The sequence below is a fragment of the Artibeus jamaicensis genome, unplaced genomic scaffold, assembly GCF_021234435.1.
Source record: "Artibeus jamaicensis isolate MK-2021 breed Jamaican fruit bat unplaced genomic scaffold, CSHL_Jam_final contig_490, whole genome shotgun sequence".
Lineage (NCBI taxonomy): Eukaryota > Metazoa > Chordata > Mammalia > Chiroptera > Phyllostomidae > Artibeus > Artibeus jamaicensis.
In genome coordinates this window covers 13,895,041-13,967,129 of record NW_026521861.1, presented here as the reverse complement: position 1 = coordinate 13,967,129, position 72,089 = coordinate 13,895,041, and the positions used below count along the sequence as shown (strand labels likewise).

At 41.7% G+C, this 72,089-nt stretch overlaps 1 protein-coding gene across 1 annotated transcript; it reads left to right on the top strand.

Moving 5' to 3' along the window:
• Window positions 1-12,170: 12,170 nt before the first annotated feature.
• On the top strand, window positions 12,171-52,179 carry RAB11FIP2 (RAB11 family interacting protein 2). The gene is made up of 5 exons (XM_037132876.2): window positions 12,171-13,310; window positions 18,686-19,128; window positions 19,804-20,272; window positions 42,025-42,070; window positions 47,948-52,179. The coding sequence occupies exons 1-5, from the start codon at window positions 12,958-12,960 to the stop codon at window positions 48,173-48,175; spliced, it is 1,539 nt and encodes a 512-aa protein (XP_036988771.2). The 5' UTR covers window positions 12,171-12,957; the 3' UTR covers window positions 48,176-52,179.
• Window positions 52,180-72,089: the final 19,910 nt, after the last annotated feature.

Genomic DNA, 72,089 nt, shown 5'->3' with positions numbered 1-72,089 from the left:
AAAATGGTAGGACATACTTTACATTAGATCACAGGCATGAATATCAAAAATACAGGCAATATTTTTGAAAAAAATAACCAGCAGTGAAAAATTTATTTATAATATAAACCAGACACTCCAAAATAATTTGTGGTTTACTTAATTCTTACCGTTCATCCTATATTCTTTTGAATAAGCTGAAGGAAGGCACCGAGGAACTACCTCAGCTGTTTCTGATTTCGATTCTGAATTTTATTGCAATGAAAACTCCAGTCTGTAGAAACCAAGAGATAGCATGTCATTTTTAGAAATTTAGACTTTTTTCCCTCTGAACGTAGACACATAATAAAAAGAAATGCATTATACAATAAATAAGTATATTTCCAAATTGTCTCATTATTTCTGGGCAAACAATAATTGCATTAATTCTGAATAAAGGAATATCACATTGCATCTTATGTGTTCTACAATACGCACTCACAGAAAATCATTACGGTAACAAAACCAGCTGCATGTAATAGAAAGCAAATGATTTACAATGTTACTATGAGAAACTACTTTATTTCATATTATCATAAAAAGAGCAGAACTGACTATTTGCATGACAAACAGAAGAATCCAGGAAATTCCAAATGCAACTCAGTTTCTTTTAATAGGTATTAATGCTGGAAGGTGATTTAAAAGCCTTCTCCTCTAGAGAATATTAGCAATTATAATTTGCAGTCATTATTAATCTAACAACTGAAAGTAAAACATGGACAAACATAAATGGAATACAGAGAGAAATACTTGGAGTAATATGTGTTCCTATCACACAGCAGAGCCAACATTTAGTGATTTTGAACACTTTATTTCGTTTAAGCTGAGAAGCGGAATGCATTTTTGTTCCCAAAGGAAGCTCGACCCTGAAATTTGAACCATGCCATGCTTGGTCCCTGGTCCTTGATCCACGTACAGTAAATCTTCCCAGTCCTCACCTGATGGATCCCTTCAGTCTACTGGTGGTTTCTTAGTCATTTGCACACCTTTCAGGGGAAGAGGACGTTCTGAGAGGTTTTTCTGCTGCCTCTCTGATGACAGGGGCCTGAGGGCGTTGCCTGAGACCTTGTTTGCCCAGAGTCCCCCTGGCTGACTATTTCATGGCTACTGCTGCTACTCCGAACCAGCAGGGTGCAGGGCACTTGCTCACCTTGAAGGTCCCTCCTGAGAAACAGGAGACAAGTGACAACTGCTTTTGGATGCCCGAATGGAGCTGCAGGCTCTGTGAACAATTTGCCCAACTGCCATGCTCAACGAGGAGGGAAGGGAGAAGAAAGGTCTTGAAGACAATCAAAAATATTTGACAGTCTCGATCTTCACCAGTCCCCCATTTTTCCGCTTCTCCCTGAGCAGGGAAATCTTCGTCAAGTCCAGATCTTTCATCAGTTGTATTCTTTCAAAATTCTTTTTTTAAAGAGTTTATTTATTTATTTATTTATTTGCAGAAAGGGGAAGGGAGGGAGAAAGAGAGAGAGAGAAACATCAATGTGTGGTTACCTCTCGTGCACCCCCACACCAGGGAGCTGGCTTGCAAACTCAGGGATATGCTCTGACTGGGAATTGAACTGGTGACTTTGGTTCACAGGCTGTTGCTCAATTCACTGAGCCATACCAGCCAGGGCTCAAAATTCTTTATTCATTGCATAAACTTTGGCCTTTGTTATCCTTTGCCCTTCTGTCTACCTTGAAATGGCAAAACTGCTGCCTGAAACCAGGAGGAAGGTCGTAGAGCGATGGACGTACTAGCAATGAGAAACACGGAAATTGTTATCAACAGATTGTCAACCTTACAATCACATGAGCTTGTTAAGGTGTACTTTTCCAAGAAAGAAGGCACTGTGTTTTTCATTCCACAATCAACTTAAAAATTATCTCTGTTTTTTGCCTGTTTAAATTAAATTTGGGGGGGTGACATTAGTTAATACCATTACATGAGTTTTAAGTTTACAACTGTGTAAGACATCATCTGTACATCATATTGTGCGCTCATCCCCATACACCTGACCCCTGTGCTCCTTTCAAACTCCTTCTGCCTCCCCTCCCCTCTGAAAAATCACCTTTTCATACAGTATATCCTGTCCTGAGATAGTCAGTCAGCTTTGACCCATTGATTGTATTTCTCTACTTAGCTATCAAGTTCTTATTTATTCTTTATGTGTTCTATGGTGCAAAGTTTAATTGGCTTTGACATAGTTTGAATGACAGTCAACTAGAACTTTCTTGCTTTTAAATCTGTTCAGCTCACCATTTTAAGCAATCATTGATGCTGGAGGAAAAAGTATGAATGCTAAGAGAAACACATTTGATACCATATAATGTGCTTCTATATTTTTGGCCCAAACTTTTGGGAAAATTATCTTTCATTTTAATTTTTTAATTCAATTATTTATATTTAGAAACAAAACCAATTATTGTATTCCAGGTTATTATTTTTGTATATGGATATCATTATTGCTTTCTAGAGTTACATCTTTAATGCATAAGCATAAATAAAATAATCAAAAACATATATACAGATGTGGAATTAACGTTACCTATGTATATATAACGTGCATCCTTATTTTCCCTCAAAAATCTGAGCAAAAAAGTGCGCATTTTACAAGCCTAAAAACCATGATAAAATTTTGTATTTGTAAAATACTTTACATTTTACACAATGCTTTTCCATGTATTATGTTATACTCTCCAGCAAATGTCTAATAAACATGATTGGCAGGTTGAGGTGGTGGGGGAGCCTTGGTCTTCTGAACATCTTCCATGAGAGACAGGCGGCAGAGAATCCAGGGATGTCAAAGGTGCAGAGATACACCCCAATCCTGTGGCTTGCGGACACCAAACACTACAGGTGAGAGAGCCCACTGTTTCTGTGAGTACGCAGTGAGCCGCAAAACAGATGGACCGCCTTCTGCTTGTCTCTGCACTTTCACTAAAGCGGTATAAGGCTCTGGGATTGTGTCAAGGATGCTATGAACACGCTGAAAGGCAATTGAAGTACAAGGGTTGTTCAAAGGAGAGGAAGGATTTGGTTTCCAGGTTTCCTGCTTCATCCCTGTGTGAGCAGTGCCTGAGGGCGAGAGTCCACTGCACAACCGTCCTTCATTCTGTGTGATTGGACCCGAAAAATACAGTGGGGGTGTTCGTGTTGGCTATAGCTTCATCTCTTCCAAATTACGTGAAATTATGATGTTAAAAAATTAGCATGAGGTGAGCAATCAGCAAATGTTAGCTATTATTTAATAATATTTAAAACAGATAACCTGTTTAAAGTCAGAGTGGTACATGGGAGTTAGAAAACACTGATTAGTCACCGAATGTTTATGTGACCAGGTATACCAAAGGATGTCATACCTTAAAAAAAACTCATCACAATGCTCTTCCTAAAGGAAGTCCTGTACATTAAGATATTATTTGATGTATGATCTATGCCTTAAGTTTCTCTCTTTAAAATTATATTTTGTATTTATTGCTTAAGTTTCTAACTTGGCTGTTTGCAGAGATAGAAGGTTTATAATTTAGGGAATCCCTCATATTATTCTGCAACTTAAGAAGCTGATTCATTCTTATAAAGTTGTTAACTTGATACTTTGAAAAGTCATTATTCTACTGTCAATTAAGGTTTGGAATATTGTCGAGTTATTTTAATTTTAATTTTTGTTTAGAAAAAGCATCTAATCATATTGGCTTTGGCATGAAACAAAAATAACTTGGGGTCACAATTTGCTGGCTCTCACCGGCTGGCCTAGTGAGGCATCTACTGCATCCCCCAATCCTTAACTTCTTGGAAAAGAACATCCCAGAAGAACCAACCCTCAGATCTGAGGAACGCAGCTGCAAAGAGAAGTGGAATTGCACCATCAACCCAACAGCTACAATTTCCTACATGCTGGTCCCCCTGTGCTTTACCTGACCCCACATTGAATGCTCCCAGCAACCCATTTAGCAGACGAGCAACCCTAAATTTAGAGAGTTGACATAATTTGCTCAAGGTCACTCGGGTAGTTAGTACCTAAAGGTAAAAACCCATCCGGGCACGGGCACTCAGTGAGAGTCCAGAGAGGGTCTCTTTCGGGGGTACTGCAGAGGAAATCCTGTGTTAGAAAACACAAACCCTTCTTTCCTGGGGTTCCTATGCACCAGGCTTCACTTGCACAAAGCCAGTCTGTTCCATGCCTTTCCAGTGTCCAAGTACCAAAAAGGAAAAGAAAATCCTCTGAAATTACACAGGTGATTTAGTCAAAGCTTTACCTTGGAAATTCATACAACATACTTCATACCCAGGACAGAAGTTTTCAAAAAACTTTGTTAATTTTTCTTAAGATCTCAGGTTCCAAGAGCCCAGTTATAGGCACAAATCACACAGTTTATACCTTGTCCTCCTGCAGAATAAACCTGATAAACAACTACAGTAAAACACAGTTGTTCATTGATGGGAGTCTCTTGGAAAGACATCCTGGATAATCTGAGAGTCCAAGTTTAGAGAAGAAATTTAAATGTCATTGTTTTACTGAGGAAGAATTTAAGTTGCTCAGGGTCGTAGATACTCCGTGCTCCTCCCACTATACTACTTAACCTCCTGGAAGTGGGTATTTCTTCTAGGTCTACATTGCCAAGACACGTCATATGCTTAATCTTGGCTGTGTAGATGATCAGTGATTATTCCAATAACTAGAAGACAATTATAATACAGACTCATGACAGCCATTCCCTATATCATGACCTATATGCGCTCTGAAGGTGATCCAGTCCAGACCGTGTAAAAGATAAGCACCCAGTTCTAAGCCAAAAATATTTTTCTTATCAAATATTCAGATGGACTAAAACGTTGTTCAGGCGAGTTGAAACCACTTAGAAGAAACAGTTTCAAATCTGACCTTGGAACAAAGAGAGTTGGAACTACCCCCTCAAAATGCCACCCTGCCCGCTACAGCCACGCTTTATATCAAACACCAGTATAACAAAAAACAGTTTAAAATCCTTTACTTTGTTTAGCATAGATTAAATAAGTAGAAAGATAGAATACTAGATCTCATGTAGGGGGAAAAACACCACCACCAAATGTTTTTGCCAGCTGTGCACCAGTTTAATGCTCTCCAAATGATCATGTACATTAGTTCCAGAGATATTACAATTCTAATCCTTTATTATTTGTTTTAAGGATTCTCCATCTTGGATGTTAACTGAATATGAAAAATATTAGCAGATGTTTACAAAGTACAAGGATGCATCTATGGACTCTGATAAACATTTCTTTCAGCAATAGTAAAAAATCCCCCAGCCTTTGTTACAGATCCATACCAGGAGCAATGTTCTAGAATATTCTGGAAAGACTCAGGATGATGAGGCAATTGAAATTTGAAGATAAACATGTAAGTATTCACAAAGCCTTTCTCCAATAACAATCATCACTGCTTTTCAGTAATTCTACACACATATATAAATTTACTTTATTATACTGAGTGGGCCAAAAATCCATTTCATTTTTTCCATATGATGGTTCTAGTAGTGCTTAGTTGTCTTTAACTCCATTTGAAGTGATTTTGTTAGATTGTATTGTGCTGTCATATTAGCATGCATTAAAAATTTGTTAAAATTGGTGAATTTTTAGTAACCATTTTAATATTGAAGATGGAAGAAAATATGCAATATTTTTGGTGATAAAGCTTTCTTATTCCAAGAAAGGTAACAATTCAACTGAAATACAAAAAAAAGATTCATGCAGTGTATAAAGAAGAAGTTGTGACTGATAAAATGTGTCAGAAGTGATTTGTGAAGTTTTCTTGGTACTACTGAATTTTGGCCAAATAATTCTTTGCTGTTTTATGCATTAGAAGATGTTTAGCAACACTCTTGGCCTCTACCCACTAAAAGCCAAGTGGGAGATAGCCAACATACTTAAAATATCCAGATCAATAAAGTCATTGGTGAAAATGAAAAATGTGTCTTTTATTTTATGGAAGAAACTAAATGGACTTTTTGGCCAACTCAATATATAGAAACAAATCATATGTATATACATGAATGTATTATATATTATTCTATATTACATAAATGTAATATATTATATACTGTGCACATGTAAAATTTAGAATATATTATATCATTTACATTATATATTATATCCATATTTTTTATATATGTATATATGTATGAAGAACTTTGAGAATTCTGGAGCTGGAAGGGGCCTCAGGGGCACAAGAAGATTATGACTTGTCTACATAACTTGTGTAACTACAGCTACTTGGTTACACAGCCAGAACTAGCAACAGGCCTTCTGATGCTCAGGCCCAATGGTTTCCACACTGTCATTCACAAACTTCCAGTAATTTCATGGTCAGTTGTCAAAAGAAGCATGATTACAAAAAAAAATTATCTGCACATGTGCATAGAAGATGTATGTAGATATTTCCACAGCATTGTTTATGATAGTGAAATTAGCAACACGTTAAACACCCTTTTGAAGCAGATAAGATCAAATGAGGCTCGTTCATCTGACCCAATACCACACAAAGATTGTCCAGAAGGCATCCAGCCATGTAATAGAGACATTTATTGAAGGCCCAAGACACAAGAAATGCTGTATATAGGACATTGACGTCTCAGTTCCCTTCAGAGTAGGCACCTTGAGACCTCACACAGTTCTCCCAATCGACATCAGCTGCCCTGTCGTATTTTTCTGAATCTCATCAATGGTCTGAAATCTCTTCCCTTTCAAAGGTGATTTTAGTTTGGGGAAAAGCCAGAAGTTGCAGGGCACCAAATCTGGGCTGCAGGGGGTCTGAGTCACTTAGGTGATCTGTTGTTTTGCCAAAAAAATCTGCATGAGATGTGATGCGTGAGTGGGTGCTCTGTTGCAAGAAAGCTGCCCATCACCAGCTGTCCATAGCTGTGGCCTTCTGAATCATCTGCATAGTTTCCATGGAGGAATGTTCAAGCTTACTGCAAAAATTATGCAGATTTGTTGCTCTACTCACTCATCATTTTGAATGCGATGGCCACATAGTACACATTCTTACTCAACGGCATCTACTGACCCCACTGACTAGTACAGTGAAGTCATCATTGTTCACTCATGTGCATTCCAGTCCACTCGCCTTGGCTGGCAGGTTAATATCAATGTTGCACAAACCATTCCCGTTATGTTAACAATGGCTGGACTTTTTCTGGACAGACCTTGTATAACAATGAAAGTAAATCAGTTCGTATTCTGTGCACTAACACACATGGATTTTGTTGAGAAAACAAAAATTGTGCATCAGAGTATGATACCATAAAGAGGAAATTAAAGACATCTACACAAAACATTCTTAGGTGCAAAAATGTGTTCTGCTCCATAAATTCTTACTCTCCTCAGCATCTTTTCATCATCTGAAAAAGCTACAAATAATATGAGTAGAAGTTATAGTTATTACCACAAGCGGAAGGTTGAAGGCTTTTCAAAACCAGTTGCACTTACATGTAATTTCTTCCTAATCGAGCTGTTAGTGTTGATTTCCTCATGCAGGGTCTATTAATAAGAGAGATGTTTACTTCCTTACTGTGATGATCTTCGGGAGGAAGAGCTCTCAGGATGTCTTAAGGATTTTTTTCTTCCCAATTAGAGGACCCTTCATTAATAAATCACATAAAAAAGGAATCTGCTTTAGTATATTGACCACATTCAATTAGGCAATTATGATGTAATTTGCTTCTCTGTGTTGTGGATATACTACTTAGGGTTGTTAAATGTTAGAGAATGCTTTAGCGGTTCCTATTAGAGACTCTCATTTTACAGATGAAGAAACAGAGCTCCAAAGCAGGAAAGTTACTTCCCTGAACACAGGTAGCTAGTAATAGGCAGAATTGAGATTGAGTCCCAGGCTGCTGCCCAGAGCTCTGTATAGGACTGTACAGCACACTGCTCATGCACGATGATGGACTGTGCCCATACGCTACCCACGAGACAGATTAATCAGGCCAGTGATGAAAACAAGATGATCACCTACCCCCCACCCCAAAGACTAGCTTATTGCAATTATAATTTCAAATCAATTTGCCAAATACTTCAACTTTTTAATGGTTATGTGGACATTAACCTATGTTAATAGAGTATAACTCTAGAGTTTTTCCATATGTATATTTGTATAAATTATATATATTGAGTTGTATATATATTTGAATGTGTGCGTTGTGTATCTGAAGTTTGAAGATTGTAATGATACTTTGGGAAAGCTTCATGTTGCCTTCATGTCTTTTAACCTTCAACTGGAAGATATCGTACATGGTAGTGTTAACGCTCTTGACCTCATGGGTTATTTAAACACTAAGAGCTTCATCATTGTCCTACAATAGGTTTCCAGGTGATGAGTTTAGAGATACTGATGCCCATGGGAAAAAAATTCTCACACAGTGCTTGGAATAAATAAGTCTCCCTATGAGACTTTACTGGAAGGTGCGAGCACTATACAAATATTTTCATCTGGGAAATGCTCCACTATTGGAGAATAGTGGTTATTTTGACCTTCCGCTCACATTGTTCTTGTTTATTGCATCAGACATTGTAACTATTTAAAATTAGAAACTCCACCATTTTTCTTCCTTTAAGATGTATTTTTTCCCCAGGCCCTTGAATTTAGAATTATACCAAACATTTCTGGACGTATCATTAGTCATAGCATAATAATAAGAAGTGACTGTCTTCGATTCTGGTCATGTTGTCCTTATGTATGCAGACCTTCTTCCTTGTTAAAATGATTGCCCATGTGTATCTTAAAATTAGTAAGAAGTTTTAAAACTATATGGCAATAAACATTTAAAAAATATTTTTAAAGATTTTATTTATTTATTTTTAGAGAGGGGAAGGGAGGGAGAAAGATATATATATATATATATATATATATATATATATATACACACACACATACCAATGTATGGTTATCTCTTACATGGCCCCAACTGGGGAGCTGACCTGCAACCCAGGCATGTGCCGTGACTGGGAATTCAACCAGCAACGCTTTGGTTTGCAGTCCATACTCAATCCACTGAGCTACACCAGCCAGGGCACAATAAACATTTTTGCAGAACCACTTACATCCCAGATCTAATGTAATTGGCATTCGTTTTCACTATGCGCCCGTGATCTATGTGACTCGGCTGGCCTGTCTTTAACTCTCTTAATACAAATAATCAAAAAATAAAAAACTCTTTCTTATAGGAAATCACATCACTGTTATAATACCATCCTGGATTCTGCTTTGTCCATTTTTTCTTTGTATGTTTGTTTGCTTTTCCAGGGCAAATGTATACTGTTTTCTTTTTCTGGTTTACAAACATTAAGTCATAACTCCTCAATTTGCCAGACAGTAAAACTAAATAATTTTGGCTCTACCAGGTCTTAGGAAACCTCAAAAGAAATTTAGGTGTTACAGGAATAGATGTTAGTAATTCTAGTTCTTCAGCTCTTGCCTTTAGAGTACTCCCTAAATTGTGTTGGAGTGCGTGATTGCATTGCTGTGAGCTCCCTCTGCCAACTTCCACCCTGGAGATGGCTATATTTCACAGATGAGTGAAATGATACTTGTAAGCAAGTTTATAATTATTAATAAAACTTCCCAAACAATTTGAGCTCTTTAGAAACACATGTCCACTATTATAATTGTCTGCTTTTTTAAATTACAACCAATTTAGACCAAAGACTTGTAAAATGCAATTTATAAAAATTCTCAACTGAATTTTGGTTTTGTAACTTTCAGGTATCAAATAATTTCTCTCTGGGGATTTTGGTTGAAATTCCACCGTTGACTATTCCAATACACTCTCTAAAAATTAAAAATTCCTAAAGACTATTTTTCTTTGGGAAACTTAAAGTTGACAACTGCCCACTCTGGGATCCAGATGCTATATTCACAGTATGATGATTTTTTTTCCTGTTTTCTGTACATGGTCTTTATATACATTGTCTCTTAGGGATGAAAATTCTGCCTCCTTTTATACATTTTATAGTAAACTTTCATTAGAATGGCTTAAAATCAGGTCTTTTCATTCTAGACAGTGTCTAGCTGTTATTCCAGATATCATCTCTAGTTTGGTTTCCTGAAGACCTTGGTGGTAAATTGATCCATTGTCTATTTGTGGAGTGCCCATTTCATGGAGAATTCACACCAGCTACTGTGTGTAAGCAGCGCTGAAAAAATTATAGCTTTTGACAAATGAAAGAAAATCTATAGATACTAGCAAGTGTCAGCGGGTCCCTGAAAGAATGTTCTGGGATCTGGGTGGTCTTTGAGGTCTGCAGTGTCATCCTTTAAAGTCAAGGAAGTATCTTCCTTCCATAAGATTTAAATAATGTGTAATGTTATCTCCCGCCTCCAAGGTTTTCAACTCTATGATTGCTTTTCTGTCACAAATACAGGGTGGGACAAAAATAGGTTACAGTTGTGGGTACATGAAACACAGTTTATTCTTATATTATTATTTATGAATTATTATATTATTTTCCATAGGAACAACTGTAAACCCACTTTTGCCCCCACCCTGTATGCTGGCCCTCACATACCTCCATGTAATATACAAGTACATTTCACGAAAAGACCCTTGGGTGTTAGAGGTTTAAGTGCTGTGGCTAGTAACCTGTAAACACGAGGACACTAAAAAACTATGGAAAACTTAATGTCTCCCTCAAATAGAAAAGTTTTAAATCATGCCTGAAAATAATAATACCTTACACTTCTACGGCTATTTTAAGTTGGAAAAGTATGTGTACATCTATCATATTTAGTCTCAAAATTAGTATTAAAAAGGGAGAAAAAGCATTAAGTCATTCAATGCATTGAGTGCCCACTGCACGATAGGCACTATGAAGTGATGATCCATGATACATAAGGCAGTCCAAAGAACTGAGACCTCCCTTGGGAAAATAAGACATGGATGGAAATAAAAACAATAAAGGTAGTATTCAAAAGTCTCTTGTAAATGAGAAATAGATGGGGCAAAGTGAGCTTTAGAATTATGTGCCATACTATGCTAGGATATGTACATTGTCTAAAAATACTTCTCCAAACTCTGCAATAGCTATTTTATCAACAATTTATGGACAAGAGAATGGAATCTCCCAGATTCTAAATTCCTTGCCTCAGGATACTAAGTGCCTATCAGGAGCTCTGTACTGAATTTCTGGCAGAGCCTGGACATCAAGCGAGGCTCCTGACTTATCAGCTATTACCATATTTCTCCCACTAGATCAGGCAAGTGCGGGGAAAGGGCAGTGGTAACATATTCCCATTTTATTCTCTTAACAAAGCCCCTTTCGTCCAGACTGCACCGGGGTGATTCAGGTGTTGCCCTCAGGACCAGCTAAGGCAATTGTCTGTGCCTTTGGTGAAGGGGGCTGTTTGCTTTTCTCAGCTGATGGTGTATGACCAGGAAGGTCTCTGGGCTCGGCTTCCGAAGTTGGATAGTCTACTGGACTGCAAGCGTCCCAAGGGGTTCTTTTGACGTTGAGTCCATAGCGTCGCGATGGAGTCTTAGACATGAGTTTTCCTACCCTTGAAGCCACAGAGGCTCAGGGGTCGGAAACAGGGCCTGTGACTCCAGCCCAGTGCCTTCAGCGACTTTTATTCATACCTGTGTTTTGGAATCTTACCTTCTTCCCTCTCTCCCTTTTCTTGGGGGAGGGGGAGTAGTGGGGACCATTTCGGTCAATTAACAGCCTTCTCTTTTTTTCAAAAGAAGAAGGAATAAGGGGTTGAGAAAACTCTGTTTCGGGGCAGTGAAGGGGAGGAATGCAATCCATTACTATTTATCAAACTCCCGCTCTGTGCCAGGCACAGGCCATCTGGGACATAGCAAAGACAGCTTCCAAAGACTGAAATCGGGCCTCTCTCTACATGGGTCAGGCCCCGGTGCTTGACTGGCCCCTCTCAGGAGCGGTGCCCCGCCAGCCGCTCTAGGTACCCACATCCCCAGAGCCCAGCACTGGTGCTGGTGCTAGGCCAGAACAGCATGTGCTAGGCCAGCACAGCATGCGCAAGCCCAACTCGGGAGCACCTATCCTCGGAGGGGAGCTCGCGTCGCGCGCCCTTCGTCGCCGCGGCAACCGGGCGATGCTGACCTCTGACCCGGAGGCCCCGCCCCGCCCCGCCCAGGGCCGTTCTCGAAATCAACGTGGAGTTGGACAACCCGGAAGTGCCGCTGCGAGTGCCGCTGCTTCCACCGCCGCCGTCGCCACCCGCGCAGTACTAGGAGCCCTGGTCCCCGACAGGCAGAGCCTGGTGCCCGCCGCCCTGAAGCCCGTGGCTTGCGGCGCCGAGGCGGCCGCATCCCCTACCCCGGGTCCCACTCCATCCTCGTGACCCGCCCCCGCCCGGAGGAGGAGCCGTGGCAAGTGGGAGGTGGAGGGAGAGGTTTACTAGAGGGAGCGAGGCCGCGCGAGGCGCCGGCGGTTCGTATTACCGGGGTCGGGAGGAGGGGCCGGGCCGGCGGGCCAGCGCAGGAAGGGCGGTAGGCGCGGAGGAGGCGAGGGCGGCCTCGATTTGAGGAGGCGGGCGAGAGGCCGGGGCTACGTCTTAGGTGGACCAGCTCTAGTCTGCAGGGCGGGGGGCACCCTCCCACTCCGCAAGCCTACGCCAGGGCCGTGGCGGCCAGGCCTCACCTTTCCGCAGGCCGGGAGCAGTCCGCCGCCGAGGGCTTGTCCCTGGGCCCGGGGGAGCGTGAGGGTGCGGGGGCCGGAGCGGCGCGGCCAGGTGATGGTGGGTCCCTGTGCTTTTGAAGAAAGGGGACTCCCAGAGCAGCCGTGTCCTGGGTCTGCCCCTGTGAGGCCCTTGAACATCAGCTCTAGGCAAGTTGGGCGGTTGTGAGATTGCCCGTCTCCGTTAAGTGCCCTTAGGATGCAGTGATTGGGGACCAAGCTCTCCCTCTGGGAGGGGCTCTGCCTCAGCTGGGGACCTGGGTGCAGACAGGGACAGAATGATGCTGTCCGAGCAAGCCCAGAAGTGGTTTCCAACCCACGTGCAGGTCACAGTGCTCCAAGCCAAAGGTCTTAAGCCAAAAGGCAAAAGTGGCACCAATGACACATACACTATAATTCAGCTGGGCAAGGAAAAGTACTCCACCTCCGTAGCTGAGAAAACCCTTGAGCCAGTCTGGAAGGAAGAGGCCTCCTTTGAGCTACCCGGCTTGCTAATGCAGGGCAATCCAGAGAAGTACATTCTTTTCCTCATAGTTATGCACAGGTCCCTGGTGGGGCTGGATAAGTTTTTAGGGCAGGTGGCAATCAATCTCAATGACATCTTTGAGGACAAACAAAGAAGGAAAACAGAGTAAGTTATGTAATTTATTTTTAATTTGGGGAAGCTTAACTATAACTTATTTATGGATTTTCTGTTCTTGGAAATTATGTGTATACCTGGGGCATTGGTGTTCGGACTGAAATATGACCCAGTTTTAAGCACCATATTTGCATGACTTTGAAGTAAAAATAGCCCTTGTGAAGAAACATTTTTAAAATGGAGTCTTGAATGATCCCCTTACTCTCATTTGTTTGAGGTGTTCATCTTAAAGAATTGTATGTTTTGCACTGGGTTTTAAGTAAAGTAACATTGTTTCGCTACTTCTTATAAGACTGGAGCATAAGGTTGACCAGCTAAAACAACGAGTGTAAGTTGTCTTTAAACAACAGTTTTCCAGGAAATGGAATAGCAGAAAACTAAATCTGCCAATATAATGCCCTATGTAGGTTGAACTCTGAAGCCGTTAAAAGATGAATTACCAGATTTAGAACTTATGTCATTTCAACATTGCAAACACAGTGGCCTTTAGAATGCAGCCATTTTTCAGCGTAAGGATGTCCTGATGGAGTCTAAAGATGTTTAAAGAAAAAAAAGTTCTATAGTGTGTACAAACATCCTAGGCCTTGAACACACTAACGTTTTCCTTTGAATTTACCAGACATGGGAGCTGGTGTATTACTTCGGAATTAGCTCTGCAAAGTCAGTGTGTTTAAACCACATTAAAAGCTGTTAGATTTAGACAGCGATTATATTGTTGTGATGAAATGATGTAATGACATCTTCAGCGAAAGCATGGCTTTTAAAGTATGACTTTTTAGCTTAAGGTAGATATATTCTAATTTTGAAAACTGTCATATAGGTCGACACTGGGGTGTTATATTGAAAAACAATGTTTTCAGAGATGGGTGTACTTACCTCTTCCTTAAATGTAATTTTTTTGGTCTGAGAGAACATTATTAATGGGAGAAAAATATAGGTTGAATTTATAAGAGGAATTGAATTTTCCAAAATAGCTTTGCTGTTTGTTTCATTCATAACTGAAATTTATTTACCCTTTTAGAAACTTTTTTATAATGATAACTTTCTTGACATTTATATGTCAAGAAATGTTACATTTTCAAACAACCACCTCTTGTTTTTTTGTGTGTGTGTCTTTTTGCAAGCTTCTCTTGACTGGAGTTTTAATTTCCATTTAAAAAAAAAGTTTTTCATCAGATCTTTACCGAAGATTTAATGTGTAAGGTAAAAGGGTAGAGCGATAAGAAATACTAGGAATGCAAGACAAACAATGGTAAATATTTAGACTAGTTAAGGAGATGAAACTACTGTGAGAAAAAGGCACAAAAAGGCTTTTAAAACGTGTAGGTTGAATATATATCAGTGATTTTAATGAAATTGCTTGAGATCTACAAAGTGGTTTTCAGTTTCCTCTGAGGAGTTCATCAGATTTAAATGGAAAATGGATAATTATGAAATAATTTGTTTCACATTGCCAGTTTCAGGTGTCACTTAATATAACATGTTCAGAGTGTTCCGAATGTAAAATTTGAAGCACATTGTAACTCCAGGGTTCCCACTGCACTAACAGTGGGAAGCAGTGAGCGGTTACAGGCCCTCTCGGAGATGTGAGTTTCCATGTGCAAGTGCAGATTCTGAGGACGAAGCAAGGTTTTCAGGTTTCTTCTTGTTTTACTCCTTGTTGTTGTCAATGTTACAGTTATAATACATTTGGCTGTAAACAGTAATACTGTGGACTCCCTGTAGAAATTCTCTCTTGGCTACTATAGAAAATTGGTTAGAACTTTTTTTGGGCAAATGCTTTAAAATGTTATCAACGGCCCTTGCCGTGTTATTGCTTTCAAAGTGATTTTCATGTTATTAAATGCCTCACATTTTCTTTCTTTGTGGATAAATGGGGACCACAGATTTGATGAGGTATCTTTATTGGTAATATTTCTAGTTTTTTAATATATTTAATAGTTTCCTTTTGCAGCACAGCTGCGCATGTGGCACTTTGAGAGACAGGCTCGAGCCACTGGAGTATTGCAAGAGAGATATTTAATATTCTGCACATTGCTGAACCTTGTCAGCATATTCCCAAGTGCTTTAGAGGGAAGCCGTATGAATGGTGAAGGTTACCAGCTGAGCTGGAAGTCCCATGAAACCGCTGGGTGTGACACTTTTTATTCTTGACACTGAAGACAGGTATTTACAGCTTGTCTTCCAGTTAGGTCATGATAGGCAAAGAAATGTGACAGCTAAAACTGTTATTTAACTTATTTTTATACCTTTAAATTAAATACCTTTTTTTTCCCCTTCTTTTAAGACGTGGAGAAAGGGGGGCCTGAACCGACACACGTTGAGTGGAGCATAGAAAGGGAACTTCTGTGTCTCCCACTTCAGTGGGTGTCTGGGTTGCTTCTGGCATGAGATTTAAGGAAATAATACAGTGTTTAATAACAGAGTGGTACAATTGTTCATGCTGTTATGTAATGTCTATTGATTTTTTTTTTTTTTTACAACAGAAGTGGGTGATGTTGATTTTTTTTTTAATGCTCATGAAAAGTAATAACAATCAGAGTCCCTAGAGTTAGGTATGACTCCAGCACATGCTGATTTTAGGACTTTTGTGTGCGCCTCTGCGGTGCGCCTGCGTCCTGGCCTCTGGCACCCTTACCGCCAATATGTCCCGTTTCTGACCACACAGCACCAATTGGTTGGGAATAGTTCCCACATGTGGTGGTTTTTGAACATGGACCTGTGCCCACTAGCAATTGAACAGAGGCCATATATCATTTAAATCCAGCATTCAAGAGGTGAAAAAAAAAATCAGCATTAATCCACTAAGCCCCAAATGCTACCTCTTCATTTTATCTTTTGGAAGCCTGGGAAAAGGAGTCTTATCTCTGGGATGATTTCTGAAGGTCTCATTAAGACTTCCCCGTTATATCACTTTTAAAACAAGACAGCTAAGCTATTTGTCATGCTTGTATTTGAAATTAGTATATTTAACGTTCTTTGCAGTTTTTTTGGGGGGGTGGGGATGGGAGGAGGATGGTAAAATACTGTATTTACTGTTGTATTCAAGCACTGACTTGCTTTATTCTTAAAGTTCCTCTAAGTCTTTAGTGTTCCCTGCCCAAAGCAAAACAATGCAAAACACATCCACATGTACCCACATTGTTTTATGGCTTGGTTGTGTTAAGGATACAGTTGTATTATGGCTTGGTTGTGTTAAGGATACAGTTGTACAAATAATTCAGTTAACATTTATGTAGTGCAAGGCAGACTATCTTCATGGACCTTCACTCTGGCAGTAGAAACCTGCATTGCCTTCTTCTTTGGCTGCCTTGTCTCCTGATTAAATAAACAGTGTCCTGTAACAGATGAGCAGCTACGCATTTAATATTATTAACATGTTTGGTTCATCACATACGAAAAGACTTCTGTTTTCGTGCAGAAGTTATCCATCAACTTTGGATAATTTTCTTGTCGACTTTAACCTGACACTGGATGTTACTTCTATTATCTGTGCCTCATTTTCCTCCTCTCTGAAATAAGAATGCTAAAGTAGATGATGTATTTGGTCTTATTTGTAAAATTGTATGAATTTTGATTACCTTCATCCCCTTCCATTTATTGGGTTATTGTTTTTTTTTTTTCTTGATTTGCTTTGTTTTGTTATACACATGGAAATCCTACAGGCTTGGGTTTTGTTTGTTTGCTTGTTTTGTTTTGTTTTGGGTACAAACTATATTCATCTGTTTTCTGTAAAGCCTGAGGTGTCACGGAATATTTCTGTAGTACTACTCTTCAGAAGTGTTCCTTGCCCATTGAGAATGGCTCTATTTTCCAAAACTGGGTATGTAACCTTGTTGCATTCCCAGACTTTTCGAGTGCTTGAGTTTGCGTTTTTATTCCAGAGTTTATCGCTGTCATGTCAGGTGTCTGCCTCTGCAGATTTCACTGTTTGCCGCAGATAAAAGATTTTCTCAGTTTAGAGTAAATCAAGTTAATGCTTTCTATTCTAAAATATTCTCTTTTTTAAAAAAAAGATTCTTGTTTTGATGCAGCTAGATCTTACTCGATTGACTTGGTCCAAATTAACCAAGAAAATACTTCTTTGGAGTGTTACTTGCTGAGATGCAGCTGATGTGTGTATTGTTACGCGCCTGTTTTTTCTCCTGCCCGGAAAGACTGGTCTTCCACGTGGTATAGACTAAATGTACCTTCTTCTGGCATATTCTCTTGGTAACATTGACGGAAAGAACTAATATAAAATTAGGTCTGAGTTCCTTTGTAGCTAAGGAAATTCGTTACACTTGATTAGCGCTATATTTAAATAATAGCTCATCTGCAGAAATGGATATTATGCTTCATTGTTAAGTAATGTGAAAACATTGTAGAAACTGGCTTCTAGGCCTGATTTTGCAGGGCGGTTTTTGTTTTTTGGTTTTCTTGTTCTTTTTTCTTTTTTTGGCTGTTTGCCCTATAGAATGACCACTTGTAACACTGACAACTGGAGACTTTCTCATGGATAAAAACCGCTATGAACAAAAGCAAAACAAACTTTTGTTTCTTATACAACATTTAACAGTGGGCAGTGTCGTAGAGCTAAATGGCTAAGATCATGAGATTTGGCTCCCATTAAAATAATTTTTATTCAGAATTGTCACAGTAGCAATAGTAAATGAAACAAAGGTGGTAACAGGAAGCATTCACACTTTTTTCTTTGAAAACTCTAAGATTTATTACAATTTGTCACTTCCTGCATTTTATTTTGCACTTTTTATTCAGGAAAAGGCTTTTACCCATTTTATATTCATCTAAATTATATCATACGCAGTTTTTAATTAGTAAACTATATGTAGTGGTCTCCAATATTAACAAAACTCTTTTAATAGTGTTTACACAAGAAACTTTTGGATGGAGCTAAATGTTTATTACTTTATTAAAAATACAGACATTTATCATTTTATAGTGCCCCATAATAGTTTGTACTGATGAATTCTTTTGGAATCTGTACTTCAGTATCATTTAACTTTAAAAAATGTTTTTAGGCAATTAGCAACATTTATCCCAGATGGAAACATAATAAATAGCCCTCATTGGTAAGGATTTTTGATACAGTGATTTGCAAATCATGAAAGAAAACATTATCTGAAAACCTTTTCAAACTTACAGCAGGCCCGTTTCCTTAGTAAATGTCACATCCCAGAGGCAGCGGTAAATTTTTAAAGATTAAGCAGTTAGTGACAGCAGAAGTGCTCTGGCTGGCACAGTCTCCCCCGGTGCATAGATCGCCCTCGCGTAAGAGAGCTTTACTAAGAAGCTATTTGTATATCGCAAAGCTTGATATCCTCTCTTCATCACATGTTACAGCCCAGTTTTTCCTTTTCTTTAAGGTGGTTTAGATTAGAATCCAAACAAGGAAAAAGAGCCAAAAACAGGGGTGAGATAAAGGTCAATATTCAATTCATGAGGAACAACATGACAGCAAGTATGTTTGACTTGTCAATGAAGGACAAGACCAGGTCTCCCTTTGCAAAACTGAAAGATAAGGTGAAAGGGAGAAAAAACGATGGGACGTTTTCGGATACGTCTTCTGCAATCATTCCAAGTTCTCACTTGACTGATGCCAGTTCTGAATTTTCAAGTGGTGAGATACAGATGAAATCCAAACCAAAAAAGCCTTTCCTGTTGGGTCCTCAGCGACTCTCTTCGGCGCACTCAATGTCCGATTTAACCGGGACCCACGTGTCTTCTGAGAAGCTGAAGTCTGGCCCCACTGGTCAAACGCATCTTCTCGGCCGCCGGGTGGATTCCTTTGGAATGGTTCCAGAAAGCGGTAAGTAATGCTTTTTCCTCTACTCATATGTATCCTCAGGGGCCGGAAATACCCTTATAATTTTTAAAGTTCAACTTCTAAAATTAGAAAATAAAAATTACAGTTTCTTAATAGTATTTCCTAAATTGAGTGATCCAATAAAACTGTTAGGAGCATTAAAGGCAGAGCCTGTCTGCATTCAGTATTGTATTATATTATTAGATGATAATAAAAATGAGTCTCGGTCACTTCTCAGGGCCTGGCTTCATTTTTTTTCCCCCCGCTGTTAAGCTTCTGTCTGGAAAGCTGAAGCATAAGTGAATATTTTGTTTAATCAGAAAGTCCCCGGGAAAAGACCCGTTCAGAAGCATTGTAAGAAAGTCAGTGTAATGCTAATGATGGAAAAAAGTCTGAGAATTTAAAGCACTGGCATGCTGAGCAGCAGAACCTCTAGTTTTGACATTAGGGTTTGTGTATATGCTTGTTTCTACCAGTATCACTAATTATTACTAGCCCAGTACTTCAGAGTGCTGTCCCTTCGCATTTTAGGATTGTTTTCTTTGATTCTTTTAGAGCTTAAATCTTTAAGTAGCTAATTGCTCTCGTTCTAAAAAGCAGCGGTGTGCACACAGAATGTGCCAACTCGTGTGACGCGATGTGTCGCTGATTATGTACTGACTACAGAATTGTTTGCAGGAAGTCTCAAATCCCCCCACAGAAGAACATTAAGCTTTGATACTTCTAAAATGAACCAGCCCGACGGTAGCGTGGATGGAGGCGAGTCGTCTTTCGGAAGACAAAGTGACCCATTTACCAATGTGACTGCCTCATTACCCCAAAAGTTTGCAACACTGCCAAGGAAGAAAAACCCATTCGAAGAAAGTAGCGAATCCTGGGACAGCGGCGTGACTTTATTTTCAAAATCCATTGAAGTAAGAAAAGAAAATAAAAGAGAGAAAAGGGAGAAAGTCAGCCTGTTCGAGAGGGTGACCGGAAAAAAGGACAGCAGAAGGTCTGAGAAACCCCACAACGGGGCGGCCGGCAGCCCTTGTGACTTGAAATCACCTAATGCATTTAGCGAAAATCGGCAGGACTATTTTGATTACGAGTCAACTAATCCGTTTACAACAAAATTCAGGGCCTCTCATATAATGCCATCTTCAAGGTAAGCTTAACTTGGGGGAAGCTAGGCTATTTTGAAAAATATTGTACTTGAAAGCATGAAATACTCCTTTTAAAAATACTTGAATATTCTAATTTTTTTGTTTTACTGGAAAACAATTCTGATTTTTATAGTTAATTATGGAGTCAGACAGTGTTGCATACATCTTTGGATTTGAACTTTTTATCTTAGAAGGACAACAGAGTCTTAATCCCTGCTTATATACAGGCTTGGGCAGAAGTAATGCCTATTTGAGTGTGGTTGGTAGGGTAATAATGTGGGTGTAATAATTTAAGGTTTTAATTTGAACATTTCACCTAAAATGTGATATGGTGTAGGATACTGTTATGTTGCAGAACTTGTGATTTTGTAATAAAAGATTTTTGTGTAATAAAAAAGGGACCCTGTGCCAGACCCTGTATTTGTACTCAGGTGAGCCAGAAACTCACCGAAACTGATGAGGAGAGGGGCTTGTGAGGAGACGTGGTGAGAGAACCCCCAGTGGCTGTTCAGTGAAACCAGAAACTGGGGCGATGTGTCGTGTTCCCATTTATTATTTCCCAGGGGCGAGTTTGCCGGCTGTTTGGGGAGGATTAATGGACCAATAGCAGCCCGTGGGCTCGTCTTCAAGAAACACTGGCTTAGGTATTGATGGTTTTCATAATAGATGTTAACTCTCCTTATCAAATGGCGGTGTAGAACTAATGTTATTTGTGAATGTTTATTAGAACTCAGGGACCCTTGTAGGTACTATAAATACATCAAAGAATATGTAGTGATCTATAGTCATAGACATAATCACCATTATGATAAAGGTTTTCAAAATCTTAGTTCTCAGTTATGTGTGTAACAGTGCTTTTCTTATTCTTTAGTACAGGTTGGAACTATATGCCTTTAAGATTATGGATTTTGCAGAAGTGAACAGTGGAATAGCCAATTGAGGAAACCTCAAAGAAAAAGATGAATTTACGGCAGTTATAAAAGAAGTGCATGGTAGCATGTTTGTTGTGTGACACAGAAGTTTTTTCTCGAGGCAGTAATATGTACAGTCATAAGAACGTAGTCATACCCTAAATATGTCCCGTTTGTGGTGGGAATCCTGGCTTAGTAGCTCTGTGACCTCTGTCAATCTCAGCATCTCCACCTTTGAATCAAGAAAAAGAATTCCTATGTGGTGGGGTTGGGTGACGATAAATGATAAGTTAAGTACAGAGTACAAAGCCAGGCCCCAACAGGGAACCCGAAAAATGGCGGCTGCCATCCTGTGCCATGAGCTGTCGCGCCGCATTGTGGTTAAAAACAGCACTTTGTCCTGTCCCGCTGTAAACTCTCCCACCTCTCGGGTGAACTGATGGCACATTAAAATTTGCACTTAAACCTTTCAGAGGGAAAATGTTTCTTTGCTTTTCCCTTAAGCAGTAAATGGTATTTGCTGCGGCTTTAGAAGGTATCAGTCAGTTTTCTTTGCAGATTATACTCCAAAGAAGTACCGTACGTTTTTATCTTATGGCATTAATATTTTATTAAGGAGTCCAAAGTTCTAATATGTTATTCTGAAATATTTTATTTTGGGATTTTACATAGCGTACTTTACATGTGGCATTGATTCCTGAATGACAAGTGTAATAAGTAGGAATCCATTTGCTCTTTTCCTTCATTGACCTTGTTTTGAAGGAGGCTGTTGAAAACAACTGTCTGAGAGAACTTAGAGGTTGGGTACTTTGTATTATTTTAGGGTCAAAGAAAATGGGAAATGGTAGGGAAATAATGTTTTTAAATTAGGACAGCGTGTGGAAAAGCAGATATCTTCAGACCTTTAATTGCTCTACACTTAGGCTGTTTACATGGGCTGCCATGGATTTTAAACGTGAGCATGACATTTTGTGAGATTTAAGTTTTGCTTTGGGTTATTTCATATTGATGCATTTTCTATCAAAATTAGAGCTGCTTCATATTACATGTGTAAAATGATAGCGAGCATGTAAAATGACAATGGATTTTTAAATCTCAAGGCTCTCTTTTTTAATATTCTTTCATCTTCATATTCTGTGAGATGCCTAAAATGACATGGACAGAAACATGTGTAGATTCTTGGAGGCTACTCTTTCTTATTGTGTCATAAACTACCTTTGTGGTGAATTTAAAGCATTTGCAATAAAGTAGCTCTAACTAATAAGCTTGAGTGTGGATGGATGCAGGAGGAGAGAGTGCAGTCCCATTTTGGGAAAGCAGCTCCGTCCCGAGTGGGACCCGGGACTGTGCACGCAGGCAGCTTCGTCTTAGGTGGCGGCAGCCCCTGTTTACACCCCCCGAACCGCTTTCCGTTGGACGGGATGTTTTAAAGTTCTCTCACTCACACCCAGCCCGAATGCACTTTGGAAGCTACAGATTCGCATCACGAGGACATGTGCTGGGGATTATTATTTTTTCCAGTAGTGCTTAGTAGACCTCTCCACAGTTTTCTGGACTCTTGTGACTGGAGTTGGCGAGGCTGCTGAACAGGGTTGAGGGTGAGACGTGAAGAAACTGTGGAGCTGGGTTCTGCTCTCTGAGTCAGCGGGCTCACCTGGGACTGCCGGAGCCCGGGAACTGTTACTGCCCTCCACATGAGTGGTGCGTACCATTGCAGCAGAAGTTCCTTTATGCCAGAGCACTCTACAATGCCGAGGAACCCTTTCTTAGATGTTCGAGTGTTTATTCCTTAGTGTCAGTGAAGTCCACCTGAAGAAATCACCTGTAAATCACAGGACACTGCCTTTTGCTTCTGTTCCTGGAATGGACCCCACAGTCTTGCATAGAACTGATGAAGGAAGCGAGTTAGGGTGTTGGTGGGGTGAGGTCAACAGAGAGTGGGGCTCTTTGAAATGCTTTCCCCGAGGTTGCTGCCTCTCAGTCACTGTCCTCTTCCAGGCCCCTCTTTGAACCCTCCCCTTCTTCTCTGAGGGCGGTGGCTGATCCTGTGCTGCAGCTCTTTCTTACCCGGCTTACTTTCCATGGCGCCTCATCACTCACTGGGAGCCCCGTCACTCCCTCCCCTCCCACCACCATGGTCAGCTGGAGGGTAGTGCCTGCACTTCATTCATCTTTCTGTCTCCAGCATGATGCTCGGTAGGTGGTGGGTGTTGGAGAAACGTGTTTTAATCAGTGACCACAGAAGAGCTGACTGATTTCCTAAAGGGCTACTTCCGCTCAGCTCAGTGTGGGCTGTGGGTATCTTTCTGATGGGCCGAGAACAGATGCATAAAGGCAAATGTGTGCGTTTTTATGTGCAGCGAAACATTATTGAAAATCTGAGTGAGTTTTAAAGGACTATTAAAATTTAATATTCATACCCTAAATAGCACGTTTCTGGAGTTTATTAAGAACTCCGTGTTGGTTAGAATAGGTTATCAACTGTAATAAACAACCCCAGATGTCGATGGCTTATTGCAGTAGAGGTTTATTGTTGTCACAACCTAATTCACTGAGTGGGGGGATGAGAGAAGTAGGTACTTTGCTGCACACAGTAATGGGAGCGTCTCCTTCCCGTGATGCTCCCATTTAATAGATGGCCTCCAGGGGCGTGCAGCAGGGTTAGAGAGTGGAGGATCACACGCGGAACATCTCTGAGTAAGCCCGGCCTGGCAGTGGTGTGTAGCGCTCCCCATATGTCCCATTGGCCAGAGCTCAGCCATAGCGCAACTTCGGTTGCAGCCAGCTGAGAAATACAGTGTAGCTCTGACTCCGTGGAAGCGGAGTTGGGCGTGGTGAGTACAGGGTTCTGTGTTTGCTGCAGATGCTGGTTGTAAGACGTCTGGGTGCTAGCACTTGGCAGGCTGCAAAACTCCTACCAACACAAAGGTACATGGAAATGTAGTTGAAACGATCATTGTTTTACTGGTTTGGGTTGTTTGCGTTTTAAAATTGCTTCTATTTCTGGTTTTTGATTACAAATCACAGGTAGTTAGTTTAGCATCACCAGAATCAACTAATTTGCTTCGTGGTTAACCCCACAATGTATAAAGTCATGCTTTTTCACATGAGCAGTATATAGTTTTCCAAAAACAAATGCACCTAGATGTTTGTTATGCCATTTTCAATGCCATGGTCTCTTCCTCCATACCCTAAACTGGGGGGCTGTCAAGCAAGACTTGGGGGGAGCCAGTCTGGCTTGCTGCCTGTTTCTGTAAATAAACTTTTTTTGGAGCACAGCCCGCCTATTTGTTTATGGCTAGTTTTGTGCTCACTGGGTAGTACAGACTGTGACCTGCAAAGCCAAAATACAACAGAACTAGTTTGCTGAACCCTATACCAGCTGAGTGGAGACCTTTGAGAAGATCCATAGAATAGGAACAGCCTGGATCCCTGAGGGCACCTAACCACAGATGCCAGCTGAACCTTGAAGTTTGTCTGAATGATGAGTTCTCTGAGTATTAAATTACTGAAATTTTTATTCATTTACTATAGCACTTTGCATGATTATTGTTTAGCTCTAAGGGCTTTTATTTATTTTTAGAGAGAGGGGAAGGGAGGGAGAAAGAGAGGTAGAGAAACATTGATATGAGAGAGAAACATTGACTGATTGCCTCTTGCACGCGCCATGACCAGGGACCAAGCCTGCAACCCAGGTATGTGCTCTGACTTTGGGGAATCAAACCAGAGACCTTTTGCTTTGCAGGCTGACGCCCAACCCGTTGAACTACACAGGTCAGGGCCCTTCAGTTCTGTTTAAGAAAGCCTAGTTCAAAAAAAGCCAAGAGCTTCTCATTTGCAATACCAAATCCAAACCCTTCCTTCAGCTTTTTAAGACTTATTATAGTTTAGGCTTTTCTTAACTGTACAACTTTTCTTTTACTATTCCTTATCTCTCTCTCTCTCTGTTTTTGGTGAGTTAATTTCCTTAGCGCTCTACCCGGAGGCCTTTGGGGAACTCCCCGCGCCCATTCTTTGGCTCAGTGGTAGCATGTACCCTCCTCCCACCTGACCTAAGCCTGTCTACCCTTGATGCTGAAAACTCTGTACTTCTCTCATGATTAATAATGTGATGTGTCCCCTTTTTGGATTTCTGCTGACACCAAAGAACGTATTTGCCACGCCGTGTTGATTATGTCTGGGTCTTAGTCCCTCTCACTAGGGACTAAGCTTCCCAGGGACGCCGGATCTTCTTTAGTGCCCCACGGAACCTGTATCCGCGCCTGTCCTCCTCTCGAGGCACAGGGACTCCTGGGACTTTTAAGAAGTGTGATTTGTTGGGTCCTACCTCAGGCTGAATTAGAATTTTTAGGGAATGGGCCTGAAATAAAAATCAGTATTCTTAAAACTTCCCACTGATTCTCAGAGCTTAAACATTGCCAATCTAAATTAAATCATTTATTTCATAGGGCTTCAGTAGGTACTTACTGATGAGTAGGAATCAGGAGTTGTGTTTGTATACTTGTGGTTGACTAGACAACTGAGTCACATTAACTTTGCTTCCAGGGCCCTAACTAAGGTAGAGGGCGTGGTGAGAAGACAAGGATGATGAAAACAGAGGTGGAGAGAAATATGAGATTTGGCCGAGTAGCTAAGAAACATCTACATTATTATAGTAGGCATTGAAGACGAGGCAGAAATGTCTGACTATTAAGTATTGATGGCATCTGCAGATGAATTATTTCTCAGGATTCAGGTAGGTCAGAAGAACTCTGCCTGGTTAAGGGAATTCATTACTAGAAGGAGAAAGTTGGTTGTGCATTTTTTATTCTGAACTTTAAATAATGTAACCAATAATACAAGCATCCTCTGTGTCATGAGCTAATGTGTGATGTTAGAGGAGTTTATGAGAGAGCTAGAACTTACCAGAGATATTTTTCCAGAGCATCTGGGGCGGGGCATCCTTCTGTTCATGACTTGCACAAAGAACATGCTTTCCCTTCATTCGTTTTTGCCACATTGCAGTTGTGAGTACTATGTAGTGAACTGTCAGTCACTCTGGAATAACTTAATTGAGAGCTTTATAGTATTATACTTAGTATCATTGATTTTGTTCACAAGAGCATATATGCATGTATTTCCATTTGCAATGTTTGCTCTGAAAGAACATGTCTTCTACTTAGCCGATGAACTTAGGCCAATCATTTACCTTATAAGGCAGTACAGAAATAGTGTCCACGATCAGATATTATTTATCACTAATATTTTGTAATTTTGCATGACAGACACGCCTTTGATTGTTGGGATCAGGTTGCCCCACTTTTCCGCCTCCCTCCCTCCTTTCCCTCGCTAGTCAGTTCCTGACGATGGTTGTATCATACCTCTCTTTGAAGTGACAAAAATCGGGTACCTGGACTGTATATTTAAATGTGTTTCTAATTTTCCCAAATCAAAAAAATCACCGTAGGCTTAAAAGCATGCAATCATTATGAAGTTATACAACACGTGCATAAAAAATGATAGACTGTTTACTGTAGGTTTACGTTTTAATTTTAAAAGTTACAGTAAATGATCTTAAAGAAAAGATCCTATTCTAAGTTTTAAAACTTCCATTTATATCATGCTCCTTATGGAGATTTTTTTTCTTGTGTAAGTTTAAAGGCCTCTCTTTGGCACAGTAACCTTTAACATGCATAAGGCTTATTTTAATAGCAATGCTTTTGTTCATATTTGTCTAATGTGGGAGATAATTTGCCTGGTAGTCATTGACAGGCCGTAAATCTTTTACACAGCTGGAAATGTATACCCTCGTTTATGAGGCAGAAAACAAAAACTTGGGAGATGATTTTTAGCCCCATCGATCCGTTAGTGCCCGGGGATTAACAGAACGCATCCAGTGAAATGGGGACGTGAAATATGCAGTGTGATTAGTTCCCACTAACTAGAACTTTATGCTCAATTCCACAGAGACTACTCGAAACTTTTTTACCCTTTGTCATCCTAATACTCATTATAATAGCTCTCATTAATTAGTACATTTCCCAATGGGTTAATTTGCAGATACCAACCATGCCATCCTTTTGCTAACTCACTAATGCAAATTGATATTTATAGACTTCAAAATTGAAAACAAAAAAAGTTCTGTAACAAAAAGACAAACTTAGCTAAGTTCTTATTATTTTGAGCTGGGAGATTGAAATACAGAAAGATTCTGTGAGAGAAGAAAACAAGCCAAAAAAAATCCACAAAAACTACTGTAGGCTAATAAACTGATGTGAAAATTTCTCAATTTACAGCACTTGACAGGTGCTAAAAGAAAAGCATCTTTAATTTTAATGTGTTGTTAGGACCTCTTTAGAGAGACTGTACAAGTTATTAACAAGGTCCTCTGAGACAGGAGACGGGTAATTAACAAGACCTATGGAGATATAGTTTAGGTAATTAACGAGCTCTTAGGCACTGGACACAGGATAACACAAAGTGAGTCCGATAGTTAAAGAGAACAGGTTGCTATGATGTGATCAGATACAAGATTTGGTACCCAAGTCCTCCCGAGGTTTCTGATGGGGACGTATGAAAATCATATTCCAGTGACCCCGGTGCACTAATTTTTGTAAATCAATGTGTAATTTTTTTGGTTTAGCTTTTTATATAGAATTTGAGAGAATTGTTTCCTTGTAAAATCCAACAAACAGGAAAGTGTGTTACATACAGATTTATCATTTTTGTTAGTTGTCACTGGTGAGCCATGTGCATTTTGAGAACAATACATTGGAAAGGTGTAAATGATATGATTCTAAATTGTTTGGACACTTACTGTTCTGTTGATTTTTCCATCTCTGGCCTGTTGGCTCAAGTTGCCTCTTCCAAGTTGACCTTACTTTTCTCATCCACTTGAAAACTGTCAGGGTCCTGACCAGAGAGGAGACGGCCCCTCACAGCTTTGGTTTCTACCCGCGTGCACAGGCTCCCCCAGCCATACGTCTGGGTACCTCTAGGGCACCTTGGAGGCTGAGACTTGATATCCCCAATGTCAAGTATTGGGTCTAGCTATCGCCTGCGTAAATTTGAAATTGTTGGGGTGTGAATTGAGTTTTGGTTCAGAAAACTCCTACAGTCAGCAAACCATTATTATAAACATGTTATACTCTCTAAGGATTAAGGGTTAAGAATGGAAAGAAGGCCCTCGCAGGTCTCCCACTTCATTCCCTTGCTTCCACAGTGTGGCCACTTCAGTCCAGCAATATGACTTTTTTCCGAACTTCAGATCTGGTGATCGACTGATATTTTCATTTTCATTACTTTTGAAAATGTACTGTATGCATGGAAATCAGAGGTTATGAAGATATAAATCCTGCTCTTCGAGCATGTAGAAGCAGGCATGTAAATATTAGGTCTGAATTCTGTGCTAAGGACTGGACATGCTACAGGCGTTGGGGAACCATAACAGGTTTTTAAATTGAATTGTAATATGATCGAAGGACTATCTCACACAGATAGCCCTGTAGTGCGGGGCGTCTGCTGGGGACAGGAGCGGAAAGGAGAGGAGAAGGACTCGGGCAGGAAAACCAGTTAAGAAGTTAGTGTCAGTTGCTGAGCTGAAAGCTGACAGAAGGTTACTTGGCAGCAAGGATGGAAGAGAACATCTCTGACATACTTTTCTGGGCTAAAACAGACAGGACTTACCCATTCGTGTGTGCGTGTGGAGGGGGAGGGGGAACTGGGAAGGAAACGGTGAGGATTATCCCGGTGGTGCTTCTTCCGACTGTGCCCTGAATGTGATGAAACACAGCATTGTGAGAACCACTACAGCAATGTCGGGCCTGCACTCTCAGAACTGAACTTGGCAGCTTCGGTTTTGATGGGGATGTTTGATTTTTTTGTTTTTGTTTTTAATGAGATGCTATCTTGTTGAGAGTTTTATTTCAGAGAAGGGAAATTATGTGTTTTGAGTTGACAAGACAGGCAAGTTAGTATCAACATGGTAAAATAGCTGTTAAGAGTGTGGTTTTAAATACTGGAAACACACTGTGGCGTCTTTGAACACAAGAATGCAAATTTCTGGAATTGCTTATGGATCGAATCCATGTAAAGTTTGCTCACTTTAGCACTGTAGTTACTACATGCATTTCTCTCCCGGGGTTCTGGCTTTACCAAATCCCCGGTTGGGCCCCTTTTGTTAGTTTCTTGCGAAGAGAATGACTTGTTTCTTCCGTGGATACGGTGTTTCCAGGCCTCCTGTTTCAACGTTTGGGACAGCTCCTTTGGGGCCACTGTGGCTACAGTACCTGTCATTACCGATTTTCATGACCATGAAGCTTCAACTTTTGGAAAACAGGCACTGTTTCTGTCGATTTTAATATATGGGGGTGGCCACTGGGAAGTGGCCAGGGGTGTTTTAAATGGCTGCTGGTGATGGAAAATCAGGAAATTACCTTGATTATGAAATGACTTTTTAAATGCATTTGTCTAGTTTCTAAGAATGTTAGGATCCAGACATTTGTCTCCTTGAACTTAAACTTTAAGGATAAATTACCGCTCTTTGATTTGATGTGTTAAATGTAATTCAGCATTATATTATGAAATAATTACAACATAATATAATTGTATAAGTATTAAAATATCTATTAATAGTAATATCTATTACTATTAATTATTAGTAATACATGTTTACTATTAGTAATACATTAAAACAAATAAAATGTTTTAATGTATTTTACGTATATTTTTAAGCCTAGAACTCTTTCTGATGATAGTGCTAGTACTGCTTAAATAGCAATTACGTGAATCAGCTAGGCCTAGAATAAAACTTAGTTCACGTTGCCACTTTCTAAAGTTGCTTGAGCAGACGTGTGTCCAGCTCTGCCGGGGCTGGGACAGGTGGGCTGACGGAGGGATTCAGAGAGGCCTGGGAGCCCCAGGAGCTGCGCAGCAGGGGGTGTGAGCAGTGGCTCGTCATCCAGGCACAGTGGACCGTGTTGACCACGGTGCGTGCTGTGGGAAGGTGGGGGAACTGTTTGCCAGAATTTGGGGAATGCTGCTTTAAGGAAGAGGTCTTTGAGCTTGTCCTTGACCGTTGAACATGATTTTATAAGTTGGGGAAGGATTACGAGACAGATAATTGTCTTACTGAAGACAACTTTTTACCAACTCCTGAGTAATGCCCCTCCCTTCTCTAGCTGGAGTCGCGAGCCCTACGCTCCAGTCTGCCATTCCCCTAGGAAGTCTGTCTATCGAGGAGCCAATTAGGGGCAGCTCTGCACTGAGACCTCGTTACAGAGCCTGGGGCGGGAGGGGAGTGGGGGTGTCCAGGTTAATCATGTGTTTTGTTTTCCTGAGGTGGGGTACCTTATATTTGTTTCATCACAATTGTTTTCTTTTTAAAGACGTAACATGACCCAAATAAAAATGGAAATCATACTGAGCAAAATCTAATACTTAATTCAGAGGCTCTAGTTAACTTCTTCTACCCAAGGATTTTACATCCTTCCAGTAGTTGAAGGATGAAGCTTCAACTTCTGGAAGCTTCAGGCACTGGAACAGGCAGTGTGACATGAAGAAATATGTGTGTGTGGTAATAGCATGTTTTGAAGGGAGCAGCGTTACAAGTTCAGGTTTTGGACTTAGGTCTGGATTTGAGTCTGCTGAATAGCTGAGTGACCTCGTGTTGCCCTTTCTAAGGGGACAGAGACCTTGTTTTCCAACTGTTACAGGGGACAGCCACCTTGGTGTCCTGCAGGGGCAGAGAGGACCGTCCCAAGTGGAGTGTCTGCCACACAGTGAACCTGGAAACAGTGGCTCTCGCTGGGACTTTACTATGTAGCAACCCCAGAACTATTTGAAGTTATGTGAGGATCTTCCTAAGTAGTAATACATCCTCAACTTTAAAAATATTAAATACAAGTAGAATTTAGGAGTTTGAGTTTTTTACTGACCAATAAAGGACATACATTTGGCCCAAAACAAACTTGATAGATTTTCTAGTTTCTTTCAAGATGTGTGTTTGGTAATAGTCTTTAATGAAATAAACTAAACTACATTGAGATTAAGTGAAAGTATTTCTTGTATTAAGTAGAATGTTTATTTTGTTCCTATTCGTGGCAAAGGCATTAAACTCAATATTGCCGTAAAATCCTATTTCAGAAATTCTTGCATAGCACGAGTAAGGCCCGTGACTGGTACATTTCTAAGCTTTGACTTTGACCTAAAGTATGATGTCTCTTTCCTAAACTCATGTGGCTGAGCTCAGTTGTTAAAGAGGGCACCATAGCTTCCTCTCCAGAACTTGGCCTTGTCTCAGTTACAGAGCCAGCTTGGGGTACTCTCAGCCAGGGGCATTGTGGGCCATCTACCCTTTTGTGCCTAGTCCAGAGGGACCCAGGGCCAGTTTGCCGGGCCTGGGTTGTGCACCTTCTTTCCTCACAGGAAGAGGCTGGTTGGTCTGGGTCACACAGACAGACAGACAGCCTGTGCCGGGTCTGGCCCGTCTGGGGGCCTGTGGCCTTGTTCTCAACACTCCTTTCCAGTTTTACTGTTTTGCTGCTCAAATAAATAGCACTTGATTCTCACTGCACAGCCCCCCGCCCCCACCCCCACCTCCACACCCCAAGCCCAAATAGACTCCAGTGGGTATAAAGCAGGCAGTGGACCAGGGTCTACTCAGAGTGACAGGATAAACACAACGTCTCAGTGCGACGGCATCCCTGAAGATTTAGGGAGAAAGGATGCTTTTGGTATCAAGAGAAAGACATATGAGTAAAGTGCAAAAATCCACCTGCATTTTTAACTTCAATTTGAGGTATCAAGGACATTTTGTACTTGCTGCTAGACGCATTCTCGTGTACTAGGGCGCTGGAGAGAGAGATGTCTGAGAAAGTCGGTTTGAAAGAAGTGGAGAGCTGCTGGGATTCATAGGGCTTACATCGGACAGTTTGTGCATTGAGTGTATTTTTTAAAAATTTAATACAAAGAATTATTTTATCTGTTTTAAATTATATTTTATTGATTGTGCTATTACAGTTGTCCTGATTTTTTCCCCTTTTACCCACTCCACCCAGGACCCTCCACTCCCGTAGGCGATCCCCACACTGTTATACATGTCCATGCATGCATATGAGTGCTTTGGGTGCTCCATTGCTACACTGTACTTCACATCCCCATGGCTGTTCTGTAACTACCTATTTGTACTTCTCAACCCCTTCACCTCTTTATTCTCCCCTTGGCCCCTCCCATTTGGCAGCCATCAAAATGGTCTCTGTATCCACGATCCTGTCTCTGTTCTTGTTTGTTTAGTTTGCGTTTTAGATTCAATTGTGGATAGATTTGTATTTTTTGCCATTTTATTGTTCATAGTTTTGACCTTTTTCTTAAATAAGTCCCTTTAACATTTCATATTATAATGGTTTGGTGATGATGAACTCCTTTAGTTTTTTCTTGTCTGGAAAGCTCTCTTTATCTGCCCTTTGATTCTAAATGATAGCTTTGCTGGGTAGCGCAAACTTGGCTATAGGTCTTGCTTTTCATGACTTTGAATATTTCTTGCCAATCACTTCCAGCCTGCAAAGTTTCTTTTGAAAAATCAGCTGAAAGTCTTATGGGAACCTCCTTCTATATAACTAACTTCTTTCCTATTGCTGCTTTTAAGATTCTCTATCTTTAACCTTTGGCATTTTCACTATGATGTATCTTGGGATAGGCCTCTTTCCATCCATGTTGTTTGGAACTCCATGCTTCCTATACTTGCATATCTATTTCTTTCACCAAACTAGGGAAATTTTCTTTCCTAATTTTTTCAGGTAGATTTCCAATTTCTTGCTCTTTCTTTTCTCCTTCTGGCACCCCTGTGATGCGAATGTTGGACTTCTTGAAGTTGTTCTAGAGGCTGCTTATACTATCCTCATTTTTTTTTTTTGGATTTTTTTTTCTTCTTGTTGTTCTGATTGGTTGTTTTTTGCTTCCTTATGTTTCAAATCATTGATTTGATTCCAAACTTTATCTGCTCTATTGTATTTCCCTGTAAACTGTTCTTTATTTCAGTTGGTGTATTTTTCGTTTCTGACTGGATTTGTTTTATGCTATTGAGGTCATCACTAAGTTTCCTGAGCATCCTTATAAACAGTGTTTTGAACTCCGCATCTAATAGATTGCTTATCCCCATATTGTTCAGCTCCTTTTCTGGAGTTTTGATCTGTTCTTTCATTTTGGCCATGTTTCTTTGTCTCCTCATTGTGGCAGCTTCCCTGTGTTTATTTCTGTGTATTAGGTAGAGCTGTTTTGACTCTGCATCTTGGTAGTGTGGCCTAATGTAGTAGGTGTCCTGTAGGGTCCAGTGGCACAGCCTCCCCTTTCCCCTGAGCCAGATACTTGAGGTGTACTCTTTGTGTGTGGTGAGTATACCCTGCTCTTATAGTTGACACTTGGTTGCTGTTGGTAGATCAGTGGGAGGGATTTACCCAGCCCAGTCATTTGTAGGGATCGGTTTTGACCACTGACCACCAACCTATGCCCTCCATGGAGGACCAGCTGTGCAGGGGCAGGGTGGTGGTGCTCTGATGTGGTCTCCAGCTCTCCACTGGGTGGGCTGGCCCTGAGGTTTACCAGGTGGTGCAGGCCAAGACCAGCCTCCACCTGTGTTTTGTCTGGGACCACCCTGCCTGAACTGTAAAGCAATCTGAGATGGCTGCTACTTGTGCTGGGCTTGGAGATTCCCAGGCAAAGCCAAGCTGTGAGTCTAGTCTGGCCACTGCTAGTTCTAGGCCAGGGTTCACTGAGGCCAGTTGTTGCTTCTCTGAGAAGATTTAGGAAGTTGTGGAGCATGAGCCAAGACCAGCCATTCATATGAAAAAGCAGCTTCAGTGGGCCTGTAAGTTGGATGGGACAGAGTCTCTGGGGGATCTCATCTCGAAGGCAGATCCAGTGGCCCTAGTCAGATTGATGGAGTCTCAGATATGGCACCAGTGTGCCAGCTCTGTGGGGGGAGGGTTTAGAAAAGGAAAAGTGGCCTCTGCTCGCCTTGATGCCAGACTCCTCAGTTTCTCCCTGCACGCCACGGGCGCCTTTCGAGCTGCTGCCCCAGTGCTGGGGCTCAGAGGGAGTGACTCTGAGTCTGTGTGTGGGTTCTTTAAGAGAAACTGCCTGGGGCTCCAGAAGTTACTTCCACCGACTCAGTCCTCGCTGGCGTTTGCAGCCAGAAGTTGCAGGGACTTACCTACCTGGCACTGGAACCCTGGCCTGGGGATTTGGTGTGGGACTGGGTCTCCTTGTTCCCAAGATATCCCTCCCTATTTCTGTCCACCACTTGTGGGTAATGGACCAGCCGTTCTGCATGTGCACCCCTCGTACCAGTCCAGGTGGATGTGGTTTCTTTAATTCCGTAGTTGTCAGACTTCCTTTCAACTCTGTTTCTGCTGATTCTGATGATTTTTCTACATTTTAGTTGTAATTTTGATGTGGTTGTGGGAGGAGGGGAGCCGTGTCTGCGTAGGCTGCCAGAATTCCTAATGATGGACTATATTTAAAATAATTATTCCTTTTATTCTCCAAAGGAGAATAGTAAGTTAAACTTGATTGAATATAGTATTCTTAATGAAACATGCCTTAATTTCATAGATATCTTTGAATTGTCCCATTTTGGGGCTTTTCTACAACATATTTATTACTGTTGGTGAGGGAAACGCAGCTAGGTCCGAATTTGCTGGCCAGGCTTTTTTGTGTCACTGACCACAGTTTTTAATTGTCTTGCCTGTGACATCTCATGAGAGTTGCCCTGTGAGAATGGTAATAAGTAAATTACTGGTAATCCCAATAGACATACTGTATTAGGCTCTATTTTGCTATTCATGTATTTAGCATGCTTGCCCAATCCCAAGAGAGATAATGTAGTACTTTAATCTGTAATATCATTAATTTGATGTGGTACTGAATGTTTCCCCCCCCCCAAAAAAAAAAAGAAAGGGGAGAAAAAGCAGTATGGAGTTGCACCTTGCCTCCGAAGCCCTAGCCGCCTGTGTAATAAGCCTAGTTGGAAGATGCTAAAGGTGTGTTTACTGGTGGGAATTCTTTTTGGAGACTTCACTTATCTGGGTTTTTGTAAAGAGGGTCATTAAAGAACATTCCTTTAAACTCCTCTGACTTCTTTCATCTCTGTTGAATGTCTGTGGAATAAATGATTTTAGCATTTTCCAGAAAAATCTCGAGTTAATCTGTACCATAGTCAGAGATCAAAACTGGTGTTCCTGGTTGGTGAGATGCTAACCTGGCCGGCTAGTTGAATTGAGTTTATTGGAAGTCACCAGTTTGAAACTTATTTCACTTCATATTGGCAGTTGTATCAGAATAATTCTCCCTATCTTAAAAAGAACCGAAAAAAATTCCATTAATATACTGTCGGGCCTGGATATAAGTAATCTTCATTATTTGAAAAAAATGATTTCCTCTTTGTTTATGTCTTGTTGCTGAAACTTGTATTGACCTACCGTTGATTTACTCAGTCAACTATTAGGTTCATTTTTACTAATGTTTAGTAGGTCCTAGCTATTAATTTATTCCACACACATTTCGTAAGCATCTCCTGTGATGTTCTAAGTACTGTTACGTGCTAGGACTGAAAAGATTAGGGAAATATTCCTTCAAGTAGTTCCTAGAAGAAAGGGGCAGGGAATCCAGGGATTAAGATACACAAAAGGCAAACTCTAAGAAAAAGAAATTTTTAGAGCAGTTTTAGGTCACAGCAAAATTGAGCAGAGGGTACAGAGATTTCCCCTATATTTCTACTCCCCAAAATGCATAGCCTCCCCCACGAGCGACATCCCCCACTAGAGTGGTGCGTTTGTCACAACCGATGGACCTATACTGACACATCGTAATTCTACCAAGGCCATAGTTTACATTAGGGTTCTTGTGTATTTCGTGAGTTTCGGCAACTGTATAATGACTTGTGTCCACCTTTGTAGTCGTATAAAACCTTACTGGTTACCATTCCTTTGAAAACAGGCATCAGAGAAATTCTGTTTGTGAAACCGTGTTACAATAGCAAGACAGTATATAAATACGAGGTGGTATTTTTTCAGGTACATGTCACTTGATGCAGGAGCAATCTTTAATAATGCAATTCTCAGTTGGAAATAATTTTGAACATAAGCTACGCCAGCTCCGTGAATGTGGAAAGTGTTAAGTGGAGGCCAGAACTTTGTTTTGTGGCTAGCAGTGAAGTATCATTTACAAAGTAGGAGACTGGATATTTTGGAAACAACAACGAAAAAATAGTGCTAAAAAACTAGGTATGGCACATAAGCCTCAGGTTGAAGGGAAAAAGAAAGTGTAGGTAACTCTTGTGAATAATTGGGACATACTGTTTTTCTCTGGTTTTTATTAGATAAGTATAATAAACCTTTGTCCTATTTTAAATTATTAAGTGAATAATTCACAGCACTTACTGTATATACTTGTGTCAGTTCGAGTCCCAGCAGGAGACACGTGATACACTCAAAATGGATCATTGAGGAAAGTTTAGTAGAGACATTGTTTACAGAGGGGTGGCAAGGGCAAGGGGTACGGTGGAGGGGCAGGGTGGCCATGGGGACCCCCAGTGTGTGGGTGGCACTGCCATGCTTAGGTGCAAAGGAGCAGCTGTAGCTGCAGCTCTGGCTGTTTGCAGAGAAGCTACTGCTATAGCTGTGCCCCGGCAGGGAGGCACAGAGCAAAGTAGGACAGGGGACTCTGTCTCCCCTCCCTCCTGGACCTAAATGGAAGCCAGAGGGGAGGGGGCCCGGGTGATGCACCCTCCTTGGGTGCAGGGAGGGAGCAGGAGAGGCAGACATAATGATGGGCATTGTTATTTCAACACCTATTGCTTTTCAGTCTTTATTCTATCTCTATAAGATGATCTAAGCCTTGGACTTTTTGTAGTCATTTCTGATTGGAAGAATTCCTAGGAGATTGTATCGGACTCCTTGAAACCAACTCACAGTAGGACTGGACTGGACAGGTTAGAACACTTATGCGGAATGGAAGAAGTGCAGTTTGGGGCTCAGAGCTTGGGCCGTAGAGTTGGGTTGCCTTTGTCTCTGGCTCCTCGTCACTTGGGTGGCCTAGAGTAAGCTTCTTCCCTCCTCTGTCTGTTTGCTCTTCTGTAAATGGGAATGAAAACAACACTCTCCTCCTGGGGTCGGTACGAGGAGTAAGTGAGTTCAAGTGCCCAGAAAGGCACGGTTGAAGTCCAATCAATATCAGTTATTGTTAGGCCTAGCGTCTTTTTTTTTTTTTTTTTGCCCTTGCTTTACTGTAAGTGGGGCATTTCCCCCGTTTTCAGACTCGTTAAAGGTTTTGTTATGTTATGTTACAGTTCTGTTTATACCCCTCCTCCCAGCTACATTTGTCACCAAAGTGAAGGCCCAGGTCTCTGGAGCCCACTCTCTCAGTGAAACAAGAAGATCAGTGGGCTACTCCCCTTTGAACATAATTAATGTCAGAAGCTCTTCTGTGATAGTTTAAAGTTGTGCGTATTCCCCACACACAATGAGGAATGACTGGCGTCTAAGAGCGCTACCCCTCTGCCACCCACTCCTTCCCCTGTGGGGACCCACAGCCAGGTGGGAGTTTTCAGAGAACTGGAATTCACTTATGAAACACAAAATGGATCAAGTTGTAGGCCAAAATGGACTTACCTTCGTAATGTTAGCAGCACTAATGGGGCCTAGGAAGAGATCTTAAGGAAGATGTAAATAGTACTCTTTAAATGCCTTCAAAAGAGCGTCCAGTGTCTTTCTCATTGAAAGACTTAAAATCCAAGAATTTGCAGTTTGCAGTGTCTTATACTAACAAGACAGTTAGTTAAGCAGTTTTAATAGATCTTTGTTCTTCTGTGGGTTTTTATTTTTATCTTGACAAGCACCTCATACTTTTTTCACTCTCATTAGTCCCTTCCCAGTCGTAGGTGTTCTTGCTCCAAATAATCTATTTATGTTTTAAGGAGAGATAAGGAAGGATGATGAAAAAATTCTGATGATTGCTGAACACGCGAGTGGTTTCTGCAGTGGCCAGTTGTACCACATTGCGTAGCTTTTCAGATCTGTCTGCAGAAGGGTAGTTCATAGCAAACATTAAGCAACGCTTGGAAGTTCTCACCAGTTTACCTATTTGTTTACTCAAAATTCATTCTACAGAATAAGTTAGTAAGTGATGTTATTAGGAGAAATACTAGTGATTCTTTAAGGTATGTTTGAATAGTATTCATGTCAAAATTTAAAATAAGAATTTACTTAGAAAAATATTTAAAATTGGACTATCCCAATAAAAAATAAGCTTTTACTTGAAAACTATAGAATGTTAAGGTAATGCAGTTTATTCATTTAAAAAACTTTTAAAATATGAATTTAAAATATTTGTAACAGCTTAATAGTTACTTTAAAATCCCCTGCCACCCCCAGACTCCTCAGTTCTGACTTCTAAAATAAGTTTTTTTAATTCTGAAGTTTAAACTTACTTTCTTCAGTGTGAACGTGTCCAAGTTCATTTTCTACCTGGTCAAAGACACTGCGCTCCTTAACCTGTCAGCGGCTCAGCAGAGCAGTCTGGCTGTGTTATTTGGTGTCTTGTGTGACGTGAGGAACGGTCCAAAGGAAAAGATATTTAGCAAATTGGTGCCACACTTCAATAAATAGAGACATTTTATTTTTCACCAAGCTAATTCAATCCAGTTCAGTTAACACTTTCTTCCCCTGTAAGGACAGATCAAAAAAGCAGCCATGAATGAGTGAGTCTGTCATGTGCTGGACACGTCAGTGTGTGGCTAGAAAGCCAAGCCACGAGGGAGGGGTTCTGCCTTTAGATTTCAGACAATGCCCCACACAATGGCCCTGTCGGCGGACATGGCTGGGGACTGCTCAAGTGTCAGAGGGCTCCTCTGAGTGCTCTCAGGTAGGATGGGAACCAGAGGGTCTCTGTGGCGTCCAGCGCAGCTGTCAACCTTTACCGTGGCCACCTTCTCGGTTCCACCTTTCTAACGGTCCCCGACGTGTTTCAGGTTGTTACTGAGTCTCTGTAGCTCCAGAGGGTACAGCAGTGGGGTGCCTTTACTTTATGACTTTGACAGAATCCTTGTCCTAAATGTCTGTTTCTGAAAAACCCTTATCAACGTAAATATAACACTAGCATTTCTATTTCTTAGTTCAGTAATTTCTGCCCCAGACATAATGAAATATACACAGTCATCATATTTAGTCTTCAAGGACGGGACGGGACGGGTTATGCTGCTGCACAGGAAACCTTTAGAGAACGTTCATGGAAGGGGATTCAAGGTGCGAAGAAGTTGCCTGTGGCTCTGTGATGAGGTGTAAGAGCCTCATCTCGGCGTCAGAACCCTTCCGGGCTGCTTCCCCACGGCTGCCTTGGGTTCCAGTCCCTGTTGTCCAGCGATAACACTGCTGCCCTGTGGCCAGGCTGTGCCCCGTGTCTTCAGTGTCCTCTGTCTCTGGCCTGCCAGCTGATCCTTCATGTCATTGACAACCCTACCTTTTCCTCGACCAGTCGTCATGGTAGAGCACGTCTTCCTCCAAGTGGTCAGAACGTCTCACTCTCAAGAGCGTCGTCCCGACCTCCCCCCGGTGCAGCTGGACTGCGCGCTTGCCCCCCCACCAGGGGAGGCGCTCTTTCTGATTAATCCACGTGTCCTGTGTGTGCACAGTGCAGCCCATGCTCACTGTGCGCAGGGATGGAGGCCAGGGCTGCGTGTCACAGACGGGAAGACAGATGCCAGAGCCAGACACGCCCACCAGCACCAGTGGGGTGACGCCAGCAAGCTACCACGCCGCTTCGTGGCTCATTCCTTATTCCGGAAATGAAGATCTTACCTGCTTCCAGGGCCATAAAGATGAAAAGAGTTAATTTGGGGAAAATGTTTTGAACAGTCTAAGTATGTTGTAAATGTTTATTACATAAAATAAATGATTGAACCCGTGCTGTCTGCCATGTACCGTGCTACGTGTTTTACGTGTTGTGAACTAATTTAATCTTCACTGTTGCCTCGTATGGTAGATACTGTTGCCATCCCCACTTTACAGATGAACGAGCCCAGACAGTGGAAGTTAAGTAACTTGCTCAAGGTCACACAGCAAGTACAGGGCAGAACCAGGATTTGAATGCACACTTCCTGGTACCAGGGCCCTCAACACCTCTCTGCTGGTAACCATCGTGTCTGTGAAACCTGAGTGTCAGTCACTTTGTCCTAGAGATTATCACAGTCAGATGGAGGGAGATGCAGCAGAATGGGTTTCCTGGCTGTTGGAGAACAGCGAGCCGTGAGATAATGGCGAAAGGAGAGATTGGTCCCCCCGGCCCCAGGTGCTGACCGCCTGGATGGAGAATGTGAGAGAATGGGAACCACATGTGTGAGCAGCTGCTCCCCTGGCGCCCTGGGCCGAGGTGTACTCTGTGATAATGTCTTTTTGGATTTTGTTTTTGTTGTTTGCGTTTAAGCCACTGTTTTTGTCTGGCTCTTGAGACCTTGCTGGTGCAGCAATCTAGCCCGGGACCATACGGAACACAGTAAAAATGGCGAGACACAGGGAAGGAGAACGCATCAGCTGCCTCTGCCCATACATAGTGCATTCTAGGTATTCAAAACGTGTTTCATTCCCTTCTGCCGCGTCGCCCAGCTATACTGAAGTCTTAGCTGGAAAAGGTCAGCCGCCAGTTCAGAGAGCTCGCACTGCAAATCTTAGCCATAACGCACGAAGCCTGGGATATCAGAGAGATTCTTCTGAGGTGGCTGTACATGGCATGTATGCTTTGTAGATTTACAGCTTGGGACATGTACCTGCAATAATAGATTATTTTCCAGACCTCATATCTAGTATCCAGACTTTTTGCGTGCACAGTCAGAAGTTTTAAAAGTGAATTTCTTCAAAGGATTCCAATTATTTAGCTGATAAAGCACAGATAATGTAAAAAAAAATTTTTACTGTTAAGTCTTTGGAGGAGGTATAAAAAGGTTCCTAGGACAGAAATGCTTTGTAGAGGTTATAATGGCTAATACTCTTAAGTGCAGGGTAAAAATTAAACTTGAATCGCAATGATGAAATGTTTACTCATCAGATGGCTTTGAAGTTTAGCTTCTTTTTTGGTTGCGGCCCCTCCTAATGGACTTGTTTCGCGGAAGAAAATGATTACAGCCCTCAGCTGTGATGTTTCTGTACTCTCTCTGGAGAGGAAATCCATTTTTTTTTTTTTTTTTGGTCCATTTGGGTGTTTGCATTTTGAAGACCAGCTACTTAGAAATCACATTCATTACAGAGATGGTTCTGACCACTGTGAATGTGTTCTCACTGATAGGCTAGTGTTTAAAAGGTACTTTTTCTAGTACCTATAGAATTTTTTGAAAAGTTTGCTTTAACTCTGTTATGCTACAATCTTTCCAACTTAAATTTATTCTTCATCATTTTATATCAGGAGGCCTAAGGTGAGTGTGTGCGTGTAAAATGAATAATAGCGTTACAAAACTGAGTTTTGGGAGATAGCTCAATGGGTAAAATGCTTATGTTTAAAGCTATGCAGAAACTACATATTTAGAGGTACAATTCTTCAGTTCTGATAATAACTAAGGGGTTTTTCTTCAAAGTTTAAAAATTGTAGTGGCTTTAGAATGTTGAGTAGGTACTGGTTTTCTTCTAAACCCTGGATGAAATTCCACTCATCTGGGTGATTTCCACTCATTCTAAATCACTCAGATAAGTGGAAATTGTTACTGAAATGTTGGTTAACAATTAGAAATTGTTACTGAAATGTTGGTTAACAATGTTCTGTTTTTCGTCCCTCCCATGTGGACTATGCTACATTTTTAACATTTGTGTTTGTCTTTTGTTGCTCAGTTTTCCTATGAACCCGACAAGCAGTGAAGACCTCAGGAAAATTCCGGTAAGTTGTGGAGGGGTGTAGAGGACAACCGAAAAACAAACCACAAGTCAGCCTCTGTCCAGCGTCCATTTCTAAAAAGGCCTCCAGCTCCTCGAACCCTTCAGTTACCTGCAGGTCATAGCTCAGCGTGGTCATTTGAGGAGAAAGAAGAAAAGCGAAATTTAGTCTTTATTTTCAATATAAGATAGGTTGTGACTTCCATACAATTTCTGGAAGTTCCGGTAAACGTAATTGTAATTGACAACTGCTTAGAGTTTACACATTTTGTTTGCAGACTCTTTTCAAATAAATAGGGAAGCTGTACATCAAGGTCAGAATTATAGTTATGAAATAAGAGCATGTGGAGAAAACGAACATTTTTGTTGTTACTGGGACAAAGACTGAAGAAGGACTAAAACTCTTTGTTAATATTCAACAATAAGAAAAGCATCCTGGCAAGAGATCCCGTTAACCGTGAAAGTATCTGAAAGAACCTGTAGACCGCTTTACCTTGCTCATCAGAACAAAACCATGTACATTAACAGGCTTGCTAGCCACCGGCTAAATTAGCTCATGCCTTTGGTAAGGCTTGTTCAGGTGTCTCGACTTCTTTTTTGTTGTTACTTGAAGTCCAGGTTTGTGTCTGTTCAGCGTTCCACTGCATCTTGTCAATTCTAAATGTATTGAACCTAGGGAAGAGGCTACTTTACAAAAACTTGGGCACATGTTCTTGGTAGAAAACCAAACTCTCACTGAATAACAGAAATAGAGCCTTTATTCCAAGATGCTGGCGGTTGCCGTTTGAACCATCTGTCCTTAAAGTGTGTGATCCAGATGTATAATAAGAATTTTTTAAAGCAGTAAGATGTCACAGTTTTCTATAATGAGATATGCCCAGAATAAACCATGGTAGTGTATAAACCATTCTAAATGTAGTTATTTCTTTTAAATTGTAGAAAACATAGAAGCAGAGGCCTTTGTATTGTGTTTTTGCTGCTTTATGTAAATGGTTTGTAAGTTTTTATGTTTCATAAATACTCAAGTCTTTATAATATGGCAGTCTGGCGAGAAATGTCAGAATGTATGAAGTCAGCCTTTGATCAGGTAGTAAAATGAATTCTATCAGGCGATTACTTAATCTCAAACAAAATGCAACATCAAAAAATCGATTTAATGTGCAGCGATTGTTTATTAAGTAACCTTAATTACAATTTCTATGTGCTTGTAAATGTACTTTTCCAAATCTCGTAATTTATTTCTGTAAAAGCATCCTTAGAATTCTTTAAAGAAATAAAATGTGAAAATTGTTTTAGTTAAAGGATTTAAAGGTGATAAAAGAATCCTTGATGTGTGATTATTTTTCTCCGGAATACTAACTATTCTAAATGACAGTTAAAGGATTACTAGGTGTTGTTAATTTACTGCAAGAGACAATTAAGAGGAGAAAGCTCATCCTCATACTGATCGTTTTAGAGGAAAAGTATTTGAACGATTTTTATGTTGAAGATTATAAGATGTTTGAAGTCATTTACATTAAGTTCTCCCATAATAGCCATCCACCAAGTTATTTTTCCCCCTTCTGGACATAGTATTTTGTAATTAAGTTCGTATGTCTTACATGCTAGTGCCAACACCTGTCGGTGAGAGCGCAGTGTTTAAACAGGACCAGTAGCCAGTTGAAAGGGCAGTGCGAGCTCTTTACGGCCTAATTAAGGACTGAAAGGGAGATGAAGGGAGTAGGACAAAAGATGTGAAAGTAGCTGAGATGATATTCCCAGAGCAAAGTTCCTCATTAGAACAATAATGAGATGGTCACAGAATGCCAGGCCTTCATTTTATCTCTCTCTCCCCTCCAGTTGCCTTGGATGTCAGTTAGTACCCCACCAATATTTGGTTACCAGGACAACCTTTCTTTAAATCTTCAGTTATTTTGAGTCCCGATAATTTGCTTTTGTTCCAATTTAAATATTGTAAAAAACATATCCATTTCCTGATGTAAGAGGCTAGGCTGTGTATAAAGTAACAACAGATCCCTGGTCGCGCTCAAAGGCCCCTGCACAGCTGTGTTGTTTAAAGTTCTGATTAGAGAACTTCATGTCATAATTCCATATTCTCTCCCTAATTTCTTGTACCTGCGTATGAAAATTTTTAACAGAGGTTGGGTGTGATTGAAAAAGGGTTGGTTGTGAAAGGGGAAGAGAGAAGAAAGATTTATATCACGTTCCAGTGTGAAAAGACACCTTAAAAACACATGTGCTATGGAAAAGGCTGCAGGGAAGAGCGCTGAGGACTTAGGGACCACTGTAGGTTGAGTCTTTACCAGTGTGGAAATTTCTCAGTTTTAGAAGTTTTTCCAGTAATAGTATTAAAAAATATTTTTTGAAAAAAATCAATTTTTATGTTTGCCTGAGAGTTTCCCTCTTTAAGCAAAATAATTTTTTGTGACCAGAAAATGTTTGAGTTTCCTGTTGTATATATTAATTGATATTACTCTTTATTATTTTATTTAGAATTATATCAGTAAACAAGGATAGATGTTTATCAATCTGAGAATCTCTTGCCTAATATTAAAAGGTTTACATGATTTTCAAATACAGGATAAAATCTGGAACTAAGCATAAAATTGTTTTTAATTACATTATATTCTTTTTTAGAATTTAGTTTATAGTATATGTATTTCTAAGATGTTTTTCTGCCTAGAAACTTCATGCAGAAATTTGGGGTAAAATTTTTACATAAAAGAACAAATGGAAAATGTATTGAAAAGGTCAGAAATGTATTTTCAGGAAATCTGTCTATAGTAGTGTAGACGTAATATTACTGATGTCTAATACATAAGTATTAGACAGTTGTAGGGGAAAAATAAGCCAAAGAGTGGATCTGTGTTTTTCAAATTGTGACTGTAAAGTGTCAAACAATATTCCAGGATAATGATTATTTTCAGATTAAATTGTTCAACTGATTTATATCATGGCATGAAATTTAGACTATGTCAAAATAAGATTTTTTTGACATCTTCCTTCCTCATTGTCTTTAGAGAAATGTTAAGGTTTTTTTTAGCTGTGTTATCTGGTAGTGCTGGTGTGCAGTGCTAAAGTGATTTTCTGTGCTCACTGCGGACTTAGTTTGGAGAAGTCAGTTTATATATGTATAATTTAATTAAGATTAGTGAGACTCATACATGCTATTCTTACGTCAAATGAGGAGAAAAACATAAAAGTCAACCAGTCAGTAATGAATCCCATTTACTCTAATGTCAGTAATTCCTGCAATTTTCGTAAGAATTCCTATTTTTCATTAAATGTTTTATTAGAAAAATGAAACCGCATCAGTTGGATGGTGCCACTTTTATAAAATGCAGTTGAGAAAACTTGGTGCATAGACCAGGAGATATTAGAGATAAAAGGGACCTTGGAGACTATCTCATTTATCAAATAAGGAAAGCGAGGCCTAGGTTGGTTTCTGTCTTGGACTTGTGCAGAATCACTCAGGTTAAAGTGAGACACATTAGCTTATTTTTAATAAATTAAAAAAATATACTTACCTGTATTGTATGTCTTGTCTTCTATAGAAACCTGCTTAATATAATATTTATACAGAGTGGAGGGGAATGAAGGGGGGAATAGAACAACTGTGATGGCATAATTAATAAAATATATTTTTAAAAAAGAATATTTAGAATAGATATTTAGAATATATTCTTATATTTAGAATAAATATAAGAATAATAAGAATGCGGTTAGGGAATTATAATAATGTCTATATCCCCAAACTACTCATGACCAATTAAACACACGGAGAGTATGGGTGCTGAGAATTAATCTCTAAAAGGATTAGTTGATCCAAGAGGGAAGAGAGCAGAGAGTGAATCCACACTGTGTCCAGGGTCTTCCTTCCAGTGCTGCAGAGCGACAGACACTCTGAAATGTTTTTAGGGACAGAGGTAGTGCATAAGGTTGTATCCATTCCCAGTTTCCAATGCTGAAACCAAGTAAGTTCTTACAAATGCACATCACAGAATTTAAACCCACTTCCTTTAGCGTTCTCTGTCTTCATTCGTTGATCTGGTGGAGGGTCTTATTAAGTCTCCTCTGCAATGTTCCAACAGCTTTATAACTAATCTCAGTCCCTCCAAATGATCTTACCCACTGCTGCCATTTTAATTTTCCTAAAACTTAGCTTTAATCATTTCCTTCTTGTCTTTGGACACCTTCAATGCCCTCCTTTTTCCCACAGCAGTAAGTCTACAGGTCCTTAGTAATGGCATTGAACATCCTTGATGGTCTGCCTGGAACCCACCGTTTCAGCCTTTCTCTGCTCCCTGCCCTGAACCTTAGTTTCCAGCCACGCTCCGCTGATGACCTGTGTGATCACTGTGCCTGAAACCTCGTTTCTTCCTTTGAACACGCGGAGCCGACCGTTTGAGATGCCCATGAAACGTTTCTGCCTGGTGCGAGCAGTGGCTTCTCCACCAAACCCGAGAGATCCTATGGGGGTGGAAAGGTTTCTCCACCCTGAATTTTTTTCATTGTCCTGGAGAAGACAGTGTGGTCTGATAACCCGAGCAACACCTTGTCTGTGCCGGCAAAGCCGTGCGTGGTGCCTGGGGCAGGAGAGGACAAGAGTTACACCTTGGGTTTACTAGTGAAAACTTCTGGACACATAGCAGATTAACGTAGACCCTGAAAATGGGTAAAGACACATTTAATTCCTATTTTTAAAAAAAGGAAGAAAAATGGCCTTTCTGCATTTATTGGTTCTTGTTCTCCATCCCCACTGTTTACAGTACATACTTTTAATCTGAAAGAGTAAGAGCAATTTCCGCAGTATTTTAGTTTATTTTTCTTAAAGCCAAATGGAAATGTTTTGAAGGAAAGTGATGAAAACCATTTTAAGTTGTTGAGTTTAGTAATAGAACTGCATAAGAAAAGGCATTAAAATGCTATTTTATATTTGGCCATTATATTTTACATAATGGAAAACCTAATTACTGTACACTGTAAACAGATGTCATTATTTTTAGTACATTCCTGAAAAATATATTTTTATTGTTAAAATGTTGTGTAATGAACACGAATTAAATCAGTGCCTTTTTTGTTCTTTTTTGTTTATATTTACGTTTATGTAAACAGAATTTTCATCCATAGAATAAATTTTACAAAATAAGTCAATAGTGACATGGAAGACAATGTAGATAATATACTAATCCTAAATATCAGCATTATCACAGTTGAACTCTGAGTTTCCTGATAACCAGGGCAAAAAGGGAAATAAGACAAAATATATAGGCATTAGTACTATGAGGAGGAAATGAACTAGCTACTCGAGGGAGAAAAAGCTGTTTGCCCCTAAATTAAAGCAGGAGTTCCTTGAATGGGAGCTTCTTATAAGGAAGCCTGTTGCTTCAAGTCTGAGTGCCTTCAGCATTTCATAGCGAGAAGCAGGTTTGGTATTGCCGCTTCTGGTAACCTTCTCCAGTCAAAAGGGGTAACGTTAAATGACAGTTCAATGGAAGTGATTTCATGAGAACGATATCCAAATGTGTAGTTTTCAGTAGCTTTCTATAGTTCCTCCAAGTTCATTCTCAGAGATCTTTAGGGGTGTTTTAGTTATATTTATTATAGAACATTGTATCTTAAATCTTAAGTTATATGTCAATTCCTTGTTTTAGGAAGTTGTCCGCATTCTAAGAAAGGATTGTAGGAGAGTTCAGAGTTATAATAAAGAGTTGGGTGCGTCTGACCGAGTGCCGGCCTCAGCACGGACCAACCGTCCAAGGATAGAGGGGACACTTGACCAGGGCTTGAAAAACCAAAAGTTGAAGTTCAGAGTGATTCCGATTTTGTTCCTGGCACTGTATCTACTAAAGTGACACTCTGTGTGTGTGTCCTGTTCTAGGACAGCAACCCTTTCGATGCCACTGCGGGGTACCGCAGCCTGACCTATGAGGAGGTGCTCCAGGAGCTCGTGAAGCACAAAGAGCTGCTGAGGAGGAAGGACACCCACATCCGGGAACTCGAGGACTACATCGACAACCTCCTGGTGAGGGTGATGGAGGAGACGCCCAGTATTCTCCGGGTGCCCTACGAACCATCCAGGAAGGCCGGCAAGTTCTCCAACAGTTAAAGAGCCAGTTGTACCCTGCTTACAGTTAGAGGGGAAAGAAGGGAAGAAAGAGAAAGAAAGCAAAGGACAGGGAAAAAAAGAAAGAAAGACTTGTTACCAAAAGGGACTACGCTTCCAGATTTCATCACATGCTCTTCTCCATTGTGAAAAGGTGTTTTACCTGCAAATACCAGCAGGGACTATCAAGAGAGACCTTTGAAGTGAGCTATGTAATTTAAACTTTTAAAGTTTAAAAGTGAAAATGGGCCAGCTTCTCGATCAGTAAGCAGTTCCTAGGACTCCCTTAGGTGCTGGAGCCAGCCTGTGTCTCCCCCATAGGCCTAGGAATGTCTTCAAAGGTACATGAATTATTCCTCAGGAATATATTTCTCATCAGTTGATATGTGGCAATTGATACTGTGGTTGGTTTCCCAGCATTCAGTTTGTTGACAGTTTAGCTGCAGGAATACTGCTCATTATAAACACTACTTTAAAAAAAAACTTCATGTTTTATATACACATATACGTACATGAATATAAGCTTACGTATATTCGTATATAAAATACGTGGATATACCTCACATATACATGTGTTTTTAGGACACTTAAGAACAACTGGTTGCCTCTCAAATTAGGATGCCAGTTCTGAACTTGAAATCGTGCGTGCGTGGTTGACGCACAGCAGACCCCCATCACTACGACAGTATTATGGTTGGTGCCAGGGAGGTTGCTTCAGTCACTCCAGACGCCGTGAACCTTGGTTTTGAAATGGGCTGCTGCTCTGGCCACTCCTGCATCAGATGTTTGCTCTTCCTCCAAAAGTAACGCTCCAAAAGTCCTTTTTTAACTTTACTAACTTCACAGCAGCATGGATTTCTTGAATTCATTTTTTATCTTAACATTTGAGTTTTCTCGAAGCTCTAAGCAGAAGATAAGCTAATGTAATTTGTTTTGTTGAGATTCTGAATGCCTATAAATCACTCGCAAAGAAAATATTAAGAAGTTCAAGCTGAAGATAATTTGGTGGGGGAGTAGGTGATCGTCTGATGCCTGATAATCCAAAGCAGTGGGCAAACTCTGGGAATAAAGCATTAGGCTCGGTTTCCAGTTACATAAATAATAGAACAGATGGTTGCATTTGGGTCTTGAACCAAAATACCAGTCACTAAAGGAGGACTGAGCTTGCAGGCGAGATCTGGACTAGCATGAGGTTACACATTATTCCTCACCGACCCTTTTAAGAACTGATTTATCACAAAATTATGTGTTGGCTTTTAAAAATCAGTCTGCAGCCCCCCAAAATGTTGATTGCCTCTATGAGTTATCTTTATATATTTGTACAAAATTAGTCTGAAATTTAGAGTGAAAAACACTGGTTATAAAAACATTACTAATTACTACTTTTTACCTTAAAAATCTAAAATACTTGCCATGAAACAGCGAATCTGTCTTTTCTGAACTTAAAATGAAAACATTCCTGTATGTGGAGACATGTATTTCTCAGTCTTTTAATGAAGTGTATTTTTGTCTAATACGTGTCCCTACTAAGACTTCGTTGAAAGTTAAATACAAAGCAGATACCAGAGTTTTGCTCATTTTAATGGTTTGAATTGTATAATAGTTGGTAAGCTTATATTCAGTGTATAAGCTAAAATCCCTTGTTACTTATATTTTCTGAGTTTTTTTTAGTTTTCCTGTATGTAAGAGCGTACATTTTGAAATTATGAAAATTTTCCCCAAATACAAAACTAATTTTTTGAAATGAAGAAACGAAGAAGGAAAAACAGCTTTACCAACTTTCCCTTCTTACGTGTTTCTCTAATAAACCTCCGAGTCTGGTGTAGAGTTTTATTTTCCCATTTGAAGTCTTAATTACTTTTTTAAATGGTGCCATTTTTAACATTTATTAAATATGAAAAAATTCTTAGCATTTATTTTTTCTGTTGTTAGTATGATTGAAGCTTGTTTTATACTTTTTTAAAAAAAATACCAAAATCCATGTGTTTTTAGTAGGATGACAGATTATTTGCAGAGATTTTAATATGCTTTGGCCAAATTTTCTCTTTATAGAATGAACCGGGATGTTGGTTTTGTGTTGGGGGTATGTTTTATGTGAAAGAGCTCATTAAAAAGTATGGTTCAAGTAACTGCTGTTCTTTTTATGAGGAAATTCATTTTTAAGGAGACATTCTTTGCTTATATAAAAATTGTTAAGAATGAGACTTATCCACATGTGAGCAATTTAGTTATAAGTGACCCAATAGTTGTATCTTTAAATCTGAGACAAGAATTATATTGAAAATGCAATCTGCATTTATCACTGCCTAAAAATGTTCTATTTGGATGTTTACGAAGTTTCACTCATGACCTAGAAGACAACGTATTATATATATTTTCGTAGTTTGTGAATGTAAGAAACTGAAAACCAGGATGTGAAAATCAGTCAGCTCCCCAGTAAACATATCAGTGTTTCCTGCGTTTGGGCAGAAGTGCAAACAGAGTATTTTTATTTCCTAACATCCCAGAAGAGACGACAGAAAGGTCACTTTAGTTTGTTTTTCCAAAATGTAACTTTTAAGTATTAATGGCGTATTTTGTTAGTAGCTTAGAAATGCAAATAAAATATAGGTACTCATTAAATAATGCACAGCACTATAGGCTTATAAATGGATTTTATTTATGCTTAGAAATGCATGCTCAAAAATACTTTCACACCAGTAAGAGGATTTTTTTTTTTAAATCACAGAATTGATGCTTATCTCAAACCTAAGTTAATATACTTCTGTTATTAAAGTATTTCTATTATTTTACAACCAGTTTCCGTCCCAGCTTTGAAATTCAGTTTTGAAAGTACTGAACATACTATATACTGTTTTTCCACCGAGGCTTCCATTTCATTTGCTGACTCCCAGGGTCCTGTCTCAGCATTGTACATAGAGTGACGCGTCCCCATTCATGAGAAACGCTCACGTGTTGCTTTTGGCTGCTGTGTTCTGCGTTGAGCCTGGTTCTGCCATGCCCCCACGAATGTAGTGTTATCCATAGATTATACATAACCACGTCTATTGCTTTTGGCAGCAAATGAAGATGTCGTTGTAATTTTCCAGCTGTGAAAATGTTGCCTTGTATTTAAAAGGGTTTCATGGCTGGAAACCTCAGTAAAACGCAGCTCATTAGTGACAGCCCTGCCTGCCTCCCCCCCCCCCCCCCCCCCCCCGTCCACCACCCCCACCAGGGTGCTTGTTCTTTAGCAAGGAGAATGTGAGAAGAAAAGGACTGTCTTCAATATATCTAGTACCTGTTACACTAGAGCTTTTATTTGCCTCTGGAGCTTTCCAGGAAAAGCTACCTACCTTGGATGTGTAAGCGGAGCTGAAACTTTGATGTCCGTGCACTCACGTGTCTCATCCATGTGCTAGGTGTCACTGGGGCGTGTGTAAGTGAACGTGGAGCATGCTCGACCTCTTTGAAGTGGGAGGTGAAGGATCGCAGCGCCGCTGGTTGGGGAGGTAGATGCGGGGGTCTGTCAGCACACAGTGGAGGGCCCCCATTCTCACAGATTTTTAACTTCGCTAATCCACACACAGTTATTGGAAGTATTTAATATGCAATAGGTAGCACCTTAACTAATTAACCTGCATCTGAAGGGTTTTCTGTTGTGTTTAATAAGCAGTGTAGCAACTCTCCAAGCAGTAAGCTAGAGTTGTTGTTTTATTTCATTTCTATGCCAAAAACCCACCTTTACCATGGAATCGAAGTCTGTAACAAATGATCCATTGGGCCTGTTAATCTTTGAAGCTCCCAGATGGTTTGTATTTCCAGGTACAAAAAAATGCTGCAGATCTAGAAATGTATATATATTTAGCAGGTATTTGAAAGATACAAGCATTATTTATAACGGAAGAGTATTACACTTAAGTAAAATGCTCTAGTAACTTGTATACGTTTTTGCAGGTACAAACTCAAAAGTATGTAAGCATTGCATAATGTGACAATTATATAATTTATGTACTCTGATGCATGAATCAGACTTTTTATATAATATATATTGATTTATTATAGTTGATTAAAGTGTTTAATCTTAACTCAGTTGTCTGATTTCTTACTGCAGATAAAACACTGTGGCATATGCACTTACACATGAGTCCTCCTTGTCTTTTAAAAACACTGGCGATGCCTCTTGTTTGATGCATTGCAGCAGGTGTTCTGTAAGATCTACAAACTCCTTCACTGTGAAAAGAGTTCTGAAAACTCATTGAGAGGCGAATGTCTAAGTACCTTAGAGTGGATATTCTGCAGCAGTAGTGTGAATGCCCTCTGTATAAGACATCCCCTCGTAGGGATGGAACTATGGTTTGGTAGAGAATAACAAGTGAGTATTTATGTAAGGCCTGTGCCCAGTGTTCTTTCAACACAGCATCCTTGCACACCCCTGTCCATCCAAGGCGAGCGGGAATCTCAGGATCTGGGAAGGGGGCGGGAGGGGGGCTGGTTATGGCAGTGTATTAAGCAGTTGTATTCTCTGTTCTGAGATGCGATCCATACATAGCGGTCTTGGGCATTAGTCATACACATTTGGAGCAAGAGATTTCTCTGCAGGCCAGAACGCCTTCCTAGCCCTCCAGTTGCTCTCAGTTCTGGAGGACCCATTTAACTTAATCCTTCACTTGCCCCAGCACACTTCTGGATTATTCCCCTTCCTACCTATTCCTGGTGCACACACTTATTTTTCCTTGGTCTACTGAGACAAAGGTATTTTGGAGTAATTTGGAAGTAGAGAATTATTACTCAAGCAAAGTAGCTATTTTTCATGTAGGTTTTGTTTTAGCGCCTGTCCCAGAAATGTTTCTGTTCAGTTTTTCAAAGCAGTGGGCTCATTTATGGCCTGAATGCCCAGCATTCTACATTCTGCCCCCCACCCCATAATTTCACATGATAACACAAATGTCATACTTTCACATTGTTATGACAGGCAGAGTTAATACTTACAAGCACCATCTTTATATGCCTATAATTACGTGGACTAGAAGTATTTGATTCTCTCTGACACCCTTACAGCCTACAACTCGATTCTGAAATTGACAGTGGTTTCATCATTGGTGAGGCATATTCAAAAGTCAGAATTTATGCTGGGAAGCACGAAAGCACATTTCTCTCCATCAGGGCTTTTCAGTTACGGTGTGTCCTGGACACATGTCATAGGGTCCAGTTTGTTTGAACACTGGTATCAAAGTTTGCAAATGATTTACTTAATACATGAAAACAGTAAGATTGTCACTATCACAACATCACATTGTATTGTGCGCTGGTGAGTGATATGAAAGTGTGAGAGATGGACACCACGGGGTATTTGCAATTCCCAGCAAATCTTAATTGTGCTGCAACCTTGGAGCAGGGATTGCAAACTCCGATGCGTACAGGGCCAGGCAGGTGACGGTGGATATGAAGACAGGCCGGGTGTGGCAGAGGAGGGGCTCCTGGGGACAGTGGCAACTTGGGGAGCCCATTTTGCTCACTAAGAGTGGGCAGCAGCCGTGTGGCCACATGGAAGTGAAGGCCAGGCCAGGGCTACTCAACGTGATCTTTCTGGAGAAACTGAAACTACAGATACTTATGTGAAATATGATTTCCAAATGTGAGCCGCTAATTCTCGATTTTCTTTTTTAACAAAAAATCTGAGGGCCACCAGTTCCCAATCCCGTCTTCAGCGAGTCCCTGGTGCTGAGGTGCCGTCTCGCATCCTCTCCTCGACTTCATGGTAAGGACAGTTCAGAGCGGGGTGGTGGTTTACCTCCCCCACAGATGATTGTATGTTTATTCAAAGACTGGCTTGGTCAAGGGGCACATGGGGGGCGGGGCGGGTGTGCTGTGTAAGACAGAAGCCCAGCCCAGACCTTGCTTGTGGGAGGGAAGGAGGAATAACTGTTCAGTGGGTGTGAAGCTTTGGCTACACGAGATGACAGAGTCCCGAGGTCCCCCATACAACATCGTGCCTGTAATCCACAATACCGTATCGCACATTTAAAATTGTGTTAGGACTGTAGATCTCAGGTTAAATGTTCTTACTACAATTAAGGAAAAAAGAAGACTTTCTCCCATGTGCCCGCCCCTGAGCGTGACTGTGAAGGTGCTGTCAGGAGGGAGAGCTGTACAGGTAGGTAATCTGCACTCCATTGTGTATGTGTGTGTGTGTTGTGTGTGTGTGTCCCGCTCCAGGTAGGTAATCTGCACTCCAGTGTTAATGTGTGTGTGTGTTGTGTGTGTGTGTGTCTCACTCCAGGTAGGTAACCTGCACTCCAGTGTGTGTGTGTGTGCGTGTGTGTGTTTGTTGTGTGTGTGTGTGTGTCCCACTCCAGTGGTTAGAGTCCTCGAGTGTTACCCCGGGATGTGTCGGCTATCTTTCTGTGGTGAGCGTGAGTTTTCAACATTTATGATGGTCTTGCATCTCGGTAAAAGTTGTACGAAAACCGCTAGCATCCCCAAAGATCAGATGAGCTCGTGATACCAGTGCTGTGCTCTGTGGAGGTCAGATCGTGTGTGTTGTATGGTCATTTCCAGTACTCTAAGGTGTGTGTGTTTTCATAAGGTTTGTAGGTTGTGAAATAATGGTTTTCACTTAAAATATAGTGGCCAGTGATTCTGAAGTTTGATTTTATACATTAGCCATTTAAAATCCCACCGTACTTTTTGACTTGAGCCAGACGAAGAAGGGTGGATGCTTTAGACCCCTGGTTGGCCAGTGCTGCTTCAAACAACAATGTGGGTGGGACTTGTGAGAATGCAGATCCCCAGGCCCTGTCCCACAGCCAAGAAGTCAGAAACTTGGGGGTCGGACCGACAGAGCCCTGTGAACAAGCCCCCCAGGTGTGTCAAATGCATATTTGAGAACCACTGAAATAGAGACCACTCCCGTTTTTCTCTTGGCTCAATGTAGTTTATAGGATTTTTTTTTTACTTGACGTAACTTTCCTTGTTTTTTTCAATTTCTTAATGCATATTTTGTATTTTAGAGAAACTTAATCTCCATGAATAGACTTCACAGAGGTAGCATGTTCCTAAGCTACGTACCCTGCACTGTACAGAGTGGACGCAGACGTACAGAGTGCCGATTCATTCACGTGGTGGGTTTTGTTTGTGCAGCAGGGTTTGCTGGCGTGACCCAGAAGGGAAAACTGTATGGCTTTAATGTAAAACTGCAGGATGTCTTCTTTTGCTCGACCTTGGCTGTGCCTCGTTGGCCGAAGGAGGGCATCTCTTCCAGCCTCCCAGAGGCCTTTTGCTGAGGCCACAGACAACAGTGTAGAAGAGGGGAGAGAGCCAGTGTGGCCAGGCATGGAATGTGGGAGAAGTTGGGTCATGAGCCAGCCTCAGTATGACAAAGCCAACCTGTGACTGTAGGCGGGAGGTTTTACTTAACAGGCACTCCGTAACTTTGCTAGCTGCAGTCGTTTTGGCAAACAGTTCATCAAAGGTTTACATTCTTTTCACAAAAAATACTGAGCCGAGCCCTCATTTCTAGGGAAATCTAGAATGAAATTTCAAACTCTTGCCTGATCTTGCACAAGTAGTAGAAACACCCGATGATTAGGAAAAGGTCACTCCACGGTAGGTTAAGTAACATTTCAAACAAGCGTGGCGGGACAGAACGTCCACCAGAATATTTAACGGCTTTTAGTCCTCAGTAGAGTCATGGTGAGAACCTGAACAGCGTAAAATGGATCCAAAGACATCTGAACACTGGCGAGAGTTGTTGGGTTTGGGTTTTTTAAATTTTTTTTTGTTTTAATCATCATGCAAACCCCCAGTAAACATCAGCAGCCAGCATTAGCCCCTCATGAGAGGAGCTGGTCACCAGATCCTCAAAGTCGCAGCGGATTCAGAATCCGCAACTCGAATTATGTGGTTTCAACCTCTTTCAGCAAAGTTTTGCTCGAGTCTAGAGAGTAACAAAATTGGCTTCCGAATTTCCTCTCCTGTCCTAGTGATGGAGGTGTTAATTGGGGGTGTGGGAGGGGGGAAGAGCGGCAGAGAAAGCCCCTGGAGTTAGTTGGCCAGGCCCACAGGTGAACTCGCTGCCACCCTCGGACTGAGTCAGGTGCTCGGAGACCATACAGGATGAGCGCCTCTCGTAGGAAAGAATTTGTTTTTCATAAACCATTCACAGGTCCTATGGCACATTGCATGTTTTTATGTTTACATTAAAAGGTTTTTTTTTTAAGTAATGTACTGTTATTGAACATCTTTCATGATTTATAAGCTGTAAAATATTTTAATCCTTGACTCATTTGTTTACCAAGCTATTCACTTAATGCTATGTAGTATGTAGCACTTGAGGCCATCTGTTAGGAATATTTGAATAATATGCACACTGCGAAGATATGTACAGCAAATAAAGCTCAAAACACATGAAATATTCAGAAAGAGTTTGTGAAGACAATCCATGTATTTTAATTTAAAAAAGATGTGGTCTGAAATCGAGCCGTCTTCTCCAAAAACGAAGCTCTCTTCTTGCAGATCCCTGTGCCGAGATGGCATTAAGGTATCATTTTGGCTTGAAGTGTCTAGACTTGAAATTATTGGAATTGATACTAATTAGAACTGCGCTTCTTCGAGCTCTTCCGTGAGTGTGGGAAGTTCCTGCAGGGAGCCTCCAGGAGCAGCAGCGCCGTGTTCTGTGATGCAGGCCAGAGAAGGAGGCTGGGCCCAGGGCACCCCGGGGTCACCCCTGGAGGAAGGGTGCGGGGGAGCCTTGGGGTCACTCTGCCAGTCTGGAACACCTGTGAGCTGGGTGCTGGGACTCTCCTGTGGGATGCCTCAAAGGGTACTCAGTCCTGCTGGAGCATGAGGCTTTTTGTTTTCTTTTATGGGGGAGGTTGGCCTCGTGTGTGAATCCCCCACAGCAAGGGACCTTCATGTGAACCATTGAAAACTGAGGTGTTCTAAGGCACTCGGTCTCTTGGGGACGCCTGGATGCTTAGACCTTATAGCCAAGGTCACACCACGTGATGAGCTAGAGCCGAGACACTGATTATGGCTCCTCCTTGAAGAATGTCCCAGAATGGCACATGCATGGGGCAAGATTTAGTTCCCACCGGGCCGAGGGGCTGTCCCACAGGTTGTCGGTCAGTCCTGGAATCCCCTCTTTGCAAGTGCCTTCTTGCTCTCACCGCTTTCAGCTCTGTGTTTTGATGCCTAAGCGTGGCTTCCTTGGAATTAAACCTTTTTCTTACTGGTCTCATGAGCAGCAGTGACCCCGCTCATGGGTGTAGCTCATGTGTACAGAGCACATCTCTGTCTAAAGCCACAAGACCACAGCAGGGCCCCACATCTTATAGCCGATTGGCTGTTGCACAGATAGCACTATTTTAGGATAGGAGCCTATTATTTTAACCTTTTGTGTGATCCTTACCTTGTAACATTGTGACAGACTCAGCGTTTACTATTATATTTTTCACCTCGAGTCTGGGGTTCTCCCTTCTCTTGGTTCTCACAGACTCCCAGTAGTTGTGCAAATGCCTTTAGTCGTCTTTGCACGACGCCCTTCCTACTTGTGGAGTGAATCCGCGGGTTGAACAGGCTTCACCCGAGTTGCTCCTCAGTGTGGCAGTCCCTTGTGTTTGGCATCTAGTGACTCAGTGAGTAATTAAGTGCATTTCAGTGTGCGTTTCTAAATGGTCGATCTACTCCAACCTTTCTATTAATATCCATTTCTCTCCTTGTCCCGACTCATGCGTTGAATCATTTGGAACTGTATGTATCCTTGTCAGTCACCCCAGTCCTTTCGTGGCATCGGATGAATAGTGTTTTCCTCTGACAGTTGTTCCCATCCTGCTCATTCCTTTCCACCAAGAGTCCCCCATCTCACCTTTGCCAACCCCCATCTTATACATTTATTTGTCCTTGTTTGGGGTCTAATAGTCATTTTATAAAAATACACAAAAGTTCCTGGAAAGGAGTTTACGCCCCTAGTCACTGTAGCCCCGACATTGACGCCTGGCACTGTGTGTGGTATGTAGTTGGTACTCAAATATTTGTTGAATGAGTGATCAAATTACTGTTATTAAGATCTATATGGTCGCTATGGATATTATAAACAGTGACAGTATCTTATAAAATAACAGCTTGTTTGTTTATATTTTAAACAGGCCCTGGGAGTTGAACCTAGAGGAGAAATGATTACTTCAAGACCATGGCCACGGTAAAAGGGAAATAGGCAGAAATAAACGTGCATCTCCGATGAATGATAGGCGGTCTACCCGAGCTGGATACGCAGGCTTACTCAGCTTCTCCATTCATTTGAGTGAGGGCTTATCCACTGCGGATACTTGTTCACTTGTCTCTGTGCCCTGCTCCGCTGATGCATACTGACCGGAACAAAGTAGCTGCTCATTTTGCTCTCTGCCACTTACAGGTCACATGTCACACGCCGGGTCCTCAGTAAATGCATGCTAGAGGGAAAGAAGTGGAAGGAAGAGTTCAGTGGCTGGTTCCTTGAAATACTGTGTAAGAAGGTTTTGCTTTTTTGTTGGGTGGCAGCATGCTGAGATTTTAATTATCTGCACTTTAAAGTAGTGCAATCATGGCTATTATAAAAACACTCTATTGTCCGTGATGAAGGGAGGAGTTCCGATTCTAATTTGACTTATATTTGTAATTAATGAGAAAGAAAGAAACCTTGAGTGGTCCCTAATTGAAACAGGGAATACATCAATCAGCTTCTGATTAGGAGTCTTCTGGTAACTAGATATAAAAACCAGTTTTCTTAATTATATCGCGATACAAAAATAACTCATTTTCATGAGAGCACTAAGTAAGAGCCGCTTTTTCTGACTGAAGTGCTTTATTTAACATGTCTCCCACTGAATAGTCAGGGAGAGGGAGTCCAGAATAAAACCTCAGTACAGCGTGGTAAACACATTTCATCTTGGGAGTTAATTGACCGATTACCAGTTGCTGCTGTGTCCTGGAAGTTGGTGAAGCTTCCTTTGGGCCCTCCCATCTATCTGTTGACCCAATCCAATATCCATCCATCCATTCTTCCTTTCCTTCACTCACCAAATCGATAACCATGATCAGTGACTGGTGTCTCCTGAGGGCTCGTGGAGTGCACCCTGCACTGCCCCCTTTTTTTAAGGAACAATTCTGGATCTCTTAAAGGCCTGCAGAAGCTGACGTAGCCAGTCAAGTACTCTCAGGTTAATCCTAGCAGCACCAGCTGGTGCCCATCCAGGACTATCTTGTGAGGAGCGCCGATTCGATCCCGTCGCAGAGAGGGCTGCCGATGAGCTCACACGCAGCGTTTCTGTGCTGCTTTTAGCGGACCCAGGAGTTTAATCCTGAAACCTTGGAGAGGCTCCCGAGCAAAACCGAAAAACCAAACCAGGGTGATCTCTAGAATAGAGACAGTTTTTTCAAAAATTACAGGCAGTGGAGTACGTAGGCTGTTGTTCCCCTTTCCTGCCTTGCCCAGAACTTCCTGTCATTCTATCTACACTTGGAATTCCAACCATATCCTTTAGAAATGAAAGATGAATGAAGGTAAATGTCATCTGAGAAACCCTTGTCAATATTTATGATATGTGAGTTCTTCAGTTTGGGGGGAAAGGAAGTTCCAAATCACTGAATGGAGTAAGAGTTGTAGGTAAAAGGGTTTTTTCCCCATTGCTTCTAAATTGAATAAACTAACTGAAAACTTTTCAAAACCAGGACTTAATGATGTCTGAGTTAGCCTCTTTATTGAGGATAATGACCTTCAAAAGATTAAAAACAAACATCAAAGCATTGGGAGAAAAGATGGGTCAATCAATAAATGGACTTAAGGCAACTGAATGCCATCTGGAAAAAATACGAATTCCGATCCACACCTCACTCTTTATACCAAAACGAATTCTACATGGATTAAAAATTTAAATCAAGTGTGAGAAGTACCAAAAAAATATGGGAGTTTTATTCTGTTTTGTTCCTTAATTACTTCAGAGCAGAGAAATCCTCTTAATTCAAGTCACAAAACCTAAATGCTATAAAGGAAAAGTTGCATTTGACTACCTAAAACTTTTAAAACATTTGAGCAACAAAAAAATACTGTAAACAAAGGCAAAGGGCAACTGACAAAATAGGGAAAATATTGCAACATGTATGACAGACATGGTCTAATTTTTTATTATATGAACTAAATATACGCATAAGATATATGTCTAAATATATCTATTTAGTTCATATAATATGTCTATTACGTTGAAATAATCTGTCCTATATTGAACTGATCTGTCCACTGAGGTTGGATGATTAGTACAGTGACTATATCTATTTAGTTCATATAATAGATCGATTATGATATAATAGGTATATGAACTATTATATGAACTAAATATACCCATTATATGTCTAAATATACCCAAAAGAAGAAGACAAGCCACTAGAAAAATACTAAACAACAAACAGGCAGAAGAAGAAATCCCCAAAGCCTTTTAAACAGCTACATATTAGAAAAAAACAAAGAAGATGCCCCGTTTCACCTATCAAAGTGCTCAATGCTGTTAACACACAGGCCTGCTGGGAGAAGGGGGACGAGTACTCCCGTCATTTGGAGCATAACGAGACAGGCTCTTTGGAGAGCACAGTATCTATTAATATCTTAAATGTGTACCCGTTTCGATCCAGCAATTTCATCTAGGAATTTACCTGACAAATGTTTTGGGTTGTGTACAAGCGTGTACTTGCTACAATGACAGCTGCAGCATTATTGATAATAATGAAACACTGGCAGTTGGTGACCAGTCGAGTTTTGGTACCTAATAGAATAATGCTGTGCAGTACATAACAAACATGAGCCTATCTGATAGGCTGACAGGACAAATATCCAAAAGACATGGTTAATGGGGAAGGTAGAGACATTGGGAAAGTAGAGTGCTGGGAATTTGCATATTATAATATGTACAGGTACGTGTGTGTTTGTAGGAACATTCCTGGAAAAACGTGTAAGACAGCGGTTATTTCTGTAGGCTAGGACTGGGTATTTGCTTGGGAGACGGATTAACTTTTTAAATCAACCCTTTGTGGTCTGTCTGAATTTGTCATCACATACACAAGCCATTTGGGGAATTCAATAAGATCCGTCTTTTGCCCAATCTCAGGAATATGTGACTGTGACCTGATTTGAGACTTCAGCCACTTTTTAGGTAATTTGGGGATCTGTCTGTGGAAAATAATATGTAGGAGCCTCGAGTGAAGCACTGGCCTGCACTGGGAGTGGCTCGCCATCTGGCCGAGGAAAGGGCGTCCGGCTGCTCCGATTCCCAAACTGTCAGCGTTCCCACTCCCTCATCTGGCGTCCAGAACCCGCGGGCCCTGCCGCACACACAGCAGCCCGGGACCCAGGCTCTCTGGGAAGACTGCTCCCGCCACAGAGCCCGGCTCAACGTGCCCCTCGTGTTTCTGACCAGTTCCTTTCAGAATTCAGTCCAGGAACCTCCTTTCACGTGTTCCCTGTGCCTTGGACAGCCAAGCCCTAGAGCTCAGCGTCTTTCTCAGATTGATTTCTTTGCCTGGAATCTTACCATCAGATGCGGTGTTCGGTTCATCAATGGATGTTTAATAGCTATTTTCTTGATCTGGGTGTGACCAAAACAGCTACTGAAAGAAAAAAAAAAGTGTTTTGGTAGAAACCGTGACATCAGCATAGAATTGTAAAGAAAGGAGCCATCTTAATGCCACGCCAATGGCGGCCTTTGCTGTGTGTGAGACGGAAGCCTGCCTTTAAGGTGTGTTCTCGTCCTGGGAGAGACAGTGTCTCTTGTGCATTATTCTTGCCAGAGCTGTTTAATGGGACTCGAGCCACGAGAAAGCAATCAGACAAATCCAGAGTGTGGTGGGTGCTAGTCAGCTTAAAAAACGTCACCGTCCTGAAAAAACAATAAACGCACAAAAAAGGCCACCCTCCCTTAAAATAATCTAATGAGACATAACCAAATGTACTGCGCAGATTTTTAGATTCTGGATTTTTTAAAAGCCGAAAAGAAAGATTTGGGGGCACAATTGAATATTAACTATATATTAAGTGAGTGTTCGCAACTGGTTCTAAAATGGCTCAGGAACCGGCTATGTCTCTGCCATAGCTCTAAAGCTAAAGTGAAGGTATCGTTCATTTGTGAATCAAAGTGAAGGGTGTGTGCTTGTCAAGTGTACTGTTCTTCCGACTCTTCCGTAGGTTAGAGATTTTCAAGAGAAAAAAGTGGAGAGGAAAAAATGTGACTCGACTCGCAGCCATACTGTCCATAAACATATTTATAGCAAAAAAGTTTGAAGAAAAAAGATTTTTTAGGTTGGTCTCTTTTGCTTTCCCCCATCCCTCCTAATTTGACATCTATGCCTTGCTGTGCTCATCACAGCTTGAGGACACTCTCCTGGTGACATCCCTGTCATCCCCGGTCATGTGACCTCTTTTGCCTGACAGCAGGCGGTCCGGTGGGCAGCGCCCCGGCCCCCCTGCACCTGCCCCTCCCTCCTCCACCTCTGCACTCTGGTTTCTGCCAGCCTCCTTGACCTGCCTCCTTTACACCTTCTTCTGGCGGGAGAGTTTCAATCAGAGTCCCAGGTGGCTTGTTTTTCTCAACCTTTGCCCCCACCACCCCCCTTCTCTTTCACTCCCAGGTGTCTCTGCTTTCAGACCTCACAGCCCACCCCCCAAGCCTTTGTCTAATTAAACTGAAGTGGTGCCACCTGGCGAAGCCTTTCTTCCTGGGCCTCTTTGGGTGGGTTTTTTTTTCCCTTCTTTTTCCCCTCTGGGGCTGTCATGAGTTTCCTGTCAGCATCTTTGGCCTTTCCCGCCCTCCTTTCCCCTGAGCTGGGTCTGTGGCTCCCCAGGTGTCCAGCTCTTACTTGTGATGTAAATGCTGATGGGCTTTTCAGAAACCTGGAAGGCCTGGTGGAGACCGCCTCACGCCTTCCCAGATCTAGGTCCAGACGTGGATGCCCCGAGGTGTCTCCAGTCACCTGCACTTTTCAGTAGCCTGTGTGGCAGGAAGGGTGCCTTTGCCTCTTCCTTCCTGGGGGCCTCCCGCCCCTTCTCACCCTCGTTTTGACCTTTTCACTTTCAGGCTTTGAAATTTGACTCCAAAACCTTTCCAATCATTCCTCTGGAATCCCCAGGACCCCCCAAACGACACCTAAAACAAATAAATCTTCCACCGTGGAGGCCAATTGAAGGATTTACGTTCTGGGTCCACTCAAGCGAGGAAGCAGATTCATGGACCAGTTCTTACCTGGATTTGCCAGATTTGAGCTGTGATCTGTCCACTGAGGTTGGATGATTAGTACAGTGACTATAATATGAAATGTATTGGGAAGAGGAATGAAAGCCAGAAAATTATTGGAACCAAGGGGCAGTCATGCTTTGCACTAGAACATGTGGCTTGCAACGTACGGCGGACCTTCCTTAAATATTCCAACAAACTGGCATTATACAGTAAGCACAGGTAACTAAGGAGCGTTCACACTACCTTCTGCTGACTCTTGGATACTCTTAATGTTTCCAACATTTGAGAAGCAGCCATAAAGAAAGGTTAAACAGAGAACCTGAAAAACTTGAGATGTAGCCCTGCCCCAGTGTTTTGATGAGCTTTGTAATTTTGCTCGATTTTGTTTCTCCACTTTTTAAAATGAGGAAGTGGGTTAGGGGTTGGAAGATTTGATGATCTCCAAAGTCTCCCTAGCCCTAAAACTCCAGGACTGTAAAATCTAGTGTTCTGGGGTTTTACCTTCCTTCCAATTTTTTTTTTTAGAAAATGCCTTTTAAACCTTGAGAGGTCTTTATGTCTTTCATAATTGTAGCATCTCAGCGTTGAGCGACCGGAGCTCACCTGAATCACTAGGACAACATCAAATGAACTGCATGAGAAAACAAGGTCAGAGCGTCAGCACCCAGGTACCCCCCTCACAGATCCAATTCTCAGGGGGGCCCCTGGCAAACGCCCCTGGACGCCCACACCCGCACGTCTGAATTCTCCACCACAGAGCCGGGCCTGGTTTCAGCACCTCTCCCTCAGTGTTTGATGATGGCGACTTTGATCTGAGCCCGAAAGCCCAAATCAAAGTGATCTTTTGTTTAATATTTGTCACACATCCGGAAATTCTGAAACCCAAAACAGAATAGAAAGCACCATAACAAGGACTTTTCTCTCCAGCCAATTAAGGTCGCTAAAGAACAGCATCCTGATTCAAATAGTTGCCTAGGCTTAGAATTACTGAGTTGCCCCAGCAACAGGTTACAAAAAAAGTACACCAAACCATGTCAGTGAACAGAAGAGGAAAGCAAATGTACACATGAAAGTCTGATCTAGTCATTCCTTTGACAACAACATAATGTAATCGACACATAACGAAGATCCAAAAGGTGGATCTAAGTCATGGAATTACGGGGTTACAGGGTTATTGCCAACAGTTATACTCTGGTTACCACAATAACAATAGAGTTGAAAATCCAGCCCTAGCAAAGCCCATAGAGATCATAAAACATGTCATTTTAAAACCACATTTCTCCCCCATTTTACCAAGCATTCACTTCCGCCGGTGTAGGTCTCCAGTTTTCACCGTGCTTCCTGGAAGGAAAAGCATCTGCAACACTTTCAGCTCCAGTCTGAGCCTCCCCAGCGGAGGGGGTGTGGCTTACCTGATGCGCAGGTTTGGGAAGGGAGCTGAGCATCCCGCCAGGCAGCTTGTCCACAGGGGGCATGCATTCTGGGGCGCCTCAGTTACGCAGTGAGCTCATGGGCAGGCCCTGCATCTGTAGGGGGACCTCCAGTTGGCCAGAGCTGCCCTTGACTGAAGGGCCAGCTATATCTAATTCAGGATGAAGGACCAAACAGGCCACTCTAGACACACAGGGAAGCCATGCCCTCTAACTAATTCAGTTTTATCTTTAATAAAGTTGACAGTTTTGCCTCCAGTTTTCTGACTGCTCCATGTGTCTCAGATTGGGAAGAAAAGAGTGTCATTTATGTGGCCCCAACAAGTCCAATAAGCCGATCAACTCTTACCTGGGGGGAGCCAGGACCTGGGTTTATAAAGAAAGTTAAGACTCAGTCTCCGTGTCCATCCTGAGCAACCTCAGGTCTAGGCTTATGAAATTCAATGGAATTAGTTTTAGTTGTGAACAGAGTTCTCCCTCATTCTTCTTTTGATCTCCTTGGGCGTTATCATTCTGTCCTAAAAATAAACAGCTTTGCATTTCTAATATGAATGATGGCGGAACTATTCCCGTGCTTTTCCTGTTGCTGTTGGGCTTTAACAGCTCATACAGAACAGATTTGGTTGTGTTTGTATTAAAACCTTCTTAACAAGAGAAACAGAAGGATTAGATTCAATACAAACAGGGGCAGCATTCTGAATGTGTTTAAACAAGTTTTCCCCACTGATAAATGGAACTACTGAGTATCATTTTCAACGAGACTGACAAGGAAGAATGGTCATCAGTTCCCCTGAAGAATTCGTGCAATGCTCCAGGCAAGTTGCAGCTGGATCCTCTTAAAGAAATCAATCTTTTCTCGTAAATGACTCGTAAGACCATTTAAATCTATGCAGCTTTTCGGTAAATTTATCCAATTAGAGGGATTTTTTCGGTATTTTAGCAAATATTAAATTAGCCATAATATTCTTGCGATGTCAGGATAGACAACGAAGCACCCCACTCCCCAACAGCCCCTCCCCAGAGCCAGAGGCCTCGGCGGTGGCAGGGCCCTTCCCGCCTGCAGGCAGGTCTCCGTGTAGATGGATGGAAGTGACTTGGCTGCACTAAATGCTGACAAATTCACTTATCATTCATGCTAATCACTCCTGTTTCTCTAGGGGAAAAAAATCGAAGTGCCTTTGCATCGGGGGATCATCCTACGCCACACTAATAAGGAAGAAAATCACTTCTGTAATGATGAGGTAACATTCGTCAAGATTGTGCCAGACCATCGTGTGGTTCTCTTGTTAAAGTCCAGTAACTTGTCTGTGTCCACAGTGCATTTCATCTCAATTGGGGACTGTGACTTTTTCTTTTTTATAAAAGTCATTTTAAAAGGTTCACCATTTATGTAACTTTTTTTTTTAATTCATAACCTCACAGTAGGAAGTACGTCTGGTTCCCACCCGGGAAGTACGTTCTAGCGACCAGACAACTGAGCCGGACAGACAGGGCATGTGACAGGCAGGAAGGCAGTCCTCAGCCCTCTGGGTTGGTAGGTGAAGGTCAGAATGGAGGAGGCAAAGGTCTCAAAGATTTGGGGCTTGTCTTTCAGTGGCTGATGAGTCAAGTCTAAAATGTGGAGAATCACCTGCCTTTTCAGGTCTGAGGATGAACACAAAGAGTTTTTAGAGTCTTTTGAGGTCCCCAGGAAAAACGATCATGTTGATTTGGAAATACTTATTGGGTTTAGAACCATGATATAAAGAACAATTCCTTACAGTGAATTTGTAATTAGACTTACATTTTTTGTAATTTTTATTTTAATCCTCACCCAAGAATACGATTATTGATGTGGGGGGGGGCAGGGAGGGAGAAAAAAACATCGATGTGAGAGAGAAACATCAACTGGTTGCCTCCCGTATGTGCCCGTATAAACTGGGTATCAAACCTGCACCTAGGTTTGTGCCCTGGCCAGGAATGAAACTCGCCACCTTTTGGTGTGTGGGATGGTGATCCAACCAACTGCGCCACCTTGCCAGGGCTCTGTTGTTTACACATTGAACCTTAGATTTTCCTAATCGAAAGCTATTTTCTTTGTCAGCCTCATTAACACTCCAGAGTCACCGATACACCTTGGATTTTTGCAGTCACTGTGAAGCAAGTGTCTCTAGGCCCACTATGTACACCAGGCCCACTGTGTGCCCCAGGGGACCTGCTGGAGGACTGTCCTTGTTCTCCTGGGATTTCCCGTGCAGGGGATGTGGGGGCATCGGACACACAATCATTGGCTCGTGATTGCGAGTTGTTGTAAGTCTGAGAAGAAAAAGAGTGGACGGTGGGGGATCAGTGAAGTGGAGGGGTCTCCTCCCGAGTCTGTGACCTCCGCCAGGAGTTCTGAGGCTGGGAAGACAGCCTGGTGATGGGGAAAGGAACAGTACCTTCAAAGGCTCCAGGGTGGAAAAGAGTTGGACAGATTTTTCCTTGTACATTTTATTTTATTTTATTTTTTTACTGATTATGCTATTACAGTTGTCCCATTTTTCCCCTTTATTCCCCTCTGCCCTGCACCCCCCTCCCACCTGCATTCCCCGCTTTAGTTTATGTCCACGGGTCATACATACAAGTTGTTTGGCTTCTACATTTCCTATACTATTGTTAAGCTCCCCCATCTATTTTGTACCTACCATTTATGCTTCTTATTCTCTGTACCTTCCCCGCCCCCGCTCCCCACTAATAACCCTCCATGTGATCTCCATTTCTGTGATTCTGTTCCCGTTGTAGTTGTTTGCTCAGTTTTGTTTTAGGTTTAGTTGTTAACAGTTGTGAGGTTGTTGTCATTTTACTGTTTGTATTTTTGATCTTCTTTTTCTTAGATAAGTCCCTTCAACATTTCATATAACAAGGGAACAAGGGCTTGGTGAGGATAAACTCCTTTAACTTGACCTTGTCTGGGAAGCACTTTATCTGCCCTTCCATTCTAAGTGATAGCTTTGCTGGATAGAGTAATCTTGAATGTAGGTCCTTGTCTTTCATGACTTAGAATACTTCTTTCCAGCCCCTTTTTGCCTGCAAGATTTCTTTTGAGAAATCAGCTGACAGTCTTATGGTAACTCCTTTGTAGGTAACTGTCTCCTTTTCTCTTGCTGCTTTTAAGATTCTCTCCTTCTCTTTAATCTTGAGTAATGTAATCAGGATGTGCCTTGCACCGCATTTTAAAATGAACCCTTCCTTCCAGGTGACTCAGAACAAATGAGTCACCTTCCCAGGGATAGATTGTTGTAAACCCACATCAGTCAGACCCCTGCGTAGGTTTTGAGGAACCACCTCTGGACCACAGAAATGACCCAACAACCTTACAGGCATCCGAGGATAAGAACACTTCAGAAACAAAGCTCAGAGTATCTGACACTAAATTCCATGCCGTCACTGCTCAGTGAGAGCATGTCTGCTGCCTTATCTTAAAAAGCTACAGTTAAATAGGCCAGGAGTTTAGCGAGTTTTATTTTTATGTGAGGGCATGCAAATAGGCACCAGCCCCTCCTGGGAAATTGATGTCGCTGAACATCTGTGCTCACATTCCTTTTAAAAATAAGCAAGCAAATCAAATTCTGAAAACAAAACCCTTTGCCTAGATTATCTTCTCTATCTCTTAGCATCTTCATTTGGCGACCTTTCCTTTGGATGTGACATGTCACATGTATCGGGACTCCTGGGCAGGGTTTATGATGTATTTGATTTTTGCTTTTTTAATGACCTTTTGCTTTTCCAAAGTGCCCCTGTAGTCTTTGTCCTGGCCCAGCATTTTCAGCTTCTTCCTGGTATCCCCTTGCCCAGGGTTGCTCTCCGTTTTCTAGTTTATTGACATCGGTCTTTACTTTTCTTCCCCTGAAAGCTGACCTGAACTGCTGACCTGAACTCTCTGCTCCTGCAGCTCCCCCTTTGTACCTCCCTTCGTCCTTGCCTCCCTCCTATTTTATTTTTGCCCGTGGTTTCATCATTTGGAAAGGTGTCGAAGTGGTGTTAGCATTACTCAACACCTCGTCTCTTCGGTGCGGTGTCAGCTGAATTTCTTCACATTAAGGTCTAATTACTGAGCTAAATGATTAGGATTACATACTCTGCTGCTTTGGTCTGTGAAGTGTGTTTTTTGTAAGGTGAAAACTTGCCACATTACCTGGGAGAAAGTTTTTTTTAAAAAGGATGCTAACTCTTCAGCTAAAATAATACTTGTTTATGCATGTATTGAGCTTCTATTGTATGCTAGTCACTGTGCTAATTATTAAGTATAAACTGGCGAATAAAATGAACATAGGCCCTGCCCTTAAAGAACTTAGAGTCTAGTGAGGATACAGACAGAGCAATATATACTTTAGGACTGCGGTGAGTGAAGGGAGGAAGCCAAGTGTTATGGCTGAGAATAACTACTTGATTGGTTGATAGACTTGCCAGATTTAGCAAAGAAGACTGAAGGATGCTCAGTTAATTTTAAATTCCAGATACACAAGGAATACATTTTTGGCATAAATATGTTCCATGCAGTCTTCGGGGCTGACTTATACTAAAAAGTATTTGTTCTTTATCTGAAACCCAAATTTAACTAGGTGTTGTGTCGTCAATCTGGCAACCTGGGCAGTCAGGGAAGGCCTCTTGGGAGAGGTGACATTTGAGCTGAGCCCTGAAGGATGAAGAGAGAGCCAAGCTGAGAGCATTGAGCTGAAGGCTGAAAGAGTGAGCGCTGGGCATGTGGAAGGAGCGGGTTGGGGCAGGGGTCCCTGCCCAGGTTGGAGTTGGGGGCAGAGGCCAGATCATGCGGGGCTCCCTATACCCTGGCAAAAAGGGGAAATTTTATTTGAAGTACATTGCAAAGCTTCCAGAGACTTTTAAGCATGGGACAGGGGTAAGAGATTGCATTTAGGTACCACAAGTGTTATCCTGGCTGCAGGATGGAGAAGAGACCGGAGCAGTAGGAAAAGAGGGAGATGGGTATGTCTGTCACCCAGGAGAGATGATAGCTGTTAGGATGAAGGGGCCGGTGAGCTAGGCAGATTGGAGATTCGGTTTTGAAGTAGAATTGGTTGTTTGCTCATGTATTGGATACAGGAAGCAGTGAGGGAAAAAGAGAAAACTTCAAGAACAAACACACTTTGAATGGAGAACCCGGGGAGACCGTGGGGCCGTTCCTGAGATGGGTGAGACCGTGAGGGGATGGTGAGCGGTGGGTGGGGTGAAACGGTTCCAGTTCAGAATCAGAGGGGTTAGGGTTATATCAGTATGAGACACCCAGTGACCCCCACCACCGAAACCCGCACCGGACTTTGAACTTTGTGGTTCACGAATGGCGCCCGCGCACGCTGTCTCACTTGACATGGAACCTCCTTAATCTGGGTGTTACGTAATTTCTGCAGCCCTAAGGTGGGCCATTATACCTGTGCCCTGGGCGATGGGTGACGCCTTAGTGTTACACCGCATGTAATGTGGGTGCTTTCTTTCTGCCGTAAAGCCAGTTTACTGTGGCCTTCTGTTCTGCGGGTCAGGATGGAGCAGCCCTCCTGTCTTGTGGCACCGTCGTCACATGGGCCTCAAAGAAACCAGCTAGTTGATGTGTCAGCTTTGGGAAGTGCTGGGCTCACAGCACCCCTCACCTTGTGTCATGAACTCTTGGTGTTGTGGATAATGAAAGGCTTCCTGAGAGAGGCCAAAGCTGGACCACGGGACCAAAGTGCTACCCTTCCACCGGCCAGTGGCCAAGGTTAGGGGATTGGGCATCAAGTGTCCTGGATTCAAGCCCTGCTAACAAGATGAGTGACCTTGAACTCACTAGTTATGCTCTCCTAAGCCTCTTTTCACCCACGGCATCTCTGCATGACAGGAGCGATTTCTTATTGAATGGTCTAGCAGAGAGACCAGTACATAGTGCCCCAGGACAGTTGGCTTTTGTTATCTTCTGTTATCATTAGTTTTATTACTGAGGAGGGTATGGAACTGCTCAGACCCCCAAATTTGAGTGAAAGAGGTAAGCCACGGTAGTTCCGAGTGATGGAGAAGACACTGTCGGGTTCGAATCCGGGCTGTGATGCGTACCCACTGTGTGGCCTTGGCAATCACTGAGCTGCTCAGAGCCTCAGTTTTCCCATCTTTAAACTAGAGCGATCGGCTGTTGTAGGAGTGACATGAGTTAACACATGTGAAATGCTCAGAGGAGTACATGCGACGAAAGAAGCTTTTGTAAACATTATGCCCCTTGGATGGAAGGGGCATTGCTGACACGGGCAGGGGTGGACACTAATCTGGAGTGAGGTCAGCTCGGCTGTGGCCCCAAGGACGGCTGGGCCTGTTCCCCAGTGCCAGGACACTCGGCAGAGTTCTGAACGGTGACGGTCCAGATTTCCCCTTTCCTCCCTTCTCTAAAATTCTGAAATTCCCCAAAGTGGAAGTTTCCTGGAGGTCCAAGAGGAAAAGGCCGTCAGGTTTCTGGAGTAACCCAGCCCTGCAGATGATGGGATGTGCAGTCTTACAGAGGGACAGAGACTCAAGTCTCTATAGGGGGGGAGGCTGTGATTCCTTTGTTTGCAGCCACAGAAATTCAGTCAAGTCAGCTTAAGATTCTCCTCTGGCTTCTGGTAGAATTTTCAACTTTTTCTTCTCTGTTGCTAACTAGAATTCTTAAATGATTGAGTTTACTGTTAAAATGATTCTATCAAAGTTTTGTCGTGAGGCAGTTGGGTTTTAACTGCCCCTGTTCTCTTGGCTTGTTACTGATTGGCTCTAGTTTTTTAGAGTCTGCGCCCTCTCGAATCTTTATTACTATGAAACTTTCTAAAGTGTTCTTGTCTATGTCTGGATTAGAGAAAGGAGTCTCCTCCGATTCTGCTGGCAATGATGGCCTCCAGCCCAGCAGTCTTCGGGGAGTGACCTCAGCTCTCAGCCTTTTTGTTGGGGCCGTTGCCCTCCAAGGAACCCCACTGGGCCAGCCTCTCATGAGTTTGACCCCCGTGTGAGCCCTTGACCTTCAGACTGGGGAAGATCAATGAAGACATACTAAGGCTCATCAAATTCCTTCCTGCTCATGCTGCTCTCACAAGAAGTGGAGTTAGAGGTCAGGCTTTCCTTTCTCCTTCCGTCCAGTCTTGTTAGTAGCCTCTGCGTGGCAGTGGCCTTGAAGTGTTTGGTAAGGGGGTGGCACCCTGAGTTTCCAGAAGCAAGTTTGCCTTTGGTAGTATTTTTTTGTGACGGGAGTTGGGAGAGAGAGGTTGGATATCTCCATGTATT

Bases quoted from the DNA above. Each gene is read 5' to 3' on its own strand.
- RAB11FIP2 (XM_037132876.2), top strand. From the start codon at position 12,958: ATGATGCTGTCCGAGCAAGCCCAGAAGTGGTTTCCAACCCACGTGCAG. The intron at 19,129-19,803 runs GTAAGTAATGCT...AATTGTTTGCAG, and splicing joins TGGAATGGTTCCAGAAAGCG to GAAGTCTCAAATCCCCCCAC. The intron at 42,071-47,947 runs GTAAGTTGTGGA...GTCCTGTTCTAG, and splicing joins AAGACCTCAGGAAAATTCCG to GACAGCAACCCTTTCGATGC.